The sequence below is a fragment of the Amblyomma mixtum genome, chromosome 9 (genome assembly GCF_055824585.1).
Source record: "Amblyomma mixtum isolate Tamu chromosome 9, ASM5582458v1, whole genome shotgun sequence".
Classification (NCBI taxonomy): domain Eukaryota; kingdom Metazoa; phylum Arthropoda; class Arachnida; order Ixodida; family Ixodidae; genus Amblyomma; species Amblyomma mixtum.
Genome location: NC_143020.1, coordinates 92906257 through 92977183, shown reverse-complemented (window position 1 = coordinate 92977183; position 70927 = coordinate 92906257). Strand labels below are relative to the sequence as shown.

The 70927-nt window shown below is 48.2% G+C and overlaps 4 protein-coding genes across 4 annotated transcripts; 1 reads left to right on the top strand and 3 right to left on the bottom strand.

The window, feature by feature from the left end:
• Positions 1–21283: 21283 nt before the first annotated feature.
• Positions 21284–29451, bottom strand: LOC149330135 (uncharacterized). Its single transcript, XM_089559373.1, has 6 exons — positions 29406–29451; positions 27006–27104; positions 25895–26269; positions 23775–24412; positions 22625–23247; positions 21284–21734 (listed from the first exon to the last, which is right to left on the bottom strand). The coding sequence occupies exons 1-6, from the start codon at positions 29449–29451 to the stop codon at positions 21284–21286; spliced, it is 2232 nt and encodes a 743-aa protein (XP_089415499.1).
• A 5336-nt stretch (positions 29452–34787) lies between these two features.
• On the bottom strand, positions 34788–40181 carry LOC149330134 (uncharacterized). The gene is made up of 3 exons (XM_089559372.1): positions 40116–40181; positions 37075–37206; positions 34788–35291 (listed from the first exon to the last, which is right to left on the bottom strand). The coding sequence occupies exons 1-3, from the start codon at positions 40179–40181 to the stop codon at positions 34788–34790; spliced, it is 702 nt and encodes a 233-aa protein (XP_089415498.1).
• A 3645-nt stretch (positions 40182–43826) lies between these two features.
• LOC149330133 (uncharacterized) lies at positions 43827–55021 on the top strand. Its single transcript, XM_089559370.1, has 9 exons — positions 43827–43847; positions 46531–46779; positions 47482–47882; positions 48595–48726; positions 49780–50002; positions 50834–51004; positions 51721–51867; positions 52226–52463; positions 54611–55021. The coding sequence occupies exons 1-9, from the start codon at positions 43827–43829 to the stop codon at positions 54901–54903; spliced, it is 1875 nt and encodes a 624-aa protein (XP_089415496.1). The 3' UTR covers positions 54904–55021.
• Positions 55022–59674: 4653 nt separating this feature from the next.
• On the bottom strand, positions 59675–70598 carry LOC149330132 (uncharacterized). Its single transcript, XM_089560791.1, has 4 exons — positions 70358–70598; positions 67860–68404; positions 66025–66243; positions 59675–63393 (listed from the first exon to the last, which is right to left on the bottom strand). The coding sequence occupies exons 2-4, from the start codon at positions 68394–68396 to the stop codon at positions 62692–62694; spliced, it is 1458 nt and encodes a 485-aa protein (XP_089416917.1). The 5' UTR covers positions 68397–68404; positions 70358–70598; the 3' UTR covers positions 59675–62691.
• Positions 70599–70927: the final 329 nt, after the last annotated feature.

The following is a 70927-nucleotide window of genomic DNA, read 5'->3' as shown; positions in this document are numbered from 1 at the left end:
AGTGCTCCAGCTGATGGCAGTTTTCGATAGACTGAAAACGGTAAGAGGCTCGCTTGCGCCCCTGTGTCTATTTTGAAGGCAATTTCCTGACCGCCGACTTCAGCATTTACAGTCCACTCATTCGTGCCACTTTTAATTCCTACGTCTAGTACGTCAAAGTCGTTCTCCGGAAGTGTGTCGACTTCGCTCACTTCTTTTGACTTCCTACAGCAGACAGCAAAGTGGTGAAACCTACCACACACGTAGCACCTTTTACCAAATGCTGGGCATTGCTTCGGTTTGTGCTTGCGATTACACTTTCTACACTGCCATTGCTCCCCGTCGCACTTGGGCTCGTTACTCTGTGCATGCTGCAAGTCTGTGCGCCGCCTTGAAACAAAATCCACACAACTCGATTCTTTACGCCACACCTCTTTTTGTTGTGCTACTGATTCTGCAATTTTGCACATCTCCTCCGCTTTTGCTAACGTCAATCCTTTCTCTTGAAGCATCTTCTCCCGTAATCTAGGACTGTTGGTACCAAAGACGATCTGGTCTCTTACCATTGAGTCGTGTAACGTCCCAAAGTTACATTGTGAAGCTTGCTTCTTCAAGTCACGTAAAAATTTTTCGAATGGCTCTCCTTCCGCTTGGTTCCTCGTGCGAAAAAGGTACCGCTCATGCACCTCGTTGCTCACCTCTGTGCAGTAGGCGTCGAACTTTCCTATCAAGGTGCTGTAGTCATCCTTGTTCTCGCCCGACTCGAACTTAAAATTGTTGAACACATCGAGTGCCTCGTCACCGGCGATGCTCAGCAGGAGCGCAGCTTTCGTAGCCTCACTTCTCGGTTGGTCCTTGACTGCCGACGCTTGCAGGAAAATCTCAAATTTCTGCTTGAAACGCTTCCATGATGCCGAGACACTCCCTGCCAGACGCAGCGGTTCCGGTGCGACCAGCCGTTCCATGCTTCGTCCGCTGTCGGTGTAGCTAGATCGTCTTAGCCACTTCTGACACCATGTATCCGTGTTGGAAAGAACGTGGCAACAGCATGATGTCCAGAACAAGAAGAACGTGTGTTTATTGAAGCGTGCCGATTATATAGCCCGCTAGTGATAACAGGCAGCTCGCACCGCGCATGTCAGCGACAGAGACGCACCGTCATATACGTGCCTGATACAAGACTCAGTAAGAAGCTGAAGAGGCTGCTCTTATATTAGACCAATATATCAGCGTACGTACCGTCAAAAATGGAGAAAAAGCCCAGCCAATCTCGCCTTTGATGTTTTTGTGGTTACTCAGCTCCGTCTATTTCGGCTACCTTGCTCCAGCCATCAGCAACATGCAATTATATTTTTCAGCTTTGCAGCTTTTAGTTCTTTTGACAGTTGTGAGGCATCGGCATTGTCCGCAAGCTTCTGTTCGCCCTGCTACGCGCGGATGGCGCTACGAAGCCGTGGCGTGGCGTATGAAGCCACTTGCCTGTCGTTATACCGGTTCTGTCTCATGCTTATCGTCGGAGACTTCAGTACACCTTTACTGATGAGTTTAACCGTGAACATTAATAAAGTGCAGGCTAAAACAAACCCTCTGATAATTGTCGCTTAGTTACTTTTGCAGAAACCAAGCATTTGATACCTTAAAGTGGTATGGTGAGCTGGAGTTCACGTGCAGAAAGGACTACACCGCCAACCTTCCGCCTTACATGCAGCCAAAGCAGAAGCGAAGCCTATTCAGTGGCATCACCCCACAAAACCGATTCGGAGACAAGTCCTTGCATTTATTATTCTTTATTATTATTTATTAATACTGTAAGCCATGACAGGCTCATACAGGAATCGGAACAAAAAAAAACACATTTCTAGCAATACTACACATTCAAACAATACATCTAACATCTAACAGCAAATAAAATACAAAAATAAAAACAGTACAGTCTAACAGAAAAGGGTACACGTTATTCACATCTAATGAACAAAAATGGACTACGAGCAGCATTCACAGGAAAAGGTACACTGCTTTTTGGCCACAATGAATGTTTATTTTTTTTTTTTTACAAAGATGCATCCTGTTCCTGAAAGAAACTTTCAATCTGAGTGACAAATGAATCAGCAGATACCGAGGTCACAAAGTCGCGTGGCAGTTTATTCCATAATTCTATGACTGATGGAAAGAAGGAATACTTGATTGTGTTACAGTGGGGAATGAATGGCCTGATACTCTTGTCGTGGTTTGTTCTGGCTGAGCGCTGGTATGGCGATTTTAAGTACTCGTGTTTGTTGATATGAATGCAGTCATGATAAAGGAGGAAAAGAAACTTTAAGGCAGCAACGCGTCGCCGGATCGCCAAAGTTTTAATCTTAGCTCTGTTGCGTAGTGCGGTGATGCTGGCGTTACGTGAATACTGTGAATATACAAACCGAAGTGCTTTATTCTGAATTCTTTCCAATTCATTGACAAGGTACGTTTGATGAGGGTTCCAGATAATACTGCCGTATTCAAGGATTGGTCTTACACGTGCCGTATAACTTGCAAGCCTAGCCTTGTCAGGCGCCTGTGCAAGTTTCCTACGAAGGTATCCCAACTGCCTATATGCCTTTGTACAGGTCTGTTTAACATGAGCGTCCCATTTTATTGTGTTTGTGATGGTTACCCCCAAGTATTTAACTGCATCGGCTTCTGTTACATGTAATCTCATTAGGTGATACGAAAATTTTAAAGACATCCTTTTTCGTGTTATACACATGGATGAGGTTTTTGCCACGTTACCTTCCATACCCCATTCCTGACACCATCTGGCAATAATTGCTAAGGAAGAATTGAGCCGTATCTGATCATTACTTGTGCGCACTGTGGTGTAGATGACGCAGTCATCCGCCAAAAGCCTTACCGTTACGGCTGGTTCAACTTGGGAGTGAATGTCATTGATGAATATGAGAAAAAGGATTGGGCCCAGCACAGACAATTGTGGAACACCGGAGTAGACATCTAATACTTCAGATTCAGTATCATTTATTTTAACATACTGACTGCGGTTTGAGAGGTAAGCGGTTATCCAGTTTACTACGTTAATGTGAATCCCGATATTTTTCAGCCTGTCGATTAATTTTAGATGGGGTACTCTGTCAAATGCTTTGGCAAAGTCTATGAATATCGCGTCAACTTGAATTCTCGAGTTAATTACTGCGGCAGAGTCATGCGTTATTTCCAGAAGTTGAGTTACGGTAGAAAGCCCTTTACGAAATCCATGTTGTTTGGGGTAAAGTAGGTTGTTACCTTCTAAATAAGTTGTAATTGCCTCGGTGATGATATGCTCCATTATTTTACAACAGCAACTCGTGAGTGAAATCGGCCTTTAAGTGTTTACCAGTAACTTGTTACCTCCTTTGTGGATCGGAAGTACCTTTGCACAGAGCCAGTTTCTCGGCAGGGTGGCTGTTTGAATCAAAGAGGTAATTATTACATGCAGGAAGGGAGTTATCTGCTCGGCGTAACGCCGAACGAAGACGTCTGAAATATTGTCGAGACCCGAATACTTTTTAACGTCAATTTGTAGCAATAAGTTGAGTATACCTTGTCGAGTTATGACTGTATCAGTCATCGATAATGCAGGCTCCATAGCAGTTTCACTTTATGTAAGCGCCGGTGTACGCGTAAAAACGCGTGCGGAAGATGCAAAAGATGCCTAGGAGCAGTGACTTAGGAGCGAAGGCCGAGGCAATCGGCGCATAAGAACTTGCTTAAGTGATCACAAAGCCTGCATCGTCGAGCTAGGTTAAGAAAACCGTCAAAACTAAAAAAAACTTGCCCAAGAAAGTTATTCGTTTTCACGCTACAGATAACGCTGAAGCACTCAGTTTATTCAATCGTAACCGTCCTGTGAATCTCGAATGATACTTTATGAATTCGGAATTCGAAGGACTTAATTTTGGAGCAAAAACATTAATTCGATTACTTAATTGGCCGGCAAATGTGATTCTCTTGTTTCCAGTGAATAGCGCTCTATTCAACAATAGTTGTTCCAGTGGTAATGCACTGTTATCGCTATGCTTGTGGCGTCAGAGCAAAATTGAGGGAGCCAACCAGAAAAAGTCGTGTAGCGGTGTTCATACGTCACTAAATGCTTATGTTTCGATATCGCTTAACTGAGGGGAAGATCTACCACTTCTTGTGCGTGTTGAAAGTGATGGGACACAAAATTCATTGGCGTCTATTGACCTCAAAACATCTCCTTGTATTTAAGAGGTCAGATGGAGAAGACTTCTAACTCCGACCACGTAAAGCAAATAAAGAGAATTTTGTAAGTGGACAAAGAGCCAGATGCGATAAAAATGTCGCGCTGGTGGGCTATGGGTGATGTAGGGAACTGAGTACTGTCATGACTCAGCTTGCGACTCGCGATGATCACGGTGGCGGCAGCAGTAGCGGCTATTTCGACAGGTCGCTTGACCCCACGATGACCCCACCAAAAGAAAGGATGACTGGCTGGGAAGTAGCCTGCGAAGTTCTTCCCACGCTCGGCTCGGTGCGAACAACCTTCTCTTAGAGGTTCTCCACAAAATGCGACCGACGATGGACAGACGACAAAGGGAAGAAGGGATTAACCGCGTCTGAGAGAGAGCCGGCGCGAATCGGAGAGAGCCAGCCGCAATGGCGGCGCCAGCGCGCCTCGCCTGTGTTTGTTCGAAAGACACGTATGTTGCACCACAGTGCGAAAAAGCTGCGGACTTGCGTTTCCTCCTCGCCAGTTCCCACGCGTGGACTCCGCAACAGGTGCCTCCGTGTGCTGTGCTGTGCTGCGCCGATCTGTGCGTCGTTGCGAATTGGCCACCGCGTGATGAAGGGGGCGGAGCCTTAGGGTATTTAACCGGCGCCCTAAGTAAGAACGAACGCTCTGGGCCTTGTCGAAAAGGCTCATCCAGTCGCTCGACGTTATGAACTCAAATTTTTTACTCTTTGTTTTTGTGCATTTCAGTATGTAAATAAGTGTCTTAAAAAAGTGCCTTTAAACCCGCTTGTTTTCATTTCCCAAACTCCGAAGCTTCCGACTTTCCTGAGCCCGACGACTCAACACGCTACCAAATGGAGCCCGGGTTCAAGCTTTCCTGTGCGCCACAACGCAGCGGTGGGAAGCTGCTACCACGGCTTATGATAACTGGTGGCAGCGGTGGGATGCTGTTACCATGACTTATGATAACTGGTGGCAGCGGTGGGATGCTGCTACCGCGACTTATGATAACTGATGGCAGCGGTGGGATGCTGCTACCACGACTTATGATAGTACCACTTTCTGTTTTCTTTTAACTGGGTCTCATCACAGTCAACATCGTTTGATGGATTTACTGATCAAACTTTTCTACCCTTTTTGAAGTTTCTCATAGGTGTCGATTTAGCAATGCAGAGAGGCGCCAGTGTGTAATTAAGGGGAAAAAGTTGCTGTTGTGACTTAGAAAAAGTAGTGTTCACGCTGTGACATGCCCTGACCGCGTTTTTTCAATCAATTGCCGCAGTATAGACAAATAGGTGATGGCATTCACTTCCCGCTTCGAACCATCCAACCAACCTTTGATTTGGATAAAATATTTTGGCTTGACCGGGCTATATTCAGTGCTGAAGTGTTTCCTGACACGTACCAGTTTTTTGTAGACAGAGTTGCTCACGTGGCGGAGTGCTGTTTGTTCTCAGTACTTAACAGTATCCCATGCGTCCAATCGGAATTTCCCGATACGGAAACTGAATTAGTTTTTTTTTTTTTTGAAAAAAAGATTGTCAAGTAGAAAAGCACTCATGCTAGGGCCTTTTTATAAGCTGCCTGGTCCATCGGCACTAGTTTGGTTTCTTTATCCTATTTACTTTTAACGATTAGTAATGATTACCTGGTTCTAAGAGGGACCAAACTTTCAGAATATTGACTGGTTGGCTAGCGAACCAAGAGGTACATTGCTAGGAAATATACATTATTTTTTTCTGTGAAGTAAAATACAATTTCTCTCAATAAGTGCGAGCGCCATCGCAAACTAATGGAACGGGTCATGTACTCGACCCTTTGCTCTGTAATATGCCTGATATATTTTATGTATAGATGCTACTATGTTTGAGCGACCGCGAATTGTTTTAGTAGATTCACCAGCTCTATATGTGAAGTTGGAAAAACACCTGGAAGAAAGATTTATGCCTACCGCAGGGACTAATACAAGGCGATTAGCGCTGCCTTCGAAACGTGCTTCCCAACTTTCGATGCCCTTACGTATAACTAAAATTTCGAACAGCTGTGGAATAATTTTAAATAGAAACTGATTGAACTATGCAAAAATTCCATCTCCTCATGATTGAAGTAATCTAGGAGGGCCTGAGATAAAGCGTAGTTGAACGCCGAGTTATGCCTTAGATCGAAGACAGCGACGGTCGTATCGAAGATACAAGGCGCCCAATTCATCGCAGTGTCTAGCCTTAGTGAAAGCAGCAAAAAGAGAATTTAGAAAAGCGTTCGACATTGCGCAGGACTTCTGTTTTTCCTTTCTCGGTGAAAGGGTCCCCTGGGACATCAAATAATTTTGGCGGTCGGTGAAACGTAAGGGCAAGGACAATGTGGAATTTTGTAATGTGTGCCGACGACACGAACTTCCTTTTACCACCTCTTCACTGCCTGCCCTAAAAGTACGACTAAAATTTAACTAGATGGCATTCATGGTTGCAGGCTGAAAATGTCACGCTAAACCTAACAAAACTACTTATGTTATATTGGGCCCATCAATACCAATGAACGCTATATGATTATTATTGAATATAGAAACGTAAGAATCATTAGAGCCAGCAGTAAGAAATTCCTGAATGTCTGGTATTCCGGAACTCTTTCTCGAAATATCTGCGTTTGTAATTTCGTATCCGATCAGGATAAAACAGTTGGTTGTCTTTACAGAACCGCCCATGTCTTTAGTCTAAATGTCATTAGTCTAACTTATTCTGTGATCTGGTTTGAAGGCGCTCGATGTGGCCTAAATGTGTAAACTATGTATTATCCCAGGAAGACAAGCTGTAAGGAGATGACTATGAATATGGGCGTAATACAGAGAAAAAATAATATTGGGCTGAAAAAAAAATTGCAGGAGACACAAGCTCCACCTTAAGGGCATGACGCAAAAGCATAATAGGTTAATTCCCTTATATGCAGAAGGTCGTTTTACAGTTTTCGCTCAAGACGCTGACGCCGAATTTTCTACGTAACGAGGCCGTTCACGCTATCCCGTTTAAATAATGGCACGTTCTGATAATAATATTAATACCAAACCAAATCTTCTTTTGTAACGAATAAGCATGCAGATTAAATATGCCCTTTTTATCTAAAACTATACCAAGAAAGATGGTTGTGCCAGGAGGTGCTAGAAGGTAACCGTTAAGGCACAGCGATGCACGATATGGGAAGTGCAATCTCACGTGAATGCAATATAATGAACTTGGCTTTTGCAGTATTAATATTTAGAAAGTTAATTTTACATCACAATGAAATGTTATTAAGACCAGCGTAAAGTTTCTGTTGCAGTATATATAGCCACAGATTCACGTAGAGCTATCTGCTAGACATATAATCTAAAAAATATGGACAGCGTGGTGGAAACAGCGTGGTGGAAACTTCACTACACGAAGCAATAAATGAGGGCTTGCCTACTTACCCAGATGTGCCATCATTATCTGAACACAAAGCAACTGTCGCAAGAACCTACGCATTGTTCTCTGCTCAACAAGACAGCCGTCTGTGCGTCTGCTTCTTCTTGGGGGCTTAAGCTGCATTTTATGGAAGTCAGGCTCAAAAAATAAATGGAAGCTACTACACACGTCGTGCCTGGCTCATCCAGTCTGTCTTATGCGAGGAAAAAAACTGCCTGCATTCCACGAATGTGTCAAGGTTCATAGACCCTGTAGAGAAATAACGTTGTCATTTCAAATAAAGTTCGGTCTAAGACACATACAATTCCCTCAATTGCGCCTCGCGTTTAATGGGTCGGTTGGAAACGACTGCCAACTCCTAATATGTTAAACCACTTCTTCAAAACAGCCAACTAACGTTCGACTTTTCACAAATAACAAGAACTAGGCAAGAATTGTTCTGTGATCTAGAAACAGAAGAGCAACTTCTGTGTGCATCTAAAGAAATAGCGGGCTTGTTCATAACGAGGGAGCCGGGAATGAGTCACTGAGTTTAAAGGAACACTAAGGACAACTTCATCCAATTATTGTTCGGTGTAAAAATATTCTCTGGAGATTTCTGGCTATGTTGGCGTTTATCCACAGCAAGAGACTCATTTACCGCCGAAAAATTCTAATCTTAAAATCTTCCTGCCAGTCGATGGAAGTTAATGGCCTCCTGACAGAAAAGTACACATTACCACTGTTTCAAAGTGAATGGCGTGGGATCCGCGGCTAAAAACTTCGACGCGCGTGTTTAGTTTTGACGTAGGCCAGAGATAGTGACGCCAGTATTTCGTTCCTTGGTCTCTTCAAGCCTGTAAAAGATACGTTTTCAGTGGGAATGTTGGCCTTGATATTAGGTTTATGGCTTGGCTTATAGGGTTTAACGTCCCAAAGCGACTCAGGCTATGAGGGACACCGTAGTGAAGGGCTCCGAAAATTTCGACCACCTGGGGCTCTTTAACGTGCACTGACATCGCACAGTACAGGGGCCTCTAGAATTTTGCCTCCATTGAAATTCGACAGCCGCGGCAGGGATGGAACCCATGTCCTTCGGGTCAGCAGCCAAGCACCATAACCACTGAGCCACCGCGGCGGCTCTCCTTGTTATTTATTTATTTATTTTATTTATTTATTGGATGGGCAATACATGGCACTGCCCGTGGGGCAGGACAAAAGGAGTTAATTAGTCTCCTGACGAGGCCCTGGCCCCACTGGGCGCAACAGCAGCGGTTAAAAAATGCAATTCCGGTTGCAAAATGCATGGAGACATTACACATATAATTAGATATAGCAATCATCACCGAACAAAAATGCACATGGAGCAAGTTCAAAAAGAAAAACACATATCACAAATATAGAAACCAGAACACAAAAATTTTTCAATGAGAAATAATTATTCGTACGTGTTTGGCCAGCTATTCGGCGTGAAAAGAAGTTGTATTCTGCGTTTGAAAGTTCTCAGACTTCTACATGATTTTGCGATCTCGAGAATGTCTGGATTGTTATTACATAGTTTCATAATTTGATGATCAATTGTCTGTTTGGCATAATTTGTCCTTGGTTTTTCTATCACAATGAAAGTCCTACGCAAATGTGTGCCAGTATCTCTATTTAGACAATGATATCTCTATTTAGAATCCTGTATCCTCTCCATACAGCTCAACTCCTTTTTTTCATCCTCACTGCCGCTTTAACAAGCAAAATATGGCTGAGTGGTTGTGTGCAGGTCCCTGGTATTTAGGGATCAGCCGAACAAATGTCATTGCATAGATTTTAACTGTAATAGGTGGCTAATTTGGGACGGTGGGGCAAAATGGGAATGGCAGGAATTCGTCAAAGCGGGCAATCTTGTATGGGAACAATGCAATCGCCAATTTTTGTTCTCCTACGAATATTCATTCTTAAAATACAGCATCCCTTTAACCAGCCCCTCCCGCAGTTGTCGTAAATCAGCCTCATGGCCATATCCCAGAATGAATGTCAATTTGCAGCTTCACTGAAGATGAGGGTGAAGAGAGCGTATCTACTGCTTTTACCTTTGAATCAGTTGATTCGTACATTGCTGAAATTTCGATCACAGACGGAAGGCACAATATAAAAACAAGGCTTTTATCAGCTTTGTTCAGTGCAAAAGCTAACTGACGCCATGTCTGAAAATATTAGTGAGTTCTGCCTTAGTAGAGAGAAAGGTAGCAGGAAAACGAATATATTAGAGAGGTAATATAAGGCAACCGCTAGCAACACCTGTGTGCGGGAAAAGTTTTGTTTTCAAAAAGCTCAAACTGTGTACCATTTTTAACAGCCGGAGTGCCTAATGCGCTGAAGGCACATTTTTTGTCACCTGCTGCCTTGTGTCATCATTACAGACGCCATAAACTGAAAAAATTTATAACTAAACGCTAATATAACTCCATGATTAGATATGGAAGAACGTATTCGGATATTATAATGTGCGTGTTCAAATGCACAGGCTCTCCTATCGCTTTCATTGCACGTCTTCTCTACATGGGCAGAATTCTAAGGTATTAATGAAGCTGTACCCAGCGCAAAGTAGCTGGGTGATAAGTGAAGGTCAGACTCAAAAGCATCCCTATACAAAACCTCCCAAGCGTACACTGGAAAACCAATCACCGGTCAGTCTCCAGCGACATTGGACACATGTGTCAGTTAGCCACTGCAGCAGGCCATTGTACACGTTGGAATGAGCCCCAACGCCCTGTAACATTTTGGGTGAACGAAAAGGCACATGAAAGGCCTCGTAGATGCCTCTAGACCTGAAACTTCGGGGTGGCTTTCTTTGCAAGCCCTGACGCTACTATAATAGCGAAAAAACACGCTTGCTAAGAAGGGGGTCGGCTCTGTACTTTTCCATCCCATCATTACGAATTTCTTCCCCGTGAAATCTAGACTCCCGCATAGACTTCCTCGCGTACTAGAATTTGTTTCCTACCGTCTCCAACGGAACGCAGAGTTCACAAGAAGCTTACCATACCGCCTAGGTCAAGCGAACAGTCCCCACTCTGACAAATGTGGCCTAGAGGCAGCCTGCCCTTCGCTGCAGCGATACGCACTGATCTCTTTATTCCGCTACCAGAAGGACATTGTACTAAGTAACAAACTTTGAATGTAACCTTCTTGTATCCACCCTTGCTATTTACTCGCCCTGGACTGAAATTTTTTGTCTCCATATTTGCAGGCCATTAGACTACTGTACTAACCTTAAAGGTGCACTGAAGAGGATTCTGAACATGTCTTTTTGCCGCGGGAACTCGATCCACACGTTCCTAGCATTCTTAGAAACAGTGACTTATTGCCCTGTGTGGCCGATTTCCCCAATTAAAACGAATTAACGTCCGGCTCCCGCCTTTTTTTTTAATTCTGCCTCGTACGGTGGGCGGAGTCGACCAACGCGTGGAGCGCCTTTCACCCAGTCCCGTGGAGGCTTTGCTTTCGCTTTATTTTGTTTTTTAGGTTTCCATGAATAAATAGTTTCATTCGCAGATAATATAGCCGCAAAATAAGCCCGAAGAAATAAAAATACGCGCGGACTATTTGCTACTACGGACTACTACGTATTACTCCCGCCGATGGCAGAGCGGCAAGCCGCCACGGGACTGGGTGAAAGGCGCTCCACGCGTTGTTCGACTCCGCCCACCGTACGAGGCAGAATTCAAAAAAAAAGGCGGGAGCCGGACGTTAATTCGATTTAATTGGGGAAATCGGCCACACAGGGCAGTAAATCGCAGTTTCTAAGAATGCTGGGAACGTGTAGATCGAGTTCCCGCGGCAAAAAGACGAGTTCAGATTCCTCTTCAGTGCACCGAACTCGTCTTTTTGCCGCCGGAATTCTATCAACACGTTCCCAGCATTCTCAGAAACTTCGAATTATTGTCCTGGGCTGCCGATTTTCTTCATTGAAACCGGATTAAACATCCCGGTTCCCGCCTTTTTATTGAACTCACCGCTGAAGGTAGGAGGAGTCGACGTATGGGTGGAGTGCCTTTCAGGCAGTCGTGTGGCGGTTTTGCTTTTGCTTTGGTTTTGTTTTTAGGTTTTTGTGAATAAACAGATCTAGTCGGAGACTACCTATAGCTGCAAATTAGGCCCACGGAAATAAAAATATGCGTGGACACTCTGCTTTCGCCGATCACTACGTATCACTCCGCCGATGGCAGAGCGGAAGCCGCATGGGACTGGCTGAAAGGTTGGCTGACTCCTCGAACCGTCTGCGGGGAATTGAAAAAAAAAAAGGTGGGAGCCGGGACGTTTAATCGGATTTAAATTATAGAAATAGGCCGCACAGGGCAATAATTTGATGTTTCTAAGAACAATCGGAACCTGTAGATCGCATTCTGGAGGCAAAAATACGAGTTCAGATTTCTCTTCAATGCACCTTTAAAACCGTTTAGCACTTACATTCGATGACCGCAATTCAAAAACCGCCTATTTAATTTTTGCACAATTCTTTTATTAACTTCTTTCTGTCCTTTCTCTTACCTCCCTTCTCTCTCAAAACCCTCCCCAACTTAGGTTGTAAGCGCTGGTCAAACTCTGCTAAAATCTGTTCTTCCTTTAAGAGCATCTCTATCTGGTATGAAATGGTGTCTGGTGCGATACGGTATGCTATTATGAACTTTTGCGTGGTATTGCCCGGAACCGTTAGGCATGGCATGGTATAGCACGGTGTGGTGTTGTATGAGATGGTATGGTACGGTTAACGGTATGGTGTGGCCTGGTATGGTATGGTATGGTATGGTATGGTATGGTATGGTATGGTATGGTATGGTATGGTATGGTATGGTATGCGGAGTTTAACGGCCCAAGCTGCGCGCGAGCTCATTGAGGGACGCGGTAGTAGAGTACTTTCGTTCTAATTTTGTTGCGAAAGCAACACTACGCCAGCCAGCTAGGCTCGTCGCGTGGTCGCACTTCGGCCATATACCGTGGCCCACTAACCACCTTGAGCCGCCGTTGCCTAGCAACGCCGCCGCCGCGCTCCAACAGATGGCGCCGCCGTCGACGCTGCTGCCGTTGCCGCTCGCTCCACCAGATGTGCTCCGCTGTGTTGGCTGTGCACGGTAGAGGGAGGAGATGTCGCCTCGCGGGGGGTATGCATATATGCGCTTCGCCTCAGTGGATTCTAGTCGTAATGGAGAGAGCGAGAGGGGCAACAAAGAACGAAGGAAGCGAAGAAGAGACAACGCGCTCAATTGCTTTCGCAATTCAAATAGGGTTAGCCAGAGCTAAACCAAAGCCATTTTTTTTTTTAATTTCGCCCACATAGGGTTCTTTGACGTGCACTAACACCACACAACTCGTGGACGTCTTTACATTTCGCTTGCAACTAAATTCGGTCGCTGCGTCTCGGATTTTATCCCGCGTCCTTGGGCTCTGCAGTCTAACGCGAAAAGCAAAGAGCCACAGCGGCAGGTAAAATAACGAGGCAAAGCCACGCAGGACTGAGATACCAGCATGGCACCACGAATCATGAATGTCGCCCCACACAGCCAGCTTAGCATAAAATTTATATCTGCTTTTTATTCGGTGATTTGTATTTTACGTGAAGACTTTCCTTATGACATCTGCATATGTAAAATCAAGCTGATTTAGTTATAAGAAACCACTCAGTATTTCACTGCCATTTATACGAGACAAATTGGTGGTCTATTCAAATGGGCTCGAAGCTTTGCATATGCCAAGAAGCATGCGCTGAGCGACCGGTTGGTACGGTTTACATTTATATCATACGCGTACAAACGCGCTAGTCTTATCTAGCTCTCCTCCGCATCTCATCCTTCACGCAGATTCTGCTTCAAACTTATGAATGCCGTCATTGTAGATTTGCTTGAGCGGCCACATGTCTGGCACTAACGTAAAGTTAAATCCCAAAAACACGTTCTTTCATCACATAGCATATGTAGACATTTGCACCTAAATGCCGCGGTTTCTAGCAACGTTTGTACAGTCCCTTTGAGTTAAACTTCATTAAATTTTTTGCTGGAACATATAGATATCAATTATATCGTCACGAATATTACACGGCACACCGTTAGATACACAAGAACTGTTCCAGTCTGCCGAGCGGTCACCAGCAAGCAGGCGAAACACTTCTCTTCCTCGTCACAAGCGAGATGGCGGAGCACTTCTTCTTCGTCCACTTCTAAGCTGTATCATTGCTCCCTCCTCTGCAGCATCGCCTCGATGCGGGCCGCTTTCATAGAGGGGAAAATGGGTTGGACACGGAAAAGTTAAACACAACTATCACGACACAAAACCGGTGGCACTCAAAGTACAATCAGCAGGACGGTCGTAGTACGGCTTCATACGAACGACGTGCACAACATCCGGATGCGGTGGTCTGCGCGATGGGCGGCCTGGGGTTGTCGGTGAAACTTCGTACGTCACGTCGCTAATGCGGCGAAGAACTCGGTAAGGTCCGAAGTATCGGCGCAGTAATTTTTCGGACAACCCACGGCGACGAACTGGTGTCCAAACCCACACATGGTCGCCTGGTTCGTACGTAACAAATCGCCGTCCGAGATTGTAGCGGTCAGCGTCGACGCGCTGTTGACGGTGTATTCGCTGCCTGGCCAGTTGACGTGCTTCTTCAGCCCGCTGAACGAAAGTGGCGACGTCAAGATCTGGCTCTAGGTCACACTGAGGGTCGACGGGCAACATGGCATCCAAAGAAGTAACAACTGGACGACCGAAGACAAGCTGGAAGGGCGTGAGCCGCGTTGTCTCCTGCAAAGCCGTATTGTAAGCGAACGTTACGTATGGGAGAATTTGGTCCCACGTTTTATGCCCCACATCCACATACATGGAGAGCATGTCGGCCAGGGTTCTGTTAAGGCGCTCCACCAAACCATTTGTCTGTGGGTGGTACGCTGTTGTACGCCTATGGCTGGTGTGGGTCAGATCTAGGACTGCCTGAGTCAAGCGGGCCGTGAAAGCAGCTCCACGGTCAGTAATGATAACCGCCGGAGCCCCATGACGCAGCACGATGTTGTGTACAAAAAACGTAGCTACTTCGACAGCAGTTCCGTTTGCAAGCGCCGTTGTCTCAGCGTACCGCGTCAAATAATCCGTCGCGACAGCAATCCAACGTTTTCCAGTGGATGACTTCGGGAAAGGGCCGAGTAGGTCCATTCCCACTTGTTGGAAAGGCGTCTTCGGAGGCGCTATGGGATGAAGAAATCCTGCGGGTTTTAAGGGAGGAGGCTTACGGCGCTGGCAGTCGCGACAGGTTTTGACGTATGTCCGCACTGATGGAAGTAATCTGGGCCAGTAGTACCTCTGCCGAATCCTCGCTAAAGTACGACTGACCCCCAGGTGGCCGGCAGATGGTTCGTCGTGGCAAGCGCTCAAGATATCAGGTCGCAACTGGGACGGGACTACGAGCGGAAATGTTGCGGTGTTGCTCTCAAAGTTGCGCTTGTAGAGGACGCCGTTCTGCAGAGTGAAAGATTTGAGCCCACGAAGAAAAACACGAGGAACGCGGGGACCATCGCAGCCTTCCAGGTACGCGATGAGCGGCGCTAACTCTGGGTCCTCCCTTTGAAGCTGCGCCATATCGGTTGCGCTAACAGCACCAAGGAAAGAGAAGTCTTCAGTGATTTCCGGGGAAGCCAGGTCCACTGGCGCGCGTGATAAACAATCCGCATCTTGGTGCTTCCGCCCCGACTTGTACACGACCGTTACGTCGTACTCCTGCAAACGGAGGCTCCACCTCGCCAACCGCCCAGATGGATCTTTTAGGCTGGCCAGCCAGCATAACGAGTGGTGATCGCTGACAACGCGAAAGGGTCTTCCGTAAAGGTATGGGCGGAACTTACTGATGGCCCAGACTACCGCAAGACATTCTTTCTCAGTCGTTGAATAGTTGCATTCCGAGCGCGAAAGTGTACGGCTTGCGTAAGCGATGACTCGTTCGGCGCCATCCTGCCACTGTACCAGGACCGCCCCAAGGCCTACGTTGCTAGCATCAGTGTGTATGTCGGTTGCTGCGGCGTCATCGAAATGGGCGAGTATCGGTGGTCGTTGCAGGCGTTGTCGGAGCTCCACGAAAGCATCCTCTTGGTCGCTTCCCCACAAGAAGGGTGTGTCTTCTCTGGTCAGCGCTGTTAAGGGTTCAGCTATTTTTGAAAAATCTTGGACGAATCGTCGATAGTAAGAGCACAGTCCCAAAAAACGTCGAAGAGTCTTTTTGTCAGTGGGACGCGGGAAACTGGAGACAGCAGCGGTCTTGTCGGGATCTGGGAGAACACCGCGCGCGCTGACAACATGGCCGAGGAAACGAAGCTCCTCAAAACCGAAATAGCATTTCTCAGGCTTGATCGTAAGTTGTAAGTTGCGCACATTGGAGCGCCCGGAGCACTGTGCGCAGCCGCTCCAAGTGTTGCTCGAAGGTGGGCGAGAAAATGACGACATCGTCCAGGTATACGAGGCACGTCTGCCACTTGAGCCCAGATAAGACAGTGTCCATCATGCGCAGGAAAGTGGCCGGCGCTGAGCACAGTCCAAACGGGAGCACCTTAAATTCGTATAGACCATCAGGCGTCACAAAAGCAGTTTTCTCGCGGTCTCGCTCGTCCACCTCTATCTGCCAGTAGCCGCTTTTGAGATCTAAAGAGGAAAATAACCTGGCATCACGTAGTCTGTCGAGTGCATCATCAATCCTGGGGAGCGGGTAAACGTCCTTTTTGGTCACGTTGTTCAGTTTGCGGTAATCAACACAAAATCTCAAGGTGTTGTCTTTCTTTTTCACGAGGACCACCGGTGATGCCCATGGGCTTGTCGACGGTTGGATGACATCGTCGGCGAGCATTTCGTCCACTTGCCTTTTAATGGCTTCGCGTTCCGTCGAAGAAACGCGGTATGGGCGCTGGCATACGGGTGGTGTAGTCTCGTCGGTGATGATGCGATGCTTTGCGACAGGCGTACGACCGACCCTGGAGCTTGTGGCAAAACAATCCGCGAAGTCGGTTATAAGCGCCGAGAGGAGAGCCTTCTGCTCAGGCGCCAAATCCGGATTGATTCTGACGGACGGAAGGACAGGACATGGTGGAGCCTGGTCTTTAGGGCTTGTCTCCAGGGCGCAGACTTGAGGCACCACGGCGAAGTCATGCAGGAAGGCGACAGCCGTGCCCTTGGCGAGGTGCTGCAACTCGTTGGCAAAATTTGTAAGGAGCACACTAGCACAACCGTCTTGTAGTTGGACGAGCCCGCGAGCGACGGCTACTCCCTTCTCGAGCAGCAGGGGTACGTGGCTATCAGCGACACCTTCGTAGTCGTGGAATAAATCGTTCCTTACGAGAACTAGCACACTGGACCGGGGTGGCACCATTACGTCGTCGTCAACAAGTCGCAGAGCAGTGAAGCGTGAGTCGTCTGTGTCAGTGCGCGCCACGGCCCGTTTAGTCGAGAACGTGACCCGTGCTTCGTGCAGGTCAATGACAGCACCGTTCGTGTGGAGAAAGTCGAGACCGAGGATCAAGTCCCTCGAACACTCACGGAGGACTACAAATTCGCCGACGTACACAAAACCACGGATATCGACACGAGCTGTGCACCTGCCGGCGGGGATAATCAGATGACCCCCAGCAGTGCGAATGCTAGGCCCCGACCACCCCGTCAATACTTTCTTCAGTTGTAAGGCAAGGGCCAGGCACATGACAGAATAGTCGGCACCAGTATCCAGCAAAGCGGTCACGTCGACTCCGTCAATTTTGACGCGCAAATCGGAGGTAGCGCGTCGGATGCTGTCGCTACTCGCTCCCGGAGAAACATCGTCGCGTGGTAGTGGGCAGGAGGATCTTCACAAGTCCCGGCATCAGCGGCCTTGCCTCCAGAGGCCGCTGGAATCAGTTTTCCCGGCGTGGACTGGGAGAACGGCGTCCGGAGTAGCCTGCGGCTTGACGGGGGCTTGGAGAACGGTAGCGTCTCGGCGACGGTGATCGAGCCTCCTGGTGGCCTGACGTGATGTGGTTCTGGCGCGACGACAAATGGAATGCCATCTCCTGCGGTCGTTCCCCGTTCTGAGGGCACGGGTCGTCCGGCGCGAAACCACGCAGGCCCACGCGGCGGTATGGGCACGCCCTGTAGAGGTGACCCGCCTCGCCACAGTGATAGCAGAGGGGCCGACGATCCGGGGCACGCCACACTTCACTCTTTCGCGGTCGCTGATAGGCTGGCGGAGCGTCACCACGAGGGGAGCTCGACGAGAGCACTGCTGGAGTCGCGGCAGTGACGTCGTACCCAGGGGCCTGGCGCAGGACGGACGCATACGTGGGCCTTGCATCAGGCTGGCGAGGAACCTCGGAAATCTGGTGCTGTTGTGCTGCCAGGCGCACCTCGTCCCGGATGACTTCGCTCAGTGGCGTGAAAGATGGCGTCTCGGACGGCGTACGGAAGGCTTGCAGTTCCTCTCTGACGACAGATCGGACCAGCTCGCGTAGAAAGGCCGCGTCGATTCCGGGAGGCATGGAGATGGGATCAGGCCCGAAGGTGTTGACGTCGCGATTGTACTGGCGGGCTCGCTGTTCCAGAGTCTTCTCCATAGTTGCCGCCTCGGTGAGGAACTCTGCCACAGTGCTTGGTGGGCTGCGCACGAGTCCTGCGAAGAGCTCTTGCTTGACACCCCGCATGAGGTGGCGAAGCTTCTTGTCTTCTGTCATGTTGGGATCCGCGCGCTTAAAAAGGCGAGTCATGTCCTCGCAGTACATGCGTACACTCTCGTTGTGGCGCTGGTTGCGCGAGTGTAAAGCAGCTTCTGCTCGCTCTCGACGGTCTGCATTCGGAAAAGTGGCTTTAAGATTGCGGCAGAAAGCTTCCCAGGACGTAAACGAAGCTGCATGGTTTTCGAACCATGTCCGAGCCGACTCTTCAAGTGCAAAATAGACATTGTGGAGCTTACGGTTGTCACTCCAGCCGTTATAACGGGCAACCCGTTCGAAGATCTCGAGCCAATCCTCGGCGTCCTCGAACACGTCGCCATGAAACGACGGGGGTGTTCGTGGCTGATGACAGAGGATGTGCGCCGGGAGCGTGGTCTCAGTTGCCATGGCAGCTGGTGCCTGCGAAGGCCGGGGTTGCGTCGCCCTGGTTGCAGCCGGAAGGAGTCCAAATTCAGGGGACGCTCCACGGAGGCGGCGGCCGCGGCGCTGGTGAACTGGGGTGAGATCCGTATTGGTCGGTAGCCTACGCGGGTCTGGAAGCGTACCCAGCACCTCCACCAGATTTGTCACGAATATTACACGGCACACCGTTAGATACACAAGAACTGTTCCAGTCTGCCGAGCGGTCACCAGCAAGCAGGCGAAACACTTCTTCCTCGTCACAAGCGAGATGGCGGAGCACTTCTTCTTCGTCCACTTCTAAGCTGTATCAATATTACCGAAGGCCCACTTACAAAAGCCCGCAAAGTATTCCAATACATAGTGCAAATGCTGAAATGCTCTGTGTGTGGGTGTGTGTGTGTGTGGGGGGGGGGGGGGGGGTGCTCGCGCGCGTCTTTTCGCCCTTGTTTTGTGTGTGTTCTCCAGTCCACCTGATTGACGCTGCGCAATCAAGGCGCGAACATCCAAATCCATGAGAACCGAGAGTAGAAGGTACCGGTCGTAATGTGACGACACTGTAGGAACAACTTCCCAACGCAGTAGAAAGGGCGCAAGAGGAAAAGGAGGAGGATGAGGGTGCTATGACTACAGCTGTCCCTTGTTCGTTCCGAAGGAGGCCAAATGTCTGGGAGCCCATTTTCAACGCAGGACGGCATCAAATTCAACGCTGCGTCGTCACAGAGCAAGCCTAGAATTCCTCTTTGTGAAATGTCGGAAGCACCGTCAAAGTTCATAGTCGTTCCATCGACCTAGAGTTCCAGAAGTGTTTGCTCATATCTCGATGTCATGCCTCGTCTCCTCGAGAATGTCGACCTTTTTTTGAACGGTAACCTTTTTTACAGCGGCGAACTTGTATCCATATTTCATCTCGAAAGATTTGTAATAAATTCTACTCAAGATAATACTAAAAGTGCATCTGTGTATACATTTAGAAATCATGAGGAGAAAACTTAAAAATTGAATTCCACATTTCGGCCGGATCCCGGCCTTAAGAATGAAGCCAAAGTCAATAACCGGAGCATAATTTATGCATCGGGTGTACGAACCTCGGGCGGCCCTGGAAAGTTTAATGTATTCGAAGGAATGTTAAATTCAACCCAAGTGAACCTTAGAACGCCCCAGGAATTTAATTTCGCAAGCAACTAGTTGAGAGCCTTGTCTCGATAGCAAAAACGAAAATGAAAGCTCACTGAACTCTTAATCTTTCTTATGCGTATGCTAGTTCCATGCGAAATACTAAGGTTATCTTTGGGAGTCAAATATTCTTTGAAAAGGGCCCGAGAGAACAAAACAAGCACAGCTAGTTAAAAGGGCTACAACCGAGCACATTTGGTACTAGTTAAGAACGTATTTATTTGCTGTTTTACTTCTTTATCGCTATGTCCGAGAACAAGGAAGTTCTTTCGCATTCCCTGTGCCGACACGAACGTTTCAGTGCTATCAAACACAACTGGGTGGCTATATTTCTCGCGCGCTCTTTAAAAAATTAGACGAGTGCACCTAAATTCCTGCCCTTCTGTGATTGAAACACGCACTTGTCAACAGGTCTAGAACAGTTCTAGAACTAGAAATTTATCTTCGTCATTGTCAAGTCTCCACTTATGGCGCAAAGCAATCATGGTGTCCACGTATTAGAGGAGATATGCACATTAAATTTTTGGGGGTTCTTGAAGTATTTAGAAGATTAACATTTTATAACTAGCAGAGGTTGCAGTAGCAGTGCAGTCACTGCACAAATACCCGTAATTAAGACTAAAAAGCAGGTATACGTTTGGATGTTGTCGCCTGGAAAGGAAACACGGCAATATTTAACTCTTTATGGTGTGCAGGAACACGTTTCACCCTAAATATATGAAAGGTGTTTTGCTCCCCAGAATGAATGAGACCATGAGTATCCAGCCGAATCCATGACCTAGCCGCCTGCGTATTGAAGCTTGTCACGTTTCCGACCACGCCTTTTTTTTTTTCATTCTGCACAAGAGGCATAAAACAACCTTTCCGAACATGGTCATGCATCCCGCGTGTATTGGGGCGTTCTACAAGGTAACGTAAGTACGCATTTTCAGCTTTGAAAGCGTCCCAGGAAAATTTTTTGACGGCATTTCATTTCTTAACAAGAATTGCAGAGCTTATGATTCACGGACAGCAAAATCGTGGCACCCTAAATCCGAGTAGCCTTGGGTGCACATGTGCAGCTATGCTCCAATTCTTGCACAGTATTTTGGCTGGTAATCATGCGACGCGCTTCTGCAAGACGCCCAAAACTGGAGCACCTGCTTCTCATACCTCCGTCGACCTTATAATTTCCTGCATTGGCCAATCGCGCCGTGTCCAACCATCAAAGTTTTTAATCGCTTATATTTTTCTGCAATGTGGCTTACTATGTAAAATGGCTTAGTATGTAATACACTGCGCAGACACTACTGAGGAAATAAGTAACATCATGCACAAGCACCGACAGTCTGAGGAACGTTTCTCCCGCGGTCAATGCACAGGCCGCGTCAAAAAGAACTGCACGTCTCTTGCAGCAGCTTATAAGTCTCGTTGCGGCATTCGAACGCCGCCACGAACTCCGGCATGCTGATGAGCGGCCACGAGCAACGCTCTTGGGGCCTCAGCGGATCCTGGCGCTCCGTTCCGCAGGACAGCAGGCAGAAACGCTTGAAGAACTGCCTCTGCGCCCTGGGCCAGTACTTGTCGCGCGTAAACCTGTTTCCGCGGTCGTAGTGGGCGGCCTTCATGGCGTCGTGAGCTACCCTGGCCGCACGAATCCACCCGAAGGCGCTGCTCTTGAACGCCTCCGACGTCCTCGGGTGGATGTCCCGCTGCGGGTGCCGGAGCACGTCCTCGTCGGCGCGAGTTCGCAGGCAACCCAGCCTCAGCTGGGCGTCGAACACTTTGCTGCTCGTCCACCAAGTTTTGTGGGACGTGTGTGGTGTGGTGGCGTTCCACCTGAGAAAGGACAAAAACGCCTAAGTGGAGAAGCTTCGCTAGATTCCACCCGTCTTCCGACAGCTCCGTTGTACCCTTCCCTATCTGCCTCCTTTTCGTTCATTAGTACGCAGACTTCCAGCAATCCACGGTAACATAACCGCATATGGAGATTCTCGAAAGTGCCCAGTCCATTCCGTGCTTCGCCCTCCACGTGTAGCTCAGGGCTAGAAAAAAATTGCCAAATGCTTAGAATCTGCCACGCAATGCCATATAAACTTAGCGAAAGCGCTCACTCCTCGTTTTCGTAATCCCGTTCCTGGCTTTGTTTTAACCTCAGAGGTAGGAAAGCCAAGCGCGGTTGACTCATAAACGAGGAAGGTGAAGCTCTCGTGAGGGCGCACAATAGGCCACTAAGCTGGTGTATATTTTCAACAGGACGGCCTGAGCGAGGCCGGGACCCATCGCGATGCTCGAGGAAAGCAGCCTGTACTTGTGCGTGGGAGAAATGCAAAGAAAAAAAATAATATAACACTACCGTTAGCTGGTAATTTTGTATTAAGGACTAGAACATATCAAAAAGTTGTTCAGAAGCTTTATTGGCCTTGACTGCTGAAAGAAGGTGGCAAAGATAAATGCTCTTCGGGACCGTACTACGCCACGCAGTCACGCCGGAGCTTCGGTCCTATTGCTTTGGCCTCAGTGCAACAAAGTTGTCCTCGAATATAGCGTGGTTCACATTCCCGCAAAACAAGGTTTCTCTTATATATTAGAAAGATTATTGCTCACAGAAAAAGTGGGAAAGAAAAAGATACTTGAAAGTTACGGGAGTAGACCATGAACTTGAAAAAGACTGTTGAAACCATACTCGAAGAACCAGAACTGACCGCACAATACATAAGCACACTAACCTTGCGTAAGGACCGACGACATCGGCCAACGCCTTGGCCAGCGCTGCTCCAACCGTGCCGTACAGAAACGGCGGCGCTTTGCGGTCATCGTAGAGTAATGGGCTCGCAAGGTAGACTGGCGGAAGGAAAACCTTGTCGTACAGGACGTCGTAAACGGGCCCCTTGTGAGCCCACAGCGAAGTCATGCGGGCGGTCACTGCGTTCGGAGGCTCCCGCAGCATGGCCTCCCGCTGTGACGCCACGCGCAATGTGACGTAACTTCCGGTAAAGTGGCGGTCTGATCTTGCCATAGCCTCTGAAGCGTGCTGCAGGTACGTCGTGTTGACGTCCCCGCTGACTGCGCTCCTGGACGGCGCCAAACTTTCTAAAGACGTCTGGTCAATCTTCTGGTGCGCTTTATGCGCTGTGTCGTTGTCAAGCCAGTCGGGTACGGAGATCTGATGGATTTGGTGGAAAATAGAGTTCAGCTCGCTGATGCCGTCAACGAGGTTGCCAACGGCCAGCTCACGCAATACGATGTGCCATTGGAGCTGGAGGGCGCGGCTGACGGCGTCGAAACAGAGGTACGACGTCTCACGGTAGTGGGCGGACAGGAAGCGCCTGGAGAAGTCGTAGCGGAGAACCTGTATGGGAAGTGAATGGTAGAGTTAGAGGTTATGACGTACTGCGATGACAAGTAGGAATCGCTTAGTCTATTACACTGCCCTCATATAGATACCGCGCTAAACAGCTATCTAAACTGCAGCACAACAGTAAATTCGCCGTCCCCTGCAAGACTCTCGCACTCTGAGCCAGAAGGACTAAAAAGGATGCTGAGCTATTCCTACAGGGGCTAACTGCGCTGCCACAACCATAAGACCTTCAAAGGGCAGCCATTGATACATTTAAAATTAAACAAAAGGAGAGACTTCTTTGGTAAAGTTTTTTTTTGCCTTTAGACTCACCGTTCGTCATGGGGGAAAGTTGTGGAGTTTGTTTTATTTTGTGTATTTTTGCTTTCAGTACAGTGAAAGAGGCCCTTGAAACATTATTCAACAAAGCACAAGCTTTGAAACAAAAGACTGAAAACAATTTGTCGACTGAGCTGCCAAAGAAAAGGTGACACATCTATAATTCCTCTCACCGAAATAAAATTCAAGCTGCCTCTTACCTGTGCAAGAACGGTCGCGGTGAGGTACCACACCGTCGTCCGAACGGGAGCAGAGGTGAGGTTCTGGAAGACCCTCTGCGTTGGCTCATAGCCGGTGAAGAGGAGGACATCAGTGTCTGCCGCGCTAAGGCCTGCTTCTCCGAACAGCTGGAAAACACTTCTCCAGACGCCCTTTGGGAACTCAGCATCCTCCTTCATCTTGCCATATGTGAGCCACTGGTGCCGGACGTCCAGTTCAGCGAAAGATTCGATCTCGCTGTCGGCGTCCAGCACGTCTCGAGCGATGGCAGTGGCATCGCTGGTTGCTGACACTTGCCGGACGACGTCTTCGACGTAAGCTTCGACGTACTTGTCCGTCAGTTCCGCTCGCAGTTCTTGACGTATCGACGGCGCGTTGAGGAGATGGAGGTATGCGCCTCGGTCGCGCTTCCTGCGAGCTATGACGATCGCGCTGTGGAGGCCGGTGGTGAATGAGATGGACGTGGCACGCACAAGGGCCGTGCTGGACGATTCACTTGCCAGGAGGGATGTCACATTCACCACGTCCAGTACGGGGGAGATGTCGCGTTGAAGAACTGGGTTCGTCGTGTTCATGTATTCGAAGCAGTCTTCTAAGAGGCGCTTCCCGATTTGAACGACTGTGCAAAGAGGGAAAGATTGCAGTCAATACAGACGCACATCTGTATGTGTTGTACGATATTACTGCCCGTGCCGATATGTTGCAGTGTTTATTAACGTCCTCAAAGAGCGAGTGCTGAAGAAAACCTCTAGACGTCCTATCCTTGTGACATTTCTTCTCCCTCCTACCAAGGAGCTTGTTAATGAACAAAAATCTAAGAACATAGCCAACAGTAGCACAATCACAAAACAAAAGTCAGTTTATAGAGTAAGACATGAGTTCAGATAGCGAACGGGGTTTGAAGCTTGCCACGAACAGCGGGTTATTTGCATAGTGGTGGAATTCTTTACGCAAACTAATCTTATCCTGTTCCAAAATTGTAACTGAGGTCTTATTCCCGGCCATTCAAGGTCTAGAGGCAGAGCAGGAGATGCAGAAACGAAGCGAAAAACTGCTCGTCCTGACGTATACTGATTTTTCATCCCAAAGTGCCCTGTATAGAAGGCTAAAAAAAAAACGTTCCTGGAGTAACTCAGGTGCTGAGATCTTTGTTCTTCATGCCACATATTTTCATAAACATATCTTCAACGCGGTAGAGGAAAAAGCTAAGGAGAAGACACGCGAATGATGCCTCCAAATGGTACAGGTTTTGCAAAATCAAGAGGTAACCTGCGTCGCAGCGTTGCCTCTCTTCACACAGCGCATTTACATGCCTGAAATGCGTTCTGCTGCAAGCGCCGCGACTATGAGGCTGGCCCGTCTGACGTGCTAGTAGCGTTCTGCTACAAGAATGCTACTAGCACGTCAGACGGGCCAGCCTCATGGTCGCGGCGCACCTGTTTGGAAGTCAGTATGAGGCTGCTCGCGTAACACCGCATCCTAAAGTACTTTTCAAAAAAGAAAGAGACAATATCTACATGGTAACCTTTACAGAACCATCACTGACACCTATCAGATCCTTTGCAGTAGAGTCAGAACATCCCTAACACGCACAGTTGAAAAGACAACCGACAGAGAAGCCATGACTTTAAAAATCCTCACGAAAAAAAAAAAGACTAAAATGGACAACCAAGCGAATGACATACCAGGGAAGATATAAAGGCAGAAAAAAAGTTGAAAGGGCACTCATATAATGTGAAAACTTTCAGTTGTTTTGTACGGAGGATGTATGCGACCCCGCTAGGCCCGGATCTGTCCCCACGCGGCGACACATTGAGCAGCTCCTAAGCCTAACACGTTCTCTTGGAGATGTTTCCAGAACGCATTCGGGCCTTGTCTAGCATCATTCCGATCTTACTGGAGCGACAGAGGACCGTGCGACGCCACTATTCGATGACGTCATTACATGCGACTGACGACCATGACATCTCGGGAGAGGAAACGGAGGTTTTTTTATAAAAGGCTGCACTCATAAATGTAAAACCAGAATAGTTACTTCCTGATTTGGCAGTAGACAGTGCATAGACCTCAAGACGTTTCATAAGTAGGGGAGGCCACTTACCGGGAGTAATCCTCTCGCCCAGAGCAGCGTCATCCGTCTGGAGCAGCCGACTCCGAAAGCGCCGGAGGAACAAGCCGAACGCAACCGGCACGAAGCCTTCTCCCTGTCGCCGAATCGTCCACATTCCGCACACGTGCTGGTGGATGTCCACGCAAGGGTGCAGGTCTTGCTCGACGATCGCGCTGAGATAGCGCGTCGCGCTGATGCACTGCTCGGAGCTGCAACTGAGGACGTCGTCCGATCGCCTGGCCCGCTGATTCATCGCCAGCGCCGCTATGGTGACCACCACGAAGCCGATGACGCTCACGCTGAAGCACAGGGTCGCGTTGGCCACCTTGCGCTGGTAGGGCGTCATCTCTTCATCGCCTGCGGGCACTGCGATAGGACGGGACAGGTGTCACGAAGCTATCCGAATGCAATCTACTGATTCGGTGCTTAGTCAAAGATAACGGAACGAATGCATCTGAGTGCTTCTTGTTTGATTCGGCCTTCCACTTGTATGTCTCGACAAGTTTGCTTATTTGGGTAAGTTTTAGGCAATAAAAAATAAAATAGAGCGCAAATCAGCGGAATCTATTCTATATGGGCATTGCAGTTATCCTGCACATTTACGGCGATTTTCAACAAGTAGCAGCGCCTATACGCTTCAAGTTACATGATATCAAGTCGCAGGACATTACCGATATGCATCAGAGCGTGTCTGCCCCACGTATAATTTGCAGGTACAGTACCGGGTAATTCACAGGAACAACCTGTTTTTCGGTCCTGGATGAATGAACGAGGGTAAAAACTGGACTAAACTTGCACAGCGAAACTGTAGATATGGTGCATTCATTTCATATTAAAGACGACGAAATTATTTTCTTCACAGACATTCGCGACAAGCTGTACCCTTTCCTTACTTCCATGGGTGTGGCGGCTTAAAAACGAAGTATTTTTTTTTTTTTTGCATATCAGTACGCCACTAATTAAGCCCGCGGCCGTTGAGTCAAGACAGCCATCACGAGAAAACTGCACGACGGGATGATGGCTAAGTTGAATCTTATGTGGCAAAAAATGGCCCGATGTGGATGAAACCAAAGCGAAGGAAAAATATAAAAGACTAGCTCACCGATCGGAGAAGATGGGGATATTTGGTCGGAGGAGACTGCGGCCTTGTCATCTTTGGTGGCAACACCATGCTGGGGCTGCTTGATCTCCACTCGGTCTTCTGTGGTCAATCGGGCTAAGGAGAGTAAAAGGTGACACTGAGCCAAAGCACTTAAAACTACGTCGACATAGCTCAATTCAGAAGGTATAAGAACATGGTGTTGCGTTCTGTTATCATTTCAAAGGATTCCATTGTTTCCAGGCACGTATGCAGATGCTAGTAATGAAGCTATCCGCGATTGTATTGTTTTTTTTCTTTGCTGTTTATGCCTAATTTATTAATTCCATTTTTTTTTCTCGCCCTTATGCGCTACCCTTTCAGGATTTTTTTTTTTGAGCGGACCAATTCGCTTCCCGGATTGCCCTACTGAAAAAAAGTTGTATGATGTATTAATTTCATACAAGCTTTGTCGTTATACTTCATATAATTGACACAATATTCAATGAAATCTGTATAACAAACGTATGATTTTGAAAAAATGAATGACATTTGTATGACAAATCGTATCAGCTAGGTTATTGCGTCATACCGCATTTTTCACTACTCATGAGTAGTAACGGTGTTGGTGGAGCACAAGCTGCTTTCATAATACAAATAGTTGTCGATAAACGTTTTGCCTGTCGCAAAAGAACCCATTAGGCTGAGGCCACATGTTGGTGGAGAGATTCGCAATGATTTCGTGCAATGGCGTTTGTGATTGGACAGGATCTTCTCGTTTTGTTTTTTTTTTTCAGGACAAGTAGACTTCAGCTGTCACGACCAGCTAGAGTTATGACACGCTGTGATCAATCAGGTGTTTGTGTTAGGTAAAAGAAACTCTGAGAACCCTTCCTCTCCCGCTTGATCTGGTTGCCGACCATCTCTTTCCTCCTACAATGCGAACTTTTCGTTCTTCTTTAAAGAGCAACTGCATCAACTTTTGAGAATTCCGCTATATTCAGGGATCCAGATCTACACAGGATATACGGAAAGTATGCGAAATTTAAAACCGTGGTGAGAGCGGAGCAGCCTGATGTTACGTCAGGGACAGGAAGATTTCAAATTTCCGCTGCCGTCAACCACATCCTGCCGTATGTCATTGAATGCTGCCAAACAACGATCGGCGGGCCTTGCTTTCAGTGATTTTTGTTTCTTCAAAGCAAGCATTTATGCATTGGAAATGTTCTGGCACCGTAGATTACGTCATAATCACCCCCCCCCCCCCAACACACAGACACAGTAGGCGCTATGCGCTCGTAGACCCTTGAAGGCCGCCGCGATATTAATCGGCGATTGCGCCAATTTAATTAATAGGCCAAAAAGCCTTCGCATGCTTTAAATTCTAGTTTCACACATGCTACCCCTTTAAGCTCTTCGCATTCTAAAACCTCTGTTCTGGCCATTTACGTGTATAAGTGCACAGAATTGAAGTATGATTTTAAAAAATAACCACAAGCAGCGCAAAATTAACATTCATCGCCGCAAGCTTCGCCACTCAGAATGTGCTCAAACGATTTGCCCAATATGCCACTAGGTAAGATTCGAGTAATTAAAAGAGTGACGAAAAATTAGGCCTTGGCTTAGGTCTGGTTAAGATTGGGTATACAAGCGAAAACCTGCAGTTGTGCTTGGTTTGACGCCATGGCTGTCGCAGGTGGCGCACAATGCACTGGGAGCACCACGATAACGGTGGAGGCGATCGGCCGTCCACACACTGTGTGTACGGAGGCGGAGGAGGAGACGCGCGTGTAGTGAATACGGTGCTGTCTTAGAAGGTTGCTTCAGAGCCATGTACTGTGGTGTCCATTCCTTTCGGGTGTACACCAGGATATGTGAGACAGTCATTTCCTTGCATTAAAACCAATTTTCATTTCATTATCCTCAATAAGGCCGTGCCCGGCAACCTTAAAACATTTCGACCCCTCCTTTAGCGGCTACTGCACGCACTGTAGTGCGGTGTCTTCGGACACCTATCACATGGTGTGGGCCTGCCCTTCCAACCCGGCCATTCCCCCCATCCCCAACACAACCCGGGAGGACTGGGAGGCGACCCTGCCCGGCTGCCACAACTTACAGGCCCAACAAGACTTAGTCGGGCGCGCAAATCTTGGCTCCGACGGCTCACGCGAAGCGCGGCTGTGGTGCTACAAAAAACGCGCAATTGAAGGAGTATAAGTTCAACTCACTGCTGGCGTCCTGAAGGGTTCTCTCTCTCTCGTCAGGCTGGGCCGCATCCTCCGGCGCATTAGATGGCAACGTAGTCGCCTCAGTATCTTGCGACACCTCTGAAAGGCAACGTTTGCGTGACGATTGAGCTGTCCAAGCCCCCACTGGATACAGGGCAACTACTGTACACGTAAGCCTTAGTATTTAGGGACTTACCATGCTCAGATGCAGGAGCGGCAGGAAGCTCAGATGGAGCGGCCATTGCGTAACAGCTTCTTCACTGCACGTTCTCACGTTTCAGATTGCTATTACTCGTCAACTTCTTTCGTACCGCTTGGTTGCGATGCAAATGGTGCGCGCCTAATAAATGTGGTGATGGTAGCTTTGTAACAACGCGTGGCCAGACTGGAAGAATAGACAGCCAGGATTGGCTGGCGAATTTTTCCGCGCTGTGAAATTGGGGCAACTTGATAAGTATATATTTTCTAGAAAAACATAGCATGGGGAGGAGGAGGAAGAACGTCTATTCCTACAATCATCAGCAGCAGCAGCAGCAGCCTAACTCAGCCCACTGCAGCATAGAGTTTCTTACTATTACCCAGAGGGAAAGCTGGCAGCCCGTCTATGGGAGTTTGCATGGAGACCCCTCGTGACCACTTCAGCCACCATGGGCGCTCAAAGCATCATGGGGCGGTGAGCTACCGACTGCAGAACTACAACCTTTGGCCAAAAAATAATGCAAAAATAAACGCTATTAGCTAATCAAGAATGTCCTAACGTTCAATATCCTGTCTGTAAATTGCAACAAACGAGCAGAAAAGCATTTGAGTGCAAAGTTCGCCCAAAATAAGGGATGGATAGCTCTCCTATTGGCCAAGTAATGAACAGAACAAAAACTAATATTTCGTAATTAACAGGCGCACTTTTAAAAGGAAATATGTTCTAAAAAATGTTGTTGCTTAAACATTATAAGAGGTTTTTAAAGGCATTTCAGAAAATTGAAACCTTTTATTGGCGTTGTGTGTCGTCGCGTTTTCACTACTATGGGTTTTGCACACTGCGTTCGAGCGAAAGTCGTCTGCGCACACACGAACAGCGTTTTCGGAATGAAACACTTTAGTAGTGCCACTCCGTGTTCCCGAAAAAGTACGACTGTTCCGCAACAAGTAGCTCACCGCCCCATGATGCTTTGAGCGTCCATGGTGGCTGAAGTGCAGCGCCGCCAGCTTTCCCTCTATGTAATAGTAAGAAACTCTATACACTGCAGGACACAACACAGTCCCTGATCGCCAGAATAGCAGCTTCAACCAATGGGATACTGAAATACGGGCGTCAATCATGGCATTCATACAATTTCGGCAGTAAACATTTTCAACAGGAACAAAGGCCTGTCCCATATTCATCAAATTCAACCTGACATTTGCGGCGACCATAAAAAGACATAAAAGGAAGGAACAAAAAATAGCCCGAAGAAAAATGAAGTGGCGCCTACCGAAACGAAGAAAAAGTGATTCGTGGAAGAGATACAAAAACTTTTAATTAGCATAGATAAATTCGCAGGAGTAGGGTGGTCGGCACCCCCTAGTCCAGGGCTCCGCTGGCGGCTGCTGACTTGCGGACTAGCTGGATGATCCAGGCTTGATGGTTCAGGTTGTCGCTGGCCAGGGCCTCCTCCCACTGCTTGTGTGTAGGGTGTGGGACTAGTAACTTTCTGTCCGGTTTGTCCTGGCAAGCAAGTGGCTGGTGGAAAGTACCTCTAAAGGCCATCGAAGGCCTTTAGGGGCACTTCCCATCAAATCTAGGGCCTTTAGGGGCACTTTGAAGAAATAAACAAGCTCTTTTAAGGGTGCTATGTCACTAATCGCGGTTGAAGCGTTGTTGTCGTTGTCACATACCCACGGCCAGGTATCAGTGAGGAGGTCCAGGAGAAGAGGGTAAAGTGGTGCCAAGCTAATGGCTGTGCTTTGGCTAATAAGTCAAAGATTAATTAGCGTTCACGGCAGCTGGGGGTAGGTCGGCCCCCTCGTCTGCATCTTCATGATATTCTTCACAGTAGCGAAGTGCTTATATTTCGCGCACTGTGATGACTTGTCATTATTGGCGTCATCGTATGCGCAAACCAAGTCATCCTAAACGAATTCTGCCAGCTTTGCATGAATGACACATTCCCCGAGCACCCTCTCGCGCAGCTGGCACAACGCTCCTCCGAACTTACCCAAGTAATTCGGGTTGCTGGGCAACAGCACAAGACCGTACGTACGGTGAGCATATACGAGGTCTGTTAGAAAAGTATCCGACTTTATTTTTTTTTGCGAACACCTGACGGATATGAAACAAGCGCGCTTGCATCAGGCGACCTTGAACCTTCATGCCCATGCACGAATTTTTTCCCGCCTGCCGATAGCGTCAGTCGCTGGGAAGCAGCGTTTGAGTGAGGCAGTGCGCAGTGCTCTCGTCGGTTTTTTATTGCAAGGAAAATGGCAGAGTGAAAGGAGCAGCGCTACTGCATCACATTTTGCCATAAACTGGGCGACGGCCAAGTGGAAACCATTCGAAATATTCAGACGGCTTTCGGTGACGATGCTATGAGCAGCACACAGATTAAGCAGTGGTACAATTGATTTAAAGATGGCCGCACATCGGTGGAGAACGAGCCACGCTCCAATCGGCCATCAACATGCCAAATGACCAGGTCATTGCCGAACTGAACGCTATGGTGATGCGGGACCATAGCGTGACTATCCGAGAAATTGAGGAAGAGGTGGACATGAGCAATTTCTCCGCACATTCCATTATTGCCGAAGATTTGGCCATGGAGAGAGTTGCGGCGAAATTCGTGCCGAAGCTGCTCACGGTGGAGCAAAAGCAGCTTCGTGTTGAAGTCTCACAGGACATGATGGATTCCGCAAACAGTGACCCCGACTTCATCAACATCATAATCACTGGTGACGAGTCTTGGGTGTACAGGTACGACCCGGAAACCAGATCCCAGTCGTCACAGTGGAAGCATTCCATGTCACCAAGACTTAAGAAGGCCCGCCAAGAGCGCAGCAATGTGAAAGTGATGCTGACTGCTTTCTTTGACATCCTCTGTGTAGCAGACCACGAGTACGCACTCCACAGGGTCAAACAATGGCCAAAGAGTACTACAAAGATGTCCTCCGTTGCCTACGTGATGCTGTGCGGCGCAGGAACCCGGAGCTGAGGTCAACAGGAAATTGGTGCACCCATCGCGACAATGCTCCTGCACATTCCTCGCACTTGATTCAGATTTTTCGGCGAAAAGCCAGACTCCTGTAGTTCAACAGATTCCTTACTGTCCTGATATGGCCCCTGCGATTTCTGGCTGGTTCCCAAAATCAAAAGGCTATTGAAAGCAGCGCGATTTCAGACAAGGAAGAACATTATGACTGCAACGACAGCTGAGCTAAACTCCATTCCGAAAGGGGCCTTTTTGGAATACTTCCCACAATGGCAGCACCGCTGGGAGAAGTGTGTAGAGTCCGAAGTAGACTACATTGAAGGTGACTGGGTTTGCAACGCTCCAGTTATGCGAGTTTTTTTTCTACGGCCAAAGGTCGGATACTTTTCTAACAGACCTCGTATACGGTGACAAGATCGATGGTTGGTGTTGGTGAGCGTATGAGTGCTTTCGCACTAAAACATAAGTCCCGACTAAGTCCAGACTAGGTCCCGACTAGTACTTAAGTCAGTCTTTCAAACTTTCGGACGCTAAGGATAGCTACTGCTTCGCGTTAGAACTCGAATACTTTTTGCACGCTTTTTTTTCCTAAGGGAATCATTGACCTTACCTGTGTTGAGAAAAGTATGCTAGTGCTCATATAGCGATAAGAACAATCCCGTTAAAAAAATATTTCAATACTTCTCCAATACTTCTGCAAGCTATGAGAGCGCGCATATAGATAGATTGCGACTTCGAGACACCAGAGAAAAGTAATCAGACAGGGCACTGCACTGAGACATCAACAGTTTCCCAACCTGCGCCAGTTTCTGCTTTCGTGTGCACAGGTTCGCTCATTATATGCAACCTGAGGTTGTTTAAACTGTAACATGTAACTGGAGTGACGAAAGCCTATACCATCCTTGCCGTGATAGGATTGATGAGGCAGCGATGCCCAATTTTTCCTTTTTTGTAAAAGCACAGGCATCAGGGTAGGGCGTGTTACTGATAGCAGCAGCTTCACCATCTCACGTCACGCCTATGTTTCCAACAAAACGTACGGACAGCTTTCAACATACGCGGCGAGACTGCGTTCAACTTAAGATGAATAAAGCTATTCTCGAAGCACACTTCTCGAAGCACACAGATGAGCCAGAGCTCTCGTGCTGCCGGATGGCGCAATACTATAGGAGGAAGTATATTGCTGGGGCAGGCGTTTGCAATTGGTGACACTTATTTTTTAATCATAGACTTAAGACTTAAAGGCTGTTCGAGTACGGTCACTGATGGAAATATACGAGGTGCTTCTCGTAACTAACCAAGCCAACAGAAAATTGCTAGAGGGAATATATAAGAAGGGATTTCACGATTCAATGCAAATTCATTTGGTGGGTAGTTAAAGCAGTTCATTAGCATCTGTAGTTACCTCGGTATTCACACTTGCACCTATAACCCAAGAAATTCGATCCACAAAATCTGCACGCAGATCTATGATCTCCACCGGTGGGGCACATGACGGCGTCCGTTCTTGTGCAGAAATGCTGCTGAAATACGACAGACAGTTGGCCCTCCTGCCAAGACCCAGGCCCACAAACAAAAAAAAAATGGAGGAGACACTAAGCTCTGCCTTAAGGGTATGACGCTATAGCGTAATAGGTTAATTCCCATATGTGCACAAGGTCATTCTCTACTTTACATTCATAGATCCCTGGGAGTCCTCACATCCTTCCTAGAGCAGTGGTGCAGCGGTTAAGCGATGCACCACTGCCCTGCGAGAATAGGTGCTCTCAGCGGTGGACCTCATGTAGCCCATGTTGCTCCTCCCAAGCGACCAATCATTAACTGCCACCTGGCACGGTGTCACAACCTGTGGGCAGGTTGTGACACCGTGGTCACGTGACACAGTTGACCCACCTGCCTGCTAGGTTGCTCTCTGGGCACCATCTGTTAGTCATGACCGTTATTTTTCTCACAACGCCGACGCCGAATTTTCTGGGTAACGGGGCCTTCAACGCCATTGCGTTAAAGTCATTCTGTCGATATTCAGTTCGCACTGTAAAGAGGCGCCGCGGTGGTCCAGTGATTACGGCTCTTAGCTGCTGACCCGAAAGACGCGGCTTCGATCCCGGCCACGGCGGCTGAATTTCTGTGAAGGCGAAATTCCAGAGACCCGTGTACTGTGCGATGTCAGTGCACGTTAAAGAACCCCAGGTGGTCGAAATTTTCGGAGCCCTTCACTACGGCGTCCCTCATAGCCTGAGTTGCTTTGGGACGTAAAACTCCACAGGCCTAAACCAAAGAAAGCAATCATTCAGTGTTCTATTCTATATTGATAGACGCTTCACATCAGGACATATTATCAGGGTCTTTCGATACGTTTGGGGAGCATCAAGAGTCCTTGCAGCTATTCAACCATACTATTCCTCCAACGACGATACTAAGGACGACACCGACGATGCTCTAAAAGCCAGCGCCTCTCCATCCGCTTTGACGGACGATGAGGCAGCCACGGGTTTCTTGATGTATTTCTTCGACAGCAGAGCCACCAGAGTCCCAGCGAGCACGACCATAGCCAAGACAACGACCGCGGCGCAGATGTAGAAGACTCGTGAAGTTCCCCCGCTGGTAACCGCGATGGCGCTCTGGCCGCTTCCGGGCGCCCCCGAACTGTGCATGGCCGTGTTGTGGGCAGACATTTCGGCGGCGATCTTGTCGCGGCCCCCACCCTCCGCGACCGAGCGCCTGTGTTGGGTGTCGTCTGGGGTGGCCTTCTTGGCGTCCGTCGCGCCGCCACCCTTGACAGCGGTCGCGGAGGAAGGTCGCGGGGAAGCGTGAGCAGCCAGGTTGGAAGCAGTTTGTGATTGCTTGCCGGCCTCAGCCGTGGCGGCGGGTTTTTTGGGTTTGGCAGGCGCTTTCTTGGCCTGAAAAGTAGAGCACGCGAAAGGGCGGGAAAAACATCACAAGTCCATCATGCTCGAGAGGGTCAAGTCCACACTAGAATTACACTGTTCGTACTTCCAGTTACTGATCAATTCGCTCTCGCCCTACAATATGCTAGACGACCCGGTTAGCTCAACTGGTAGAGCGACTGCTCCGGTGAAGCGGTGGTCCCGAGTTTCAAGACCGGACCAGGACGAATGTTTGCGCGTCGGTGGCTGTCAATGAGTAATTACTGCCTTATTATCTACCTGCCTACTTACCCGTTTTATATACATAAATTATATATATATATATATATATATATATATATATATATATATATATATATATATATATATATATATATATATATATCGTAGTATACGCTTCGTTAATGGAAACACATTTATTCGACTCGACGTTTCAATCGGAAGATCGGTCTTCCGATCGAAACGTCGAGTCGAATAAATATGTTTCATTTAACGAAGCGTATACTTCGCTATATATTCTTGTAAGCAGTCAAGAACTTCATGTTTTAGCAACCTATATATATATATATATAAATTATCTGGTCGAGCCCATCACGCCTTCGTCTGACCATCGCCGCCGCGGTCGTGAAATTGTGCACTTAGACCGCCTGAAGCCCTACTACGACCCAGCCATCGACTCGTGCCCTTAGGCCGCCAGGATGGCGCCTCTTCACCCCGGGGGTATTGTAAGGAAGAGAGTTGGAGTTCGATGCCCCAGCAGCTAGCGCCGACGAAGGCGAGGAAGAAGATAGGCGAAGCCGACGAAGTTCGGGTTTTGCGCTTGCGAACGTTGGCCTGCTGAGCGGCACCGCTGGGACAAGAACTGTGCCCGTCCACGCTAACTGTGCGAGTTTCCACATTACACTATATATATATATATATATGAAAGAAGCCAACAGTCACAGAAACCAAGGGGCACAGGGGATTTTTAATTTATTTTTTTTTGTTTTGTGGTTTTGTGGTGTTGATCAATTTAGAATATTACTGAATATGTTATCGCTTAAAGCTAATTGATTAGAAAAGCAGAAGAAAAAACAACCACATGCCGCCGGTGGGATACGAACCCACGGCCTCCGAATTACGCGTCCGGTGCTCTACCTCTGAGCTACGGCGACGGCTGTCAAATCTTCTGCTTTCGGGGGTATTTATGTTTACAAGTAACCTAACCTTGAGAGTGTTCATCAGCACCACCCACGTTCATAAGCGGCGGACGTAGAACGTCCTGAGTTACCGCAGGTGTGACGTTGAACGTCATCGAACGGAGAGGGTGGAAGCTGCGTGAGAACCCTTTTGTGATTCCTATGGCATCAAGGCTGCCAGAACCGAGGCCCTCGCTAAGCAATTAAGCAAACAAGGGAAGGGGATGAGGGGCTCGTTATAAATATAAATATGTCACAAGGGCTCAATTTTCGCCCAACTGGTATCTCCTAGCTGGCATGCAGAGCTGGCGAAATTATACGGAACACAGAGGGAATGATGATAAAAGATATATAAAGTTTGAATATGCTACTTGCGATTTACCACCTTTGCCCTGTAGTCCTTTGCCGCGAGCTCGCCTGTTTGTTTCATTTGCCGTAAAATTACGTTTCCACGTTTCTTTATAAGATGTACATTTATGTCAAGAAGCAGTTGGACGCGCGTCAGTCGTGCGCTGAGCGACATGTTTCATAAGAAGCCGACCACGCTTCGCTATTTCAACAAGTGATACACAGCCGCACCTCAGTGAGTGGGCGTACCGTCTTCTCAAGAGGCTCACCTTTTTTCTGACATCGAGTATGGAAGGTCGATGTTTCGTCAGCACCGCCGTCGTGGCTCCAACGTCGAAGAGGTTCTTAGGTTTCGGTGCATCGTGGTCTTCGCCTAAGAGCCCTTCGTTGTCTGCTGCGGCCTGCAAAACCCAAGAGCATGAAATTTTGGCTTAATTAACGTCCTCAGTCTGCTCGTGGATACTCGAGACACCGCCGGTAGAGGACTCTCAAGCCAGCGTTTATTCTCGGTGAGGGTCGATTCCATGTCTCTCTTTCGCAATGTTGATGTTTGTCTGGCTAGAAAAGGCGCATTTGAAGCTGAGGAAATTGGATTTACAATATTGAGTAAACTCGTGACGACAAGACAGGAAAGGACTCCGTGATCAACATTCCGAAGTTAATGGCGGAGTAGTCTCGCCTCAAAGATCCGCGTGTAAACAACGGCCTTGACGCTCCGCAGTTGATTGAGAAAATTACCGATGGTGGCGGCACCTGTATCTCATCTTTAGAGCTTTTATAGCGTTTAAAAGCTTCATTTTAAGTGAGAGTAGCCTCTTTCATATTAGACTTGATACCGGTACACGTGAGCTTAAGCGCATGAAAATTTATGCATTCCGCCTCTTCAGAACTGCAGCGCCGCAAACAGGATTTGACCATGCCAGCTTGCCCGAAGCAGCCGAACGTTAAAGCACTGGGCCAATGCATCTGGTAGCGGAGAATCTGTCAGCTTCTTTTTAACCTGAATGTATTCTCTGAATGACTCCGGCAAGAATTTGTCTTCGTCTGCATACTTCACGAAAAAAATTAGAGGGAACACTTACGCTCCGCCCTAAGGGTATGACACGATTGCTTAACGGGTTAGTGCACTTATATACTGAATTTGTGATTCTCTACTTCCCATTCATAGATTCCTGAGAGTCCTCATACCACTCCTGGCGCAGTGGTGCAGTGGTTAAGCGATGCGTCGCTGCACTGCGATGGCAGATGCTGCCACCGGTGGGGCTTGTGCGACCCGGGTGGCAATTCCAGAGTGGCTTATCATTAATTTAACTGATACCTGGCAGATTGTGTTGACGCCGCGAGGTCACATGACCTAGCTGACCCATCTTCCTCCTAGGTTGCATCTGTGGGGATTTTTCGAGGGTTTTTAGCTCACGGTCAACGACAACGCCAACGCCGGATTTGAAGCGGCACAAGGTCCTAAACACTATCGCGTGAATATTTCAGCATCTTAAAACAAAACGTGCAAAAGTAGACAAGCATTGAGCACTGAGTCAGGAACCCCTCGAATACATAGCCAAGCCTCTCCGCGGAACCATGGTGGAGAGGGGGAAACAGTTGGGTAGTTTCATCGCGTCACAGAGATATCTGCATGAGGTGCCTACCCGTAGTTAACGCCTGTTAGCATGTTACGTGGTTAACCAACTCCGAGGCCAAAGTCATTTATATTCCTTCCCAGAAAACTCCCCATCCGCTTTTGAGACACAGCCTTCCGCCGGAAGGCCTCAGCCATAACGGAACAAGGTCCGGATAGTGAGAAAATCTTAACGGTGTGTAACCAATGTTCTGAGACCTCTGAGCTCAAAAAGCTATGACGTCAAGGCAGCCACTGCAGTGCCAAGATTCTATGAGCTGTGGGGACGCTTTCGTCCCCTGCGTTCGCTTTCCCTCAACGCGCTAGTTCCCTGTGGTTAGCTCCTCCGCAAAGCACTCCTCTCGGTTCGGTGACTTTCCACTAACAGGGGAGGGCGCTCGCGTCGCAGCGACACCAGCGCCACGGATGGCGTTTTGCTGCGCGCTCGCGGGGAGCTACGGGGGCTCTTCTCCCTCGGCAACGGGAAGCGAACGGACGTTTCGCTCGCAGCTTCGCTCTTCGTCGACGGGCGCCTCTCGGCCGGAACTTACTCCCGCCGAGCCCGTTCCGCTCGACCTCGGAGTTTATCCCTTTGCCCTACCGTGGGCGGACGTTCGCTCGTAGCCGTGCTGGTGAGTCGGACATCCTAGATTCTTCAGTGTATTTTGTTGCTAGCTGGCGTTATTGTTGTTATAGCAATAAATGCCTTGTTTGTGTCAGCCAGTGTGTCGTTCCTTTGTTCCCGTAGAGCACGGCCCGCCGTGGTCGGCGTGCGCTCAGTAGCGTACGCGACCACGGGGTGGGGTCCGCGCGGTTTTGAACCATGTCAGCCGCGCTTAAACGGGGAATACGCATTTATCCCCCCGATTTTAAACCCCACAGAGCTTACAAACGTCATGAGGCTGCTTAGCCGGATCTCCTCAGTCACTGCGTCAAGCCATTTGTGTCACTGGCGGTGGCGTCAGGGCTCTATTATTTTCAATTTTTTTTCTGCAAAATTAACGAATGGCGCTACGTCAAAAGGTCCCGCTTTAATGCTAGAAGGTCGCAGAACATTTAATATCGCATTATAGTTTAACGGCTATAGCTACTAATGTGCGGTGGTTAGTAAACTCTGGACCCTTGGCGGTCTTGGCTACAAAACTTCTTAGGAATCTCAGAAAAAAAGTTACCCGAACACTCATGTAATACTCAACCCAGAGCTTTCTGGGATACTATACATGTCCCATTTTATCACTTTCTTCACAGGCATTATACGGGGGCATTGAAGTTGTCCACTTCAAAATTATTACCATTCGTATAGCGCAGAAAACGTGTTGAGCCACAACGGACATTTTAGCCGCCGCGGTGGCTCAGTGGTTATGGCGCTCGGCTGCTTAGCCTAAAGATGCGAGTTCGATCCCGGCCGCGGCGGTCGAATTTCTATGGAGGAGAAATTCTAGAGGCCCGTGTATTGTGAGATGTCAGCGCATGTTAAAGATCCCCAGGTGGTCGAAATTTCTGGAGACCTTCACTACGGCGTCCCTTACACCCTGAATCGCTTTGTAACGTTAAACCCAAAAAAGCCAATCGCAACGGGCATTTGCTGTCAACGCTCCTATCATAACACTGCAGAAATCTGCCTATTCAAACAACCTTGAAATTTATTCTGCCTCTCCTCAGAAATCTAAAGAGAAGAGCAAACACACAACCCACTTGCTTGACGGTTTTCTTCTTATCGCCACTTTTCTGGCCTTCCTTCCCCGGCTTATTCTTCTTCATCTTGCTCGTGGTCTTCCCTTGTACCGGCTGGAAGGCCCAGTCTTCCACGGACACTTGCGGTAGCGCGGTCAGTAGAGCCGGCAGATGTACTGACGATGCCCAGTGGTTGCCTGCCTGCCTTATGGATCCCAGCGGGGCGGACCGGATGCAGAAACGCGGCGAAGAGGCGTCCCGGGGATCTCGAACCGTGGAGTGGACGGCTAGAGCTTCTTCGTCTTCTTCTCCCTTCGCATAGTCAGAGTCTCTTCTTCCTCGTCTCGTGCTCGTGTGGCGAGGTTTTTTTTTTTTTTTATTCGAGCTGTTTGCCATTAGGCATAATGAAAAAGGGAAAGAAAGTTATAAGAATGAGTGTAAACAAGCCTCGCTTAAAAAGTGGCAAAAGTTCGCGATAAAGCGATTATCATGAGTCCACTTGCGATAGTCGCCTGTAACGTTCCATCGCAGGCCTACCTTTCTTAGGAAGCGTCGTCTCACGGAAGCTGTAGCCGGGCAAGTCCACAGCAAGTGTTTTTCGTCACACTAATCGGGCGCAGCACCACAATGGGGACACTTGTCAGTCACTTGGAAACGTTTGTCACGCCACCGATGACGCACAGGAGTCAGAGCCGCTCCTGCCCGAATCCGGCGCACAGATACCAGAGGTCCAGGCTGAACTCCAGACGCTTAACACGTCCTCAGCCCCCGGCCCAGACGGGGTACATAACAAGGCTCTCAGGAATCTCGACGCACAATCCATTGCTGCACTTACAGAATACTTTAATGAGTGCTGGCGACTGGGCACCCTCCCACCACAATGGAAAGAGGCAAGAGTCATTTTCATACCCAAACCTGGCAAACCTCTTCTTACTTCTAACCTCAGACCCATCTCCCTCACATCTTCTGTTGGCAAACTCATGGAGCATGTACTCCAGCGCAGGCTTTGCCAATACCTAGAAAGCAACAATCTCATGCCCACTAGCATGTTTGGATTTCGACCAGGGCTTTCCACACAGGACGTCTTCTTGCAGCTAAAACATCACATTCTCGACTCACAGACCTCCGACACTAAAGCTATCCTAGGGGTGGATCTCACTAAGGCATTTGATAACGTTACACACTCAGCTATCCTAGAAAACCTTACGACCCTGGGAGTCGGCGCCAGGATGTACAACTACATCCGAGACTTCCTCAGCCTCCGCACAGCCACGCTTACCTTCGGCGACCACAGCCTACCAGGGATCACGCTGGGAGCACGAGGTACGCCCCAGGGAGCCGTCCTCTCCCCTATTTTATTCAACATAGCACTTCTTCACCTACCACAACAGCTAGCTCAAATTCCCGACATCCATTTCAGCCTCTACGCCGACGAAATCACTGTCTGGGCAAACCATGGCAGCGATGCCGAAATAGAACACCTACAATTGGCACTAACCGCCATCGACGCATATGTACGGGAGCGTGGCCTGACCTGCTCCCCTTCAAAATCGGAACTTTTCCTCTACCGGCCCAAGCAACACGATTCAGTCAATGCACCCATCTCCGTCGCCCTAGGTACCCATCCCATCCCACTAGTACACAAAATCCGCGTGCTAGGACTGGTTCTCCACTCCCACGGTGCGCACGAAGAAGTCATAAAGACACTTCAAACACGCGCTCAACACACCACTCGACTGATTCGCCGCATAGCGAACCGCAGGGCTGGTCTACGCGAGCGAAACACGACTCGCCTCACCCAGGCTTACATCATAAGCCGCACAACATATGCCCTTCCATACTTACCCCTCAAACAGAAGGAGAGAGACCGGGTTAATGCGCTCCTACGTAGTTGCACGAGAACGGCTCTACGTCTTCCCCCCAGCACATCCAACGACCGACTTCTCAAACTAGGTGTACACAACACCTTTGAGGAGCTAAAAGAAGCTACCTTTATGGCACAACTATCCCGTCTATCCAGCTCAGAGGCTGGTCGTACTTTATTGTCCCAGTTGAGCCTGACCCCAATTACAGAGCCTACCGAGGGGGTCCCCCTTTCTGCTACCCTCCGCTCTAACCTCAACGTAACCCCCATCCCCAAGAACATGCACCCTGAGCGAGACAGGGAACGCAGAGTAGCAAGGGCTCGGGCCCTTCACAAACAGTATAGCGAGGACCATGAGGTGGTCTACGTGGACGCAGCGGAATATACGACAGGCTCCCGTATGGCCCTCGCGGTAGCCGACAATAATGCAAAGCTTCTAACCTCCAGCTCAATCATTAACAATTCGACCACAGAGGCAGAAGAGGCAGCCATCGCGCTTGCTCTCATTTCTACATCTGCCACAAAAATTATCTCCGATTCCAAATCTGCAATTTTAAATTATGCGAAGGGCTACATATCCAGCACCGCTGCTCGTTTACTACGTTTCTGGCAGCCCCGGCGCCTCATCACCCTCATCTGGACGCCAGCACATGCTGGCCTCCCTGGCAACGAGGAGGCTCATTCCCTAGCCCGAGGTCTCACATTCCGGGCAGGAGTCGAGCCCCCTCTACGAGCCTCGGAGCGCCTGCTCTCCTTCCGTGATGTTCTCTCGTACTACCGAGACAAACGAAGGGAATACGCACCCCCAGCTCCATCCCTCACCATACCGCAGGCTGCACATTGGCGACAACTACAAACCCGAACTGCTCCATACCCAATACTGCTGCATGCCCGATACCCAGACCAATTCCCGTCATCATGCCAACTTTGCGGCAAACCAGGAGACTTCTTACACACCCTCCTCACATGCCCCACCTTCCCTCATCCCCCATCACCAACCGCGGCGGAGTCTTACTGGGAGTCTCTTCTGACCAGCTCGTCCGCTCAAGACCAGCGCCGGATCATCTCCAGCGCTCACAGAAGGATTGCGCTCCAGGGGCTATCCTTCGCGTTGTAAGGGTGCCTCCACCTCACATTGAGGAGGCATCCAAGTGCCATGTAGGGGGCTTCGCCCCCACGATTTACATCATTGGCAATAAAAGTTTCCACCACCACCACCACAGATACCTCCTCCTCCCGAGTGAGACTCCGGGGGAGAGGGTACGAACAGGAGGAATTAGAGCGCGTGTTCGCTGACACAAAGCCTGTTTCTCGGAAACATGGGACTGGAACGGATCTGAGGGAAGAGGGGAAGGTGGTTGGATATCGGATGTGTCAAGGTGTGTCATTGCATCCACATGAATATTATGCGGATCCTGGGAATGCCCGCGAATCCAATGTATACGCACAGGACAGGGGTAATTTGTGCAAAGTTGGTGAATGACTAGGTTAAGAGCTTCCTCTGCTTGGCAAACGTCATCCAATCTCAATGGGCATACTTTTTCGCGAACACAGACGCATAGCGTCGGGAACTTCACAATTACCCCCGTAGTTTTCCATTTTATTTTAATCCCCACGTTAACCGAACGCCAGTTAGTACTCAAAAGCACAAGGTGGGTATCGCGTCAAATCTACAACACCACTTCTAGCAAGGGCCTTCAGCGTGCGTGGCGTGGGTGGAACCGAGGAAGAAGAAGGCACTGCGCCTGCCCGTGCGGAGCTGCCGCCTCCGAGGTCCTCTCGGTTTCAAGCAAACATCACGACGTACCGCTTCCGTCCCGGAGTCAGCCTTTGGTACCGAGCGCCAAGAAGTTCCACGGACCATCATCATGGGTGACGCGAGCGAAATGGTAAGAGATTCAAGATACAGTTGTGTCCGTGCCATTGCGCAAGATATATAGGTGCAGACAGACAATGGCCTGCACCTGGGGAAGATAGAGTCCCGTAGTTTCACTAGGCACCACGAGATGACTCTTCGCAAAGCGGCCCATTTTCGCGCGCTATTTGAACCTGGAACATGGGCATGGGTAAGAGTCGGCGCCTTGATGACAAAGCAGTAACGCAAGCCTGGCGTCCTCTTGTAACGTCGTTGGTTCACCCGATCGTTGGCTCACCTGTTTGCCGCCGCCCGTTGCCTTCGCCGCTGCGCACCCAGTCTAGTGACCTACTTTTAAAATAATAATAATAACAATAACCACTTTCCGCATGAGTATGGCGTGGTTGCGCTGAACTGAGGCCGGTTGGCCGAATGCCATCTAACAATCATGGTGAAAAAATAGCGCAAAAGGAACACGAGGGGCGGAAAGGGAACGACGCTGACGAGCTATTTTTTTTCATAATGAACGTTACCCAACTTGCCCAGCATTCGGCTTTGCTTAATGCCATCTATCGAGCACCGCAAGATAGCATCCGGTTTCTATAGCAACGAGATAATGTTTCTTTTTTTTTCTGCCTTGATCCAACATAGCCCACGTGCGGTCACCAGGACAAGCAGTAACACAAACCAAGCTCCTGAGGCAACGATAACTATCGTTCAAATACCGATTTAAAAAATATATTGCTGAGCATGACTTCCAAATTGTTGACTCCAGGGGTATATCTGGATTCTTTCATTAGGCATACCCAACAATTCTGGACAAAAGCATTTTTGAACGCGGGAAAGACTTTATGAACGCAATTTTTTCATATGTTGCAAGATTTAACTGTAACGATCATTATATACGCGGATTTTCCGTCGACAGGCTTGCATCATTTTTTTTTTGCTATTAACGCTTTTGCTATCGTAAAATGTTTTTCCCATTGGTTTTCTACGGCAGTCTTAATTTCTTGATGCGAGCGATGGAAACACTTTAAAAAAAATATTTTGCTGCTGCACATCGAGAGCATCGAGAGACCTTCAATATTTCCATGAAAGTACCTTGCAATTTTCCAATATTCAAAATTTTTGTCAACGAGTGGACATGTGCACCGTATTTGCGAGGCAACCTGCATCGTGAACACAGCCGAGAGATATACGACCCATCCAAGACGTGGCTGCGGACAGCCGCCGTTCATTTTTTTATCGAACAAAGAGGCCAGCGAAGCACAACTGCATCCCTGAAAAGCTTTGATATATGCTCGTTTTTCATTTTCGTGGTTTACCGTCGCCTCCACGCGAAATTATCACCTTGCCACAAGAGACGCGACCAGTCCGATCTAGAGCGAACGCGATAAAGCGCTGCAGATTCTACGTTATCGAGCGTCATTCACGGCATTGCAGGCGCTTTATTACGAATGTTCGCAATCATCTTTAAAATGAGCGCGGCCGAAAATGACTGGACTTCCGATTTCGCCAACCGTCGAGAGCAATTAATGACAGCACCGCCGCCGAGTACAATTTACAGCCTTTGTCAAAAGTTTGGAGCCCAGAGGGTTTGCTTCTGAAGCACGCTGTCTGGTTCGTAATGCATCTCCAGCGCTCCAAATTTGCTGAAGGTAAGGAGATTTCTGGTCCTGCCTCCTCCAATGGGTAGGGCTGCCACGAATGTTACAGGAGTCCCACTGCGAGGCTTAGAAGCAGACCCCCTGGGCTCTAAACTTTTGACAAAGACTGTACATTGCCGTCGCGGGTGTACAGTGCTTGTTCGTTTTTTTTTTTTGTCTCTCTTAGCGGAAATGTTTCGCGTTTCCTTGTGCCTGCCTTCTCTAAGCCTGCGGTCATTCCTGTTGGCACAGTGACAGCCTCTACCCGAGCTGTGGGTCTTTTTTTTTTCTTTCACTTGATGTTAACACAATCACGTGGTTCACCTCCCTTCTCTGTACTTCCTCTCTTCCTTTATCCCATAACCCACAGTGTGTGGCACCCATATGAGCGTTACACCTTTCATTCATGATCCGTTTCCGACTGAAAGGAGGGTGCCACGTGGTCGCCACGCCTTGTTAACTGCGCTATTTTTCCTTTTGAAACTCTAGCTGCGCGACAGTCATTCTGTGGGGAAATACAATCACCGTCGTAATAAGCTGAGTGACAACTCCGGTCCTCGCACGGCCCGCATCCAAGCGAAAAATCTTCCACAAAAAAAAAAAAATTGGTAAATTGGTTTTTGAGGAACGGAAAGGGCGCAGTATCTGTCTCCCATATATCGGCGGACACCTGAACCGCGGCGTAAGGGAAGGGAGGGAGGTAGGAGTGAAAGAAGAAAGAGTGAAAGAGGTGCCGTAGTGGAGGTCTCCAGAATAATTTCGACCACCTGGGGATCTTTAACGTGCGCTGACATCGCACAGCACATGGGCGCCTCTTGCGTTTCGCATGCATCGAAACGCGGCCGCCGTGGTCGGGTTCGAACCCGGGTACTCCGGCTCGGTTGACGAGCGCCTTACCACTGAGCCACCGCGGCAGGTAAAGAAAAAACTATATCCGCCCAATTTTCTGACGAAGAACGGTCAAGGAATAGCACCACCGGCTTGACTCCCAGAGCTGTCCATGAATACGCCCCTGCATCATCGTTATTACTGTGAGCGCAACAATGAAAACCTTGCCTTGGCAACACGCAGCAATCGTCGGTGGCGTCCACGACCACCGGCGGTGGCGGCGACCGCATGGCCACGCGCCAGAACAAGCAGATGATCATCAGGGTCGGCACCGTCACCTTGGTGCTGCTCCTCATCATCGACTGCATCCTGCTCTACATGTGGGCGACGTACGGGACCAGGACCATCACCAAGACGGTCACCAAGGCCAGCGCCCGTCGGCTCATGCCGCATCGCCACCACCTAGAAGACGAGGACTCGTACCTCCTCCTGGTGACGATAATTATTACTATGATCACTGTGACGGTGTAATTTCAGAAACAGCTCTGTCATTGAGGAGGCAAGAACTGCCTATGACACTTGTCTGCTGCCGTGACTTAGAGAAAAAAACTTCAGTCAGTAATACTAACTCTGAAATCAAAGGGACAAAATGGGTATGAACAGCGAAGGACAGGCAATCATGATCCCTTAGGGTAACGGAATAGGTTCCAAGGGAATGCATACTTCGGCGGGACATTGTCAGGTGGGCAGATTAAATCAGGAAGTTTGCAGAAACAGTGTGGCCTGACCGTAAGTACCGCAGGTCAGGACTAATTGCATATCAGTTGGAAAAGCATTCATCTGTAGTGGAGGGGACTACAGGCTAATAATGACGATGTGCGCTCCTAGCTTAAAATTCCATGACGTCACCACTGCGCACTAACTGTAATTTGAACCCGTTGTCTGCCTATGCGGATTGTGGGTCACTGATTATGTGGCATATTGTGGTCATATAAGTGGCTAAAGTGTGCCTACGAGCAGGATTACAGGACACGGGAGCTTTCCGTTATTGCAGAACTATACCGACGGCGATGGCATTGAACACTGAAGAATTTCTCTCATAAGGCTACATATCTGTATACCAGGAGTAACAGACGTTGTTTTGAATTTAGTTTGGTTTTTGAATGCCTACCCCTTTCCGTTTCTGCAACGCAGGAAGAGATCTCACCCATCAGCCTGGGCCTGAGGGACCGGCGTCTTCAGCAGCACATGTGCAACACCTCAGGCTGTCTCTGGCTTAAGGGCTACCTCCGCCACAGGGGCGACGCCTCAAACGGCATCCACAGCCGGAGCCAGCGGGCAAGCCGAGCGGCTCCCTGTGGCGACTTCTACGAGCATGTCTGCGGCGTCCGGCAGCGCTCAATCTACGAGGACGCTGCTGTCCGCCTAATGAGCGGTGTGCAGCCACGGCTACTGGGGAAACGCAGCGGCACCACCGAAAGAACAAAGGACGTCCAGGAAATACTGGGCAACGAGGAACCAGACGTGGACGATGATGGTGTCCTGGAGCGATGCTTGGAGGGCGCTGCCGTACTCAGCAAAGACGACATCGTGCGGTATGTGGCCGAAAAGTTGGCCATGACAGGGGAGCGCTAATGGCGATCAAGCCACGATGCAGGAGTAACTAGACACAAGATGGCTTCATGGCTGGTCAGCGCCTCGAATTTAGTATCTATGACTGGGGTAACTTGCCGATGCAATAGCAAAGGTTTTGTTCCTCATAACCAGCATTTTTCGCAGCCACACAAGATTCCGGTCAATCGATTCCATCGATGAATGCAGTTGAATTGAGCAAGCAGCCGCTATGCACGCAGCAAGCGCGATATTCAACAGAGACATGAAAAGAGTCACTGGAAAAATTATTAGACATGACTGAACGTTTCCTTACGGAAGCAGGACCCATCCCCAGTCATCGCTGAAAGAACTAACGCGAAGATGGAAGGTTTAAGCCTTTAAAAATGATATCGGGATCTCATCAAGGCAGGAATAGCAGGTATATGTTGTGAGAAAAGTGCCAGCACCATGCGGTACCAACTGATACTGCCTAGTATCTCCTCCACGACGCGGTTGTATCACATTTATGCTTAGAGGTATCTTCAGCCTTATGGCCGACATCTCTGGCAAGCAATGCTGCTGTTCTCGGCCTGTCTTGCTGTTATATCAACGTTGTTATTGATTAATCTTTGCAATCTTGCGCGTATCGCTCCAATGTCATTTGCGGCACTTAATGCGTGCACAAAAATGCTTCATAAGAGCACGTCTTCCCAGGACCTGCCGTGACGACCATAGCGAGGAAGCCTGTCCAATCTGGGTACCGGACGCGCCTCTTCGCACTTCTGAGGACTACTTCAGGGACAATCCCGATACCAGCATCGAAGACTTCGCAGCATTCGTACAGAGGTAACGTTTACTGCATTATATTCGCCACCAGAGACCCCAAGGCAGCACCATTATCAATTATCACCAGGTCACTGGGGATGACGGCCAGGTCCCTGCTGATGAAGGTTAAGGCTTCGGAGGTTAGGGACCAAAGGACTGCAAGAAGATGGCGTTCACTGCCTGGTACTGTAGACGGGTGCAACTCAAGAAGAAAGTGGCGGACGCCCCTTAAAGAAGGCATTCCAGCCAATGACGTCGAGCGATTCTCATGACGTCATTGGCTGGAGGACCTTCTTTGAGGGGTGTCTGCCACTTTGTTCTTGACTTGTACCCGCCTATAGTACCAGGCAGCGAACACCATCCTCTGCCAACCGATTGCCATGACGCCGTGGTTAATCCCATTTCACGGCAGCGACTGCCAGCCACCTGCGATGTCATGCTAGAGGGCTAACCACGACGTCACGACAATCGGTCGTCCCCATTGACTTGGAGGGCATCCTTTAAGGGGTGTTCGCCGCTACGTTCTTGAGTTGTACCCGACTATAGCTACCCAGCATTTTTAGTCAACTCATCCAGGGCTCGCTGACACCTGAATGGGTCTTTCGACGCCCTTCATTATATCGCTAGTAGCCAATTTTGGCGGTTAGGTTGCATGCGATGAAGCCCCAGTGACAAATATTAGCTAGGTTTAGCAAGAAGCTGTCAGACATCATGAGTGCGCTAGTAGACGGATACACGTGACCAGTTACCTTTCCGCGGTAAAGGCTTTAGCTGAACTCTCCAGCGGTGACTAGGAAATAATTTCCACACTGGGCTCGGATATATGGCAATAATTTTTTTTTCTGTTCACTCTTCCCGCCCGGCGTGGCTACAGGCAACTGCCGGCAATAGTGGTGGCGTGGCTTGCCTTGATCCAGTAGCAAAAAGCCCTGAAATAATTAGTGAAGATGGAATAGAACTGGCAGAGGGCCGTGATGCTACCGCAGTCTTTGATTTGAAGTCAGCAGAAAAGCTCTTTCTAAATTTCTTGAAAGAAAGACACGTGCTGAGCTAAAAATAGATATATTCCGACAGCCTGGCGCCCAGCCTGAACCGAAAGCGCCACGCACGGCAGCACAAGGCGGACTCGACCCGGCCGTTCTCTAAGCACTGGATCACCCGCGTCTGCCGCTGGGTGGCGCTCTCTGCAAGGTGTCATCTGGAGCGCATTCGTCCGCAGACCATAAGCCCTCACCAGTTGGCACTGTACCAGCGGACCTGGGAGGTGATCTACTTCGCGCCCTTCATGGGGGGAAAGGTAAATGCCGTGGAATGAACTCAATGTTAATTCACTAACTGGAAAGAAGCCCTTGCCTTAAAATATATCGTTCGAACTTCTTCCGGCCCGCAGCAGAAGAGAGTGTTGGAGAACTTTGCTGCCTCGCCAACACTACAAAGACTGCATATCATATGCAGACTTTCGACTGTTCGTAAAACTTTGATATGAAGGGATAGCGACACCAAAATTTTCGCAGTATATTTTTGCTTTTGAATGTTGTGTACGAGATCAGTAAACATGAATCACCGCGTGAAACTCGCCTACGCTTAGTACATAATTATGTGCGTTGATTAACTCTTCCATGCAGTTTCGGTTTCCGTTTCAGCAGTCGGGAGACGATTGTGACGTCACGAGAGAGCACGAGATCACGTGAGGCGTACAAAAACATTAGCATAATAGCTTTTTGTTCACTTGCTGCCATTCTGTCTTGTTGAGCAGTTAGCTTAAGAGCTTGGATGAATTGAACAAGGATCAACGGTTTTCTTCCAGTTTTTGCATGCTTCAAGTGATCTGATACTCACTTGTGGCATTCCAACCGTCGTCTGGGAACTGAAACCGAAATTACGAGGGCAATGCTTTTACAATTTTTTAGTGCGCACTGAAGAATTCCACATGGTGATCCATATGTACTAATGTCGTACAAAAAATTCCAGAGCAAAAACACGCTGCAAAAAATTTGGCGCCTCCTCTACTGCACTGGGAATAGAATCCGATACATTGAAATGAAAGAGAACTTGAAATGACCTGCACTGCCGACTTGAAATGAAATGAATTTGAAATGAGCTGTAACCTTACCACTCGCGCACGCAGGCCCGCCCGCTGGTACAGTATGCCTACCGGACGCCCACGGAGGCGTGCCTACGCATCGCCGAGGATCTGTCCCGGCGCAGGACAGCACAGGCGGCTCGGGCGGTGATCTCCGAGGCTATGGAGGAAGGTCTGGACGACATGTTAGCCCATTTCGCCTGGGAAGCTGGACAGGCGAGTCCGAGTTCACTTCTCCTTTAATGCGACAGCGCGATAGACCAGAAGTTCAGAGGAAAAGCCACGTGCTTTGTCACAATAACTCAGGATAGCGTAGTGGGTTAGCTAGTTTTCCATTATGAGCAGTTTGACGTCTTTGAACGCATTTCTTGTTTTTCAATTCTTTAAATTAACTGATAAATTACACATTCTATATTTTCTTGATTAGCATCATCAAGCATTGGCTTTTCATTCTGAGCATTTTGACACCTTTGAATTTTGAAAAAGGGGAGTTTTTTTTCCCCCTCGAATCTGGACCCATGGGCCCCGAAACCGGGACTTGTTGGCATTTGTAGCCGCCACCGGCCTGCACACGTATATATAACTCTCTTATGCCAAAGGTCACATTTGCGTCATAAAAAAATCCCCTTATTGCGATAAACAGGGACTCTTTAACGCGCATTGACAAAGCACAGCACATAGTAGTAGTAGAAGTAGTAGTGGCTTTATTATTATATTTAATATGGAAGGTAAAAGAATGTTTGCTACCATTCTTTTACCTTCCATATAGGCGTTTACAAATTTCGCCTCCATCGGAACGCGGCCGCCGCAGCGGAGATTCCACCGCGCGGCTTGGGGGCCCAGCGGCCGAACGCCATAGCCAATTAGTCACTGTGAAGCGTGACGTCCTACAGGTCATGCGTACGCTCGTTCCGAAGTGGTTGGCACCACAGACCGGCAACGCTACCGGCGGTGACGAGGACGACTCTGCGGAGACACTCGACGACCGCGAAGCCGCTTCGCAGAGGCTCGGCGCCATTGAAGTCCACCTCATGGACCCCAGCATCGCACAGGACAACGTCAGCGTCTACTCCTGGAAGGCAAGCGCAGCACCTTTTTTTCTTTTACTGCAGAGTTTCTCGGGGCACTTTTGAGGAAACTTTTGCCCTCCAAATGAAAGGTTTCTTACAGGCATCTGGGCGCTTTGTACGACAAGAACGGGGCATACAGTTGATGGTCCATGCTGACGGGTAACCAGCCCGCCCGCAGAATGGACAAAGGAACTCGTAGAAAGCACTGGCTGTGTCTCTATAGTACGTGTTCTTTCGTGCTAGATGTTTACTCGCTGGCAAACCCGCCAGAATGCATGCCGCATCCTGCAGTGGATGCAAGATGGATGATGATGATGAAGATGAAGCTGCGCGTACTAAGATGCTGCCGTTTTCGCTGGGCCCTCAGGCGCGATACTCGGAAGACCGCAAGGCCGTCCTGGTGCCACCGGGCTTGTTGGCACTCCTGCTCAACGCCTCGACCATCATCGAGCCCGTACTGGTGCCCGTGGTAGGAAGGGAACTTCTGCGTGCTCTGATGCCGACCAGCCGAGGACCCTACGCCTGGCGGCCGCGCAACCAGCGACGCTTCGAAGCGCTCGTCGACTGCGTTGCTTCAGGCCTCGATGTGGTCAGCGTTGAAAAAGGTACCGCTACGCACGTCGGAGAGAGAGTACAAATGCAGGAAACTTAAGGGAACAAACTAAAATTGTTTAAAGGGGCTCTCAGTAAAGGTGCGGTATTCCTGGGACGTTATAGGACGCCGCTTCAAGACTATCCTCCAGCAACATTTTTTTTTTATTGCGGTTTGTAGAAGCTGAGCTATCTGTAGTCAAAGTTTGAATTTCAGCGTCTTCGCGCCTTTCCCTCTCTACTCTGTCACTTTTAGCACGCTCAAAGGTCGGCGCTAGGCCCCTCTAAAGGCCCCACCGCCGACGCGCTAAATGGATGGATGGATGGATGGATGGATGGATGGACGGACGGACGGACGGACGGATGGATAGGTGGGTGGGTGGGTGGGTGGGTGGGTGGGTGGGTGAGTGGGCGGGCGGGCGGACGGACGGACGGACGGGTGGGTGGGTGGGTGGGTGGGAGCGCCCCCTTTGAAACGGGGTGGTGGGAATTGCCACCATGCTCAGCTTTTCTTTATTATTTTTTTGTTTACTGTGTTGGTAATTCTCATTAAGATTCTCCATCACCTTTGCCTACGGTTTCCTACAATTCTAACCTTATGCCACATCTCTGCTTTTCAGCCACCAATCCTCCAATCGCTTTTTGCTGACTTCCACTGCAGATTTATTTACATGACCATTGTTATCTTTAAACCCTAGGGCCTCAGAAAGAGTGACTGTGCCTGCATCGACATCCGGATGGATACCATCACATTTGATTATGAGGTGTTCAATTGTTTCCACAGATCTACCACACACTGCACATGTGTCATCTTCGTTAAATTTCTTTTTGTAGCTGCGCGTTCTAAGACACCCTGATATAGCTTCAAAAAGTAGGGCACTGCCTCTTGAGTTATCATAGAAAAATTCTTTCCTGATCTGCCTTTTCCAGAATCGATATAGTTCTACACTATGTTTCTTTTCCATTGAATTCATCCAATTTTTAACTTCCGCGTTTTTAACCTGTCGTTTAATGCTCTTTCTTTCTCCGTCCTCATGACCGGCATACTTACTGGTTAGTTTTCTAGTTCTTTTCCGCCACTGTGAGTCAACGTTCTTTCTGTATAAATATTTAAATACCTTAGCTGCCCATCTGTTATCGTCCAATTTCCTCAGGCGTTCTTCATATATTATTTTGCTCTTAGCTTCCCGCGCCTCGAACGATGCCCAGCCCATATCCCCTTGTACTGCCTCGTTTGTGGTTTTGCCGTGGGCACCTAGTGCTAATCTTCCAACAGCTCTCTGATTTACGTCTAATCTCGACTGAACTTCTGCCCTTAAGCACAGAACCGCATTGCCGAAAGTAAGTCCCGGTACCATTATTCCTTTCCAAATACCTCTTAGTACTTCATATTTGTTGTACCCCCATAATGCCCTATGTTTCATTATCCCGGCGTCTCTTCGTCCTTTTGCCCTAAGAGCCTGTTCATGCTTTTCCGTGTATATCTGCCCTTCGTTTAGCCATATCCCGAGGTATTTGTATTCGGCCACTTTGGGTATTTCGTGGCCTTGTATTTTAAGCACCTGATCAGTTGTATCGTTAAAAATCATCACACCTGATTTAGTTGCGCTAAAACTGAATCCTAGAGCGTCTCCTTCGTCTCCACAGCAATTAACCAAAGTTTGTAAATCTTCCTGGCTATCTGCTAACAGTACAATATCGTCCGCATACATTAAACCCGGGAGTCGCTGCTCAACTACATTTCCGCCTAATCTGTACGATAGATTATAACCCAGATTACTTTCTTCTAGCCTTCTTTCCATATTTACCTGCGGGAGCGACGCTGCTGATTGGCCGCGGCCATGGTAGCTATCTCCGAATAGAAATACGCAGGAGCGTGCGACGGAGGAAGGCGCGAGCATGAAAGTGTTGCCGGGAAGGAATCGCCAACTTCCGCGCGCGATTGTGGGTTTTCTGCTTCGTGTAGAAGTGTATTATTTGACTCGGGTGTTAATGACGAGCGAATGTAGTGATTGAGGGAGTTGATGTGCAATACTCAGAAGGTACTTCAGTGCCCCTTTAAGGGTCCTACCCAATGTAAACTAAGCTTCCAGTCAGCTTACTCTGCAGTTCCGCTGAATCCGAGCAGTGTCCGGTAACGTAGTACACGTGGTCGCCGCAGGCGCCCGCGAGCTCGCCACGGAGACCACCTTGGAGATCGGCGTGCTTGAGCCACTCATGATGCTCTACAAGCGACGCCTGATCGAAGAACTGGGCCGAGGCGTCCGCCTGCACCGCGACTACAGCAACGCCGAGCTGTTCTTCGTGCTGTGGGCGCTGGGACATTGCGGCCGACCCGACGCCGAGTATATGGTGAACGGGGTGTTGAGGAACACCCCGCTATTCGCCAGATCCTTCCAGTGCTCTGTGAACCAGGCCATGTGGAGCGCCCATAGGTGTCCTTTCTGGCACTAGGACCCCAGATTTTTTTTATCCCCTATAATCTGTTCCTTATATTCCTCGGTGCTCTTATTGAATCTTTAATTTCTTAATCCCCCCCCCCTCCACCTGTATATAGATCCAACCCTCACAATTCTCGATTTTCTTTTGCGTAATATGGTGTAAGGCATCTGTAAACTGTTAGAGATTTTCCAACCTTTTATACTTACAGAACGAAGACATACTTTGGAAACAATGTTTTAAATGTCATCTTTGTGAATCCTGCGTACTGCTTTTGCGAAACATCGCATGCAAGCGCATTAAACTGCTTTTTCAGTTGAAGTGCAGTTTGTTGTTTTTTGCTTAGACATGTGGCCTTCGTTCTTATAAGCCCGCTTGCCCTTCGGCAGACGCGCAAATTTGCCGGGCACATAGTGCTATCAAATCACGATGTAGCTTTAAACTAAGCTCTGCTCCATTTCTCATAGCAGCTTCTACGTATGCTTTATGGTGTTATAGTAGCCCAGATGATATCCCACCCGCAGGTGATGACGTAATAGCTGGGTTGTCGCAAGTGAGAGAACTGACACTGCAGCGCAGTGCGCACGCAGCTGCTTTCAAAACCGCAAATCAAACGAAACGAAGGATGGAATCCTGTTCAAAAGTCAAAAGCTGCGCATCTAAATTCGACCGCTCTTGTTGCAAGGTGTCCTTACTATTGCAAGGCGTTTTTCATACGCAGGAAGGAGCTTGAGGGCTTGATACGACAAACTCGCATCTCAGTGCCTTGCGAAAAAAATGAAACTGGAACTCTGAAGACCGCTGTGTGACGCTCCTCACGCCACACTCTCCCACATCCTTTTCGGCTGCCCTGCTGATCCTCCCCCGCAGGGACAGCCCGCGTTATCAAGTTGGGAGGACTGGGAGGTCGTGCTCTCGTCTCCGGACCCGCCATAGCAGCTTGCTGCGGTGCTTCGGGGTGCCGACGTCATGGACAAACACCACATGAACGTTCCGACGTAGAGTGGGACCGTGCGGTGGTCCAGGGACCCAAGGGGGGTCTAAACACACTTGCCATAATAAAGTTTTTCTCTCTCTCTCGAAAGTTGGAAATTGTTTTCGCGTGCAGCTGCTTCCGATTCTTACCACCAGGAGTCCGCAAGTTGTGTTTGAAAGATGGCGCCCTCCAGCAACACGCGCGCGCTCCCCGAACGTTCTACTGCAGAAAAGGTAAGCTGTTCATTATTTACTGCATTTGGCGTATTACTATTGTGCTCAGTACGCTTCTAGATCGCTAGGAATAATTTTCTGCTGTGCACAGCAGTTTCATGCGGCATGACTGCAGTTTCATGCGGCATGACTAAGTCCGGAATTCACCCATATCATATTTGATACAGTGGGCGTTGAGCTCCCTTTCTTGTCGTGGTTTTCTCGCTGTAGTCGCTCCTGCACCTTGTGTGAGCATGTGCTCTTGTACTGCCCTTGCTATGCGAATGGTATCTTGCAGTCTGCTCTCAGAGAGGTGGACCAGCAACTTGGCCATGCGGTTTCCTTACTTGTGTTCACAGTTCATGGATGCCAGCAAATGCACGGCGTGCCCTTTATCGCGTATTCTGCACACTGATTACAGCTTTTTGTTTCAGGTGGCGGTGTGAAGGACATCCTCGAGCGTTTAGCCCTTGATGACGATATCAGACTTCTTCGGGAACATTTAGCGAACTGTACAGTCTGGAAACCTTACTGACGCTTTCCAGGAACAGGGGCTCATCACAGATGAAATGCTAAGGATACTAGTAGAACAAAAAAACTTGTATAATACGCAGAAGTACAGAAAACCAGTGAACACAAGTGTCTGTGAAGTCGAGCAGGACATTGGCATGTACCTGCAAATGGACCTCGTCCAAATTCCAAACGTGAAATGCTACTGGGAACAAGGCACTTGCCAGTTGCAGACACAATGTCAAGAAATCGCTTCCTAAAATTGATGGCATGCATGCATGTTGTAGACAACCAGACAGTTCCCGAAGATGAAAAGAAAGACTAAGTACGGAAGCTCCGACCTTGGATTGCGACTCTGCAGCGGAATCTTGACAACACTGAAGAAGAAGAGTACAATGCAGTTGATGAAACGATGATGCCCTTTATAGGTAGGAGTTCTCTAGAGCAATATATGCCCAACAACCAGTACCATGGGGCTTCAAGCTGTGGGGCCATGCTGGGGCAACTGGTATTCTTTATCACTTTGATGTGTACCAAGGAGAGTAACGCTAACTACACATCAGGGCTAGGTGGTGATACCGTCCTGGATATGTGCTACCTTCTGGTGAAGGCTTCAAGGTAGCTGCAGACAATTTGTTCTTTGGAACTCATTGAAGAGCTTACTCGCCGTGGAATTCAATACGTTAGTACTCAGCACCAAAACCAGCTCAAAGATTGTTCCTTCGTAGATGGAAAAGCCCCGAAGCCACTTGGACAAGGTTCTCACGATTATCATGTTGCCAACGATGCAAGCCTTTCTGTTGTACGCTGGTTCGACAAAAAAGCGGTGACATTAGTCTCTAACTTTGTGTCGTTGGAGCTTGTAGAGAAGGTAGAGATATGACTGCAAGGCCAAAGTTCACACAGATGTACTGCAACCAGCTATTGTCACGGTATTCAACAGTTTCATGGGTGGTGTAGATCAGCACAAATACCAGGTAGCTATACACAAGAACATCAGATCCAGGCAGTGGCACATTGTATCACACCTCGTTTATCTGTGTGGTAAACACTCTGAACATCCACAGGCGCCAGTGTGGACAGCTCAGAACAAAAGCGATGAAACGGCGAGCATTCATTGCAGAGCTGTCAGACTCTTTTGATGCTCTGTGGAAAGAAGAGAAAAGACAACATCTAGCCTGCCATCATCAGTCCCAAAGAAAAGGAAAATGGCCACAAAGCGGCCCCAAAATGAAGCCAGAAAAGATGGTGTTGGCCATTTGCCTCTTGTAGCTAACAAGAGGCTGTGCTATAGGCAATTTTCACCAAGTATGAACACGTTCAGTTCTGTTATTTGTTTGAAATGCTAGGAAATTGTTTTTATGAGTATCACTAGCCATGAACATCTGGCTTGATGCACCTTCCTTTCACTGTATCAAATATCATACAGACTGCAGTTGTGTTACGCTTACACATTTTTGTATTATTTTGGCGTGAGTGGATCCGTATGGATCAAGTAAATAAACATTATCTCATTTTTTCATCATGTGTTTCTGTGTGCAGGCTTTCCAGGGCATTTGGTAGTGTTAGATAAGACAGGGTTGAAACAAAGCATTGCTTTGCAGGGAAGCACATAATTAGTGCAAGATCAGGGGGACGCCACACTAAGTGCATATAGTTCGAGCTCAAGCCATTCCAGCGATCAGCGATGGAAGATCAGCTTCAATTCTACTTCGTCTTCGAAAGAAGAGTTAAATTATTGATAATGGGCACCTTCAATCTCCATTCTACAGTCAAAGAGCTGAGAAAAGAAGTAACACTACAGGCAGTGCTGTGGCCAATGAAAGTTCGAAATGAGTTCTGCAAAAACTAAAAAGTCTACCCTCACTTTGTATCCTCACACAGCCGTGCCCATTACAGCTGGCATGCCATCTTGCTAAGGCCAAACCCAGCAAGCCATAGGTATTCAGAAACTGCAAATGCTACATGTATTCCCCTTGCAGGATGAACGGCAGTTTTTTAAAATAAAATTGTCTTAAAAGAAATGTATCATTCCTTTCCAAGCATACAGCCAAACACCAATGGAAAACAAACTAAAGTAAATTTCGATGTGTTCCAGAGCAATTTAACAGACTGTGCTCCCTAAAATCTACTCTACCTGGTCTCTATGCACTAACCTAACAAGATATTGAATACAGAAACTTCACCAAAACCAGGGTCTTGTTCCGAGAACAATGTAAATGCTTAGTGGCCGTGACACCTCTGCGTATATATTTTTCCCCACTTGAACGCTGACAAGTTTTATATCAGCAGTTGATTGGTTGAGGCTTGTTAATTGCAAACTTTTCTGCAAAACAGGAGCACGAAAGCGCAATAAATCAGTAGTGTTTATGAGTGCCATTATTTGGGGGTTATATTGAATAATAGCAAATTACACACAACTAGGTCTTTCAACAACACGGCCTGATGACCCTCACCCAGTCATAGCCTATTTACCTAAATCGTTGCGCTTTGCATCAAGTTCTTCAAGAGTACCATGAACTTTGGATTTTATGGGTTTTAATGTCCTAAAGCTTAGGCTATAAGGGACGCCGTAGTGAAGGGCTCTGGAAATTTCGACCACCTGGGGTTCTTTAACGTGCACTGACATCACACAGTAAACGGGCCTCTAGAATTTCACCTCAATCGAAATGCGACCGCCACGGCCGGGATCAAACTCGTGTCTTTCAGGTCAGCAGCCAAACACCATAACCACTGAGGCACCGCTACGAAGAGTACCATGAAAGGCAAACTTCTTTCGATAGCCAGCTCGTCGGCTAAAACACACGAAAAGTGTGTTTCTGCTAATACGCTGCAAAAGGACGAAGTCTTCTAAACATATAAACAAAATGCTTGGTAGTCAAGTTTAGAGGCTACTTAGAAACTTTTCCTCCAACGTTAACAAAGCAACCAATGATAATGGCAAGTTATGCAGTCTCGGGATAAAAAATTTGTTACACTTCACCACAAATGTTATCGCAGCACAAAACTATAATGTGAACAGAAGGCAGTGCTCAGAGCCTCAGACAGGAATGAATCAGCGGGTACAGATGAAAACACAAACACACTATCAATGACAAGGCAATTTATTGTCTGAGAAAGTAATAATTTGACCTAACCACAATGCCCATCTTCTATATTAGTGGTAGGTGCTCGTAATTACAGTGATTCTGAAGAGCTAGCGTGTTCACGGCACAGGAAGTGGGGAACAACATGCATTATAAAGGCATTGAAAATTCATGTGCGACAAAACAAACACAGGTGACGGTCCGAACATCTTTTAACGGTGCTCTATAGATACGCTGGAAAACACAGCCGTCAGGTTGCTTAGCAACCATAAACCTCATGAGCCATTAATCAAGTCTGACGCTTTGTTGAGCACTGCAATAAATCTTGCTCACCACAAAAGAAAACTTGACCAAAAGGCCCAGCACATAGCAGCATCTTACAGCATAGCATCATCACCACATACAACTCATAGGTGAACTGTATGCTCTCATCACGATTTCCGGCTTAGTCACTGCCCAGTATTTGCGGCCCATTATAAACAATAAGCCTGGTCCATTTCTTTCGTCATTAAAGATGTACCAGGCAGGACATGCATGCTACAGAAAATCTTCACTAAGCTTCAATACATGGGAACAAGACAACACATGCGCTAAATAGAGATATATAAATATGCAGCATTAAAAGTAGTACAAAAATATGACGCTTCAGCACTATGATTCGCACTGAAAGGACCCTACACCGTCTGTAAAAGACAGTCCCGTTTCTTTCACTGCGCAGTTCAGCATTCCCAGAATTACAAAGTAAATAAAGCCATTACAGCCTAGTACAGGTAAAGCTTGCTACAATTAGCCAGTCAATCATCACTTTTCTGAAACTGTTTTTCTCGCCCACTTGAGTGACACTGCACTTGTGAGAACACTCCTCTCAAACATCATTGGAAAGTCAACAGTCACAGATTCGAAGGTACTGCCACTTGTGAGAACACTACAGATTCGAAGGTACAACAAATATAACCCTCATGACTAATGTCAAGGAGAATGCAGGGGGACTGAAACAATCGGAGGAAAGAACATGACAGGTGTGGCAATGAGCCCCTCCGAGCTGAAATTATGTCTCTCCTCAAGTTCTCGAAATACCTCACACCCCTGCCACGCAGGTACTTTGAAAGGCTACTTAGTCGAGGGCTTGCGAGATTCTCTTGATTAATTACTCTTGAAATGAAGTAAGCTGTTTTGGACACACTGTACAGCATTCATGCTCTCTTCAGGAAACTAGTGTTAGTCAGTTCGGAAGCTTTCAAAATGCCCTTGTGACACGGATATTTTCATTTTGGCGGCGGACGTACAAGACCCAAGAACAAGAAAAACTTATCAATGCACAACTGTGTTGCCAACATATAAAATATCAATGTCATTCACGCCTCACCACCTATGTTCTCACGACGCATATACCGTATTTACTCGCATAATAGGCGCACTTTTTTTTTCCAGAAAATCCGGCTCAAAGTTCGGGGTGCGCCTATTACGCGGGGCAAAATTTCCGGAAATTTTTCGACTCGCAAAATTGAACATACCGCATAAACGCACTCGTGTACGGGCCGCAACCCGTTTTCCCGAAGAAAATATTTTAAAAAAAAAAACGTAAGGGCCGCACCGAAACTTTCCACGACCCACGCGGGCATAGAGTTTCTTACTATTACCTAGACGGAAAGCTGGCAAGCCGTCTATGGGAGTTTGCATGGCGACCCCTCGAGACCACTTCAGCCACCATGAGCGCTCAAAGCATCATGGGGCGGTGAGCTACTTGTTGCGGAACTGTAACTTTTGGCCAAAAAATAATAAAAAAATCAAGCTGTTTGATAGCTACAAACGTCCTAACATTCAATATCTTGTCTAATGATTGCAACAAACGAGCAGAAAAGCATTTAAGTGCAAAGTTTGCCTAAAATAAGACATGACTAGCTTTCCTATTGGCCAAGTGATGAACACTAAAAAAACTAATATTTCGTAATTAACAGGCGCACTTTTAAAAGTAAATATGTTTTCAAAAAAAAATGTTGTTGTTTAGATACTTTAAGAGGTTTTTTAATGGCATTTCGGAAGAGTAAAACCTTTTATTGGCGTCGTGTGTCGTCGCGTCTTCACTACTATGGCAGAAACATCCCTAAATGCTCGACAGCAGATTCGGCCACAAGAGCTTCAATTCATTCGATGAATCCTAACCATCTGCACAACATAAAATGCGGCTGAACAACATAGATAGGTTAGACTTGAAAATACCCGACAACATAACCAAAACTTAGTATGCACCAGACTAACTAATGTAAACCTAGTTCAACACATCTATACCAGGGAGACACTACACAAACAGTCCTAAACAAACGCTACCTCGAAGCACAAAAATTTTTCACGGGCGATTCTGCTACAGGAACGCAGTGTTAACACTGTCATCCTTATAAATGGCAGCTACCCGCAAATAAAACAAACTCATGCAAAAGCTATACATAGCGCATACTTCACTACATGTAAATAAATGCAACACTATAGTAAGCGCAGATAAATATACTCCATCTTAATCCCACTGTCCCAGGGAGACAACTTGCATTAAATCAGCGTACAAAACTCTTCTAGCGACGCAAGCTCTCCACTGGACATTTTTTAGCAAAACCACAGCCTTAGCACTCACTACAAGTTGTGAACAGCGGCTGATAGTATGTGGAAGTTCATAAATGTGCAAAACAAAGTATCTTCCCATGGATGCTAACGTTCAGTGCAGCTTCATAAGTTGCTGTAGTGCCTAAGCAACCAGTAAACCATAAATGCTGAGCCCTAGACCTTGCTGTGAAGCAGACCAGCACGATGACAGTCAGTGTCTTGCTGTTGCACCTGTACCAGTTGCACCTGCACTTATTACAGGTGCAACTCACCTGCATGCAGTGTGAAACTGCACCAAGTTGCATGGAGTGTGAAGCAGATTAGAATGTCAGCATCCAGATAGCAGAGACTGGACGCTCAGCCGCACTACACAAAGCTGCTGGACGAAAGAACACCTCCAGGCCACAACAACACTGACATTAAATCACCTTGCACGCTTCAGCGGAGCAACTGCCTTATTCCAGAACTCTTTCTGCGTCTCGTCGACCCGCGGAAATTCCGCAGCACAGGTTGTGCACTGGCTCCACTCCAGGGTCACCCAGGGCATGTAGTTTTGAAAGAAGAGTCGCAAGTCGTAGCTGTCCGTGGCGGCATACTGCAGTGCCGGCAGCGCCTTCACGAGGTACCGCACGTCGTTACCGGTCAGCACCAGCGCCGGAAGCGGTTGCCTGGTGCCCAGGGTCAGCCGCTCCAGCCGAGGCAGCGACCCGAGCGAGCACCGGATCACGAACGACGTGCACAGGAGGTCTCCGTCGAGCCGAAGCGTCACCAGCCGCCTCGTCGCACCCAGCAGCATCTCCATGGTGCGGATTGAGATGTCCGAGCCGACCCGGAGCTTGACGAGGCCGGCGAATGATCCCGGTGGAATCTCTTCGACATCGTCGTCGACGGAGCACTCGGCGAGCGACAGGCTCTGCAGATTCGGCCAGTTCTGCGCGACTGCGAGGAGGCTGATGTTCTTGATGAATTTGAGTGACAGGTGCTTGAGTTGGAGCCGCTTTAGCGTGTCCTCCACGAGGCCCCGGAATGAACACAATGTGCCCTGGGCTATGAACATCAGTGAAACCTCGGTGAGCTGCTCAAAGATGCCGATTGCAGCAATGGTTTGGCTGTGGGTCGTAGTCACCTGGGTTAAAGAAAAAGACGTTATGGAGTTCAGGCCTCAATACATTGAGGAAGACAAATTTTGACGATGCCATCTTTGCAGGAAAAACAAATGGCCGTGGTTCAACATGGCTTGAACCTATAGCTATACGAGCGAACACACTGTCAAGCATTGTCTCCAAAATCAAATGCCAAGGTCAAAGGTCAAGGTCAGGTACCCAATGGTCATAGTCATATGATCACGTGGTCATACCACCATAGCTTGGGCCATACCACCACAGTTAAGTTTGGTCGAACCTTGACAGGCACTGAAGGTCATTGTCAATGTGTTAGTGCACTTTAGGTGCAATAATTCTTTTGTATTGTAATCTTTCTCGATTGCTACTTTGCAGAGCTGCATTGTATTGCAAATCACTTTGTACGTGCTCGTACGAGTGATTGTGAAATCCTCTGTACCGTCTCACTGCTGTATAAACTTTGTTTTGTTTGTGAACCTTTGGCTCCGAACCCCATTCTCTGCCTTGCGACCAGCAAAAGCTGGACACCAAATGACCACTCCCCTAGTCACTTGGCAGCCGGTCTCTGGCTCAGCTTGTGAAGCTGAGTAGAGGACATTTCCTTGAGACCAAGACCGCTACTTCGAAACGCCCTAAGGGCGTCTGGGAGCGCACAATGCAAGTACGCTAAGTCGTGACAATCTCTACCACCAGACATTTTCTGCGAGCAAACTGAAGTGCTTGAAAATTTTTTTTCCACACGGATCCCTGAGGCCCTACTACACTACTATCTTTCTAACAGTGATCACAAAGTCCTTTTCAATCATGACATCAGTTTGAACCAAGTGGCAGGTAAACTTTAGTTTCAGTTCTTAGCTCATTCTTCAATACTGCGCCGTCTTCATCACTGCCAGCATCCATGAAAGCCGTCCCAGCGCACACTGTAACAAAAAAATGGCTGAGGGCTAGCTAAGGTTAAGCCTAGTCAGATGCGAAGCATATTGATGGCTAGGCTTGGTAATACATGGCTTTCCTTGGTTGAATACTTGGTCATTTTAATACAACCACTAGAAGCCTTCGTCGTGGGGGAAGACAACGGCATGGCTACAGCGGAACGCCGACTAACCCCGAGACGCGCGTTGGGTGAGCGCCTGGATTGCCACGGAAGCCGCGTCTGCCTGCCCGGTGGAGCGAGCGTTTCACCTACACCGAGTGTGAACGCGCGTTCGAAATGTGCGGGAATGCCGCTCGAGGACATTCCGGCGTCTGTGCGATGGCATCGTTCTCCCTCTCTCAGCGCGTGACGGCGATCTGTCGTGACGTCATCGTGTCACGTGGTTGGTCGCGTACAGCTCCGAGTGACGGCGCGAGGTGGGGGACCTGTTTCTCATCTGTCATGACGTCGTCATGTCACGTGGTGTGACGTCATCGTGTCACGTGGTGTGACGTCATCGTGTCACGTGGTTGGACGCGTACAGCCACGGTGACGGCATGGGGCATAGCTCTAGCAATATGCTTCGCATAAAATTGTGAATACAAAGCCCCAGCCCCAATTCTTCACCATCGCTGCCCACCCATGCATGAGCCTCCTGCTTGAGCTGTCCACATATCATCAGTGGTTCCTGCCCAATCTGCCTTAGCTGCTCTGTATTCTCATGGTCTCTTCATCATCAGTAAATCACCTCTTCAAATGCAATTACGTTTTTAATGCTTCAGCCCTTCTTCACTCGTTCCTCAGATGCGGCACCGTTGGCTTCAGCATGGTCCTCAGCAAAGACCTTGGCATCGCCCCAAAATGGTGCGTTCCAATAACGGCACAACGTTTTTATGTTCCGATAGGAGCGCTGGCGACAGTGGCTTGTTCAGCAAACTTTGCAGCACACTAGGACACTGCCATAGTTAGCTGCGCTAGTGTATGTATGATAAGAAAGCTGGCAAGACTGCGTAAAGGGCATGGCACACTAGGCAATGCATATTGCACTACATCCACTCAAGCATCACATGGGAGCCTAGTAGTTTAGGCCAGAACATTATAAAAATTCTTTCTAACAAGAATTTTTTCCTGCCTGTTTTTTCATAACCATCATCATCAGCCTGACTACACCCACTGCAGGGCAAAGGCCTCTCCCACGTCTCTCCAATTAACCCTGTCCTTCTCCAGTTGCGGCCACCGTATTCCCGCAAATTTCTTAATCTCATCCGCCCACCTAAACTTTCTGCCGCCCCCTGCTACGCTTGCCTTCTCTTAGAATCCACTCCGTTACCCTTAAGGACCAGCAGTTATTTTGCCTTCGCATTACATGCCCTGCCCAAGCCCATTTCTTCCTCTTGATTTCGACTAGGATGTCATTAACCCGCGTTTGTTCCCTCACCCACCCCGCTTGCTTCCGATCTCTTAACGTTACACCTATCACATTTCTTTCCATAGCTCGCTGCATTGTCCTTAACTTAAGCTGAACCCTCTTTGTTAGCCTCCACGTTTCTGCCCCATAGGTGAGTACCGATAAGATACAGCTGTTGTATACTTTTTTTTGGGGGGATATTGGTAAACTGCCGCCAAAACGGGCAACAGAATCAATTTTCACTAAGAATAAGATTTGTTTAGATTAGCCCTCAGAATTGCTTTGATTATGTAACACAACAGTAGGTGAGCCCACCTCCAGACGCCGGAGACTGCGGAAGAACATGTTCGCCTGCACCATGTGGCCCGGCGTGATGTCCCAGACAACGCCAGTGGTGCCGTCAAGGCGCTCAACATCTGCACCCAGCACGAGGCTCCAGGTGGTCAGGAGCGAAGGCCGTGCCGCGAGGAGCATTCCAATGAGTGGATTGTTTGGGCTCAGGATCTCATGCATAGATGTCTGCAGTTCGCACAGCTGCCAGGCAAAAAAATAAAGGAGCATGAGAAGTCAGTTGGTTACTTCAGAAGGATGGATAGCTGGGTGAGTTTGTAATAATTCATCATGGGGGGTACAGCGCTAACAAGACGAAGGACGAAGGCAGCGCTCGTCTGTGTTGTCTCCTTGTTTCGCCCTTCGTCTTGTTGGTACTGCACCCCTCACAATGAATTGTTACTTCAGGTTTATTTAATGAGCCACCTATCGTCTATCATCTACCAAGCATCTACGGATATATCTATATGATGTATCGTTTATTGTCAACCTATCATCTATTATTTACAATTTATGATCAATAAATCTATTTATTTATAAATACTGCAATCCCAGGCAGGGTTTTAGCAGGCCAGAATACAACTTTATATATATTACATTGCTTGCCCGATAAAAAAAAAAAGGTTAAGCATGTTTTTAAAAAACTACGCACAGCAAGGAAAGAAAGTTTTCCAGCATGAAAAAAAACGACATAAGACGCGCACAAAGGACGGAGGTCAGGGCTCAGTAGTTAGGCACTAGGCTACCAAGCCAGAGGACGCAGGTTCAATCTCGGCTGTGGCAACTGCGTTTCGATGGAGGTAAAACACAGAAGGCACCCATGTGCCGTTCGACGTCACTGCATGTTAAAGATAAATTGTGGAGCCCTTCACTATGACGACCCTCATAGCCTGAGTTGTTTCAAGTCGTTAAAACCCCACATGAATGCGTACGTACGTGCACGCACACACAGAGGCTGAGGCAGAAGGCAAAAGAATTTAGATATGGTTCATAAACGCATAAACATGAACACAAGCGTGTTGGGACTTCATAGGCGCTAGAACAGCTTACGTTTATAGAGACTGAAAGGTTTTGCAAGGTCGCCTCAATCTTGGTCACCTGAAACACACTGCCTTTAGAAGCTAGTCATGGTTACACATATCCACATAATCCTATAAGAAAGCAGGTCCCAAACTTAATGCTAGGTTAGTAAGTGGAGTCTATCGTCCCAAAGTGACCTGTGGGCTATGAGAGAGATGGCTCTAGATTAGCTGAGACCATCTGGGGTTCTTTAACATGTGGTGAGACATCCCACAACACACAGGCGTTTTTGCATTTCTCCTCAACCGAAATGCAGCCGCCGCGGCCAAGATTCGATCCCGCAGCCTTGGGATCAATTGCCCGAAGCCACACAGCCACCAGGGTTGGTAAATCTTAATGGATTCTTTTCATGATTGTCAAGCCAGCTTCACCTCAATGCTATATGCCCGATTAATGGCAGAGCTGCGAATTTTTTTTTAGCAAAACTTAACAGCCATATTTCGTGCACTTTATGAAGCAGGTTATGTCAATATGGTTTTTAAAACAGCACAATGTTCGTTCATCTGTGAAGCAGTAGCATGCGTGTTCGGCACTTTACCCTCATTTTACTAACGACCACTGATACCCTTACAAGGGCAACCTGCAGCATGGGGAAGCCAACTTAATGAAGAAAGAAAAGGGTTCATTACATATTATATTACATTACATACATTGCATTTCATATTACATTACATATTACATATATCAGTAACGCAAACCCAGAAGAAGCATGCTTCATCTTCGAGCAGAGCAAAACTCACAAAGGGGCAATCGCCGAGCAACCCACAGATGGTGGCCGCACTCAGGAACAAGTTATGAGTTCCAAGCGCTGGCGCACTCCCGATGAGCCTCTTCAACTGCGGCGCGGCACCCCCAATGTCACCCCAATCTTCCTCGGGCATCTGCAATCTCATGTCATGGTGGAGAACGAGAACCTCGACCGAACGGAACCAGTCAACCAGGTCCCTGACGTAGTCCCGGTTGTGAACAATCACGAGTGTCCGGGCATCAAGCAGTACTTCACGAGCAGCGGCACCAAGTAGCCTATCCGAGTCGAATGACGCGCAGCCGGCAAAGAGGGCAGCGGTCACCCGCCGTTCGGCGAGGAGGCCCACGTTCTCCACGAAGGTGTCTGCAGTGGTGGTGATGCGGAGGCGATCGGTATCGAGAGAGAGGCCCTTCGGAAGTTTTTCTGCGGACGGCTCCCACGGTTTGTCGAGCTTGAGAACAACATGGTCCTCAAACCCGCAGAGCTTGTCGGGGTCGCCGAGGTCCCGGATGATGTCTCTCGCGTTCATCGTAAAGCCTGCGAAGTACAATGACACCAACTGTTGCTGTAGATAAGTTTAAGGTGATCGTTCATACGATATGACAACCCCAAACAAGCTTTGCACAGCTATCTCATTATAATGTATTTTTTCCTTCACTCTACGCAGCATAACAGAGCACCTTGTTGGAATGTTGCATGGAGGAATCTGACAGCCCCGCAGTTTCCATTTGGTGCACCTTACGTCAATCAAAACAAATTTTGACATGCACCTCTGAAGTGGCACTAATCACTTGTAGAAAAACCGCATTGTTGCACACACAAAAAGTACCACAAGCCAATCACAATAAAACAAGCAATAGTACAGGGCCAGAAAGGTTTGCTATTTGCCTGTTCAAAAGTAAACTTGAAAGCATTCTTTTTCCAGAGACTTTACAAAATACACTCGGCATATGTGTGAAGGCGAACTTAAGTGCACGTCAGACTCGTCACCCTAGAAGTCTTTGCACTACGGACTTTTGCCACCAAAGCCTATTACTTGGCAATGAATGTTGCATTGCTGAAGTATAACCGACTATGCACGCGGCCCGTGTTCACAGGATCCTGACAAGTTCATTAACAAGGAAAGTCAGTGCAACAACAAAATGAGCTAGCTTGTTGAACGCTAAGCAGCAAACCTACAAGCCCTATCAAGACAGGCATTCAAAAATAGTGAGAACTAAGGCTGAACTTATTTCCGGTTCCACAGATTGCACACTAAAGCTTCAAACTTTTCTCAGCATCCCTAGAACAGAAACTAAGGCTGCATGCCTTCCATGTTTCCACTGCTGTGGGATTCATACAGCGCCGGTTCCTCTTAGAATCACATTAGTCGCAGGATATTCATGCTTCCTGGCTGGTCATGGCTGGAAAGCATTGGCATGCTGTAAAAGAACACTCTTATTTGTATCTGCTTAATACAAAGCAAACGCAAAAACACCAGCACAGACAAAGATGTCTATAATGCAACATAATTGCACCATGGAGAACATACACTGCATCAAAAGCTTTGCATGGGGCAATTTTCACGGGTTATAATAAGCTCTTCAAGTGACAATAGTTAAAGTGTGCTTTTCAGGTTAAAAACTCAGCCATGAAAATGGCAGAGAGCTCTCTTAACCTGCCCCATGACCAGTTATTCTTCACCGATTCATTTGTGGAAGATAATTATACACCCCAGGTCAATGCAATTAATCCGGAGTCTTAAGCTAAAGTGTTTTGTAGCCCACAACAGTGCTTTAGTGCGTAAAGCACAATCAACCAACTGACTGATCAATCTGATCAAACTTCACTCTGCCTCAATGAATTGCTGTCTAAGCGGAAAGCTCACTGTCTCAATAATAGGCAAATCATCCCCATTGAGGCGGATTTCAAGACAGTTGTGCCTAGATCCAATGAACCTGTGCTGGATTCAATGCATGTACGGCTAATCTATACGGAACCAATAAGCGCATTTCAACGGCTTATTCGCCAGCGCGGCAAAGTGCCGGTCTCGGAAAAACCAAGACAAAACAAACAAGACAGCAAAAATAAAAGTCCACAAAGCAACGAAAGTAGAAGGCATGTGCTGATTCGGAAACAAAACACGGGATAGGCGCACTTTGAAAACAACAGGGTGTACGGAAGTAAAATACGAGTAGCCCTTGTGCAAGTAATTTGAAATCCACTCGCTTCAAAGCGTCAGTGTGTACACTGTCAGTCAAACAATGGTCACTTATCTCGCTTAGCTTAACGGTCAACTTGCTTCTTACTTTTTTTTATTTGTATGTACGCGCGCTTTTGAGCTACCAGGTGTGCTCCGTGGCGGTTGCCGTTAATGCCACGCGCACAAGTAAGCAATTCGGCGGCTTGGCCACATATGAAATACAAGCAGCAGTCAAGCACAGAAAAAGCTGTACGCTTGTAAAGCTAATTCGACAAGCAGCTCGCTCTTTCAGTGACGAGGTAACTTACAATTCCGTCCACGGGACAACGGCTCATTCGGGCGCCTTGAAAAACGGGCTACGGCACTTAGACGTAAGTCTTGCCGTCACGTTTTTGAACAGCAGCATGGCTTCTTCGTGTTATACTACGCGAGCTTAGCAGCGTTACTTTGTTAGAAATTCAAACGCACACCCCCTTGCTTCAACCCGAAAACCCGACGCGCACGGTCTGCCTAGGCCGCAACAACAGCGGCCGCGCAAACCATGAGGCAACAGGCTCTTGCTACGGATTGTTTTGGCTCGTATACATACGAAGCCAGTAAGAGAATGGTACCTGCATTTAGCTTCTTTCTCTTTCGTGCTTACAGTTCTGGCTACGGAAATGACTGTTTTGTTCAATAAAATAAATAAAATGTTCGCTTCTGTTGCTCTCAATTCCTGCTGATGCTAGCAGTTTATATAACACCATGCTCTCAATAATGGTACTAGCCAGTGCTAGCCGACTGGCAGTTCGCTTTAGGGCGCGAAATTCAGATAGTGATTCTGGACCCATACGATCGATACGCACCCCATCACTCCTCGTGCACGTTTATCCAGATCT

Coding starts and splice junctions, on each gene's coding strand:
- LOC149330135 (XM_089559373.1), bottom strand. CDS start 29,451: ATGGCCGCTCCATCTGAGCTTCCTGCCGCTCCTGCATCTGAGCATG. Junction 26,270..27,005: donor ATCCCCATCTTCTCCGATCG/GTGAGCTAGTCT, acceptor GTCCTATCGCAG/TGCCCGCAGGCGATGAAGAG. Junction 23,248..23,774: donor CCGCGACCGTTCTTGCACAG/GTAAGAGGCAGC, acceptor CTTCCCATACAG/GTTCTCCGCTACGACTTCTC.
- LOC149330134 (XM_089559372.1), bottom strand. CDS start 40,181: ATGAAGAAGAATAAGCCGGGGAAGGAAGGCCAGAAAAGTGGCGATAAG. Junction 37,207..40,115: donor AGAAGAAAACCGTCAAGCAA/GTGGGTTGTGTG, acceptor TGGGTTTTGCAG/GCCGCAGCAGACAACGAAGG. Junction 35,292..37,074: donor TACTCGATGTCAGAAAAAAG/GTGAGCCTCTTG, acceptor TCTACTTTTCAG/GCCAAGAAAGCGCCTGCCAA.
- LOC149330133 (XM_089559370.1), top strand. CDS start 43,827: ATGGGTGACGCGAGCGAAATG. Junction 46,780..47,481: donor AGGACTCGTACCTCCTCCTG/GTGACGATAATT, acceptor TCTGCAACGCAG/GAAGAGATCTCACCCATCAG. Junction 48,727..49,779: donor TTCGCAGCATTCGTACAGAG/GTAACGTTTACT, acceptor ATATTCCGACAG/CCTGGCGCCCAGCCTGAACC.
- LOC149330132 (XM_089560791.1), bottom strand. CDS start 68,396: ATGAACGCGAGAGACATCATCCGGGACCTCGGCGACCCCGACAAGCTC. Junction 66,244..67,859: donor TGCTCGGCGATTGCCCCTTT/GTGAGTTTTGCT, acceptor TTTGCCTGGCAG/CTGTGCGAACTGCAGACATC. Junction 63,394..66,024: donor GCAGTCTCCGGCGTCTGGAG/GTGGGCTCACCT, acceptor TCTTTAACCCAG/GTGACTACGACCCACAGCCA.